Genomic DNA, 72,089 nt, shown 5'->3' on the forward strand with positions numbered 1-72,089 from the left:
AGTTTAAATCATTTAAAACATGTATAAAATCTTTCATCCAGCATAGACAACAAGTATTCAGATAATATGCACACATAGCACATAATTTATATAAAATACTTCATATCTATGTGTAAGATGAAAGGGACTATGCACTCACCTGCAAGGTGGTGACTCAGCACTCGGACAGCGCTTCGATACTCTCAAAACAATTTCCTTCGATAAAACCTAGTATTAACACCACTAGGGTTTAGTCTAACGATAACCGCAACTAATTAATAGTATAGCTATTATTATTATTATTATATAAGCGTTAAATAACACTCAATATAACTCATAATAATAGCCCAAACAATTATTTTAAGGTCCTAATAATGTTACTATAATTATTTAGAAGCTATATTAAAACTAGCGTAGGCGTAGCTCACTTACAGTGGGTTTTTTCGCGAAACCGGGCTTCGCTGGAGCAGCGTTTCCCGAGCCGAAAGGCTGTTTTCTCAGAGCCGGCGGGTGCTCCGGGGCTTCCGCCTCGTGCAAGGGAGTTACCCTAGGCTTTAGGGGGTTAGGGAGGCTTAGAGAGAGAGTTTAGAGAGACAAAGAAGGTTTGGGAGGTGTGAAGAGAAGGCTAGACCCGGCACCTCTATTTATAGTGCAAAAACCTGATGGACTCACCGAGTCTGAGTCATGACTCGCCGAGTTGGTGCATGTGGCACCCTTCTGGTGGTGCCACGTGTCCAATTCTGGTGGTGCCATGTCACCCCTATCGCGTATCAACCTTCAAACTTAGAAAAATCATAACTTTCGCATAAGAGCTCTGTTTTCAACGTTCTTTATATCCACGCGTAGGTAAAATCAAGATCTACAACTTTCGTTTAGACTCCATCGGCTAATTCTCGACCGATCTCAAATTTAACAGTAGGTGGTGTTTAGACTGTTAAATGACCGCGAAGAATTCATAACTCCTTATACGGACTCCGTTTTCGTCTGTCTTTTTACCGTTGAGTTCCTATTAATGAGATCTTCAACTCTCATTTAGGTCGCGTAAGCCAAAAACTGCTCGAACTAAAATTCGAGTTTCGGGATGTACACTACTAAGTTGAATCTTAGAAAAGTCATAACTTCCTCATACGAAGTCAGATTTGGGCGTTCTTTTTATCGACGCTCTTAGTTTAACATATTCTACGAATTTCATTTAGATCACTAAGGCTAAAAATTCCTCCATCGTAAATTCACTATTTACGCTTCCCGGTGCTGTGCTGGTTTTGCCGTAAAACTTCGACGGGCCATAACTTCTTCGTTATAACTCGGATTTCGGCGTTCTTTATATGTACGGAAACCTTGTGACATATTCTACAACTTGGTTAAGATTATTTATTCTAAATAATCTTTTGTCAAAAAGTCATTTTCGACCCCTATTGCCTCTAAATTGACTAGCCCGGATCTACGGGCGTTACATCCGGGCACATTGTCAACCAAATTCCAAAATTGGTTGTCATACATGGACTGAATCTCGCTGTCCATTGCCTCTTTCCATTTAGCAGACTTCGGGCCTACCATGGCTTCCTTATAGCTGTTAGGTTCATCTAGATTTACTAGTGTACTGTCACTAATATACGTGTCCCCTTCGGTAGTAATATGAAAACCATACAACTGGGGTTGAACTCTAACTCTTTTGGAATGTATAAGAGGTAAGAATCGGTCAATCAGTTCAACAGGAGTTTGCTCCTTGGGTTGAGCGCCAGCGTTAGAGGTTCCTTCATCGCTCGATTCTTGAATCTCTTCAAGATTGATTTGCCTCTCACTATCTCCTTGGCTTATGAGTTCTCGCTCTCGGAAAACTCCTCTTCTCGCAACGAAGACAACATTGTCACTCGGTCTATAGAAGAGATATCCAAAGGATCTCTACAGGTAGCTGATGAAAATACATCGCTCACTACGAGGTTCGAGCTGTTCATGAGTATCTCGTCTTACGAAAACTTCACAACCCCAAACCTTGATATGTGCCAACGAGGGAGCTTTCCCTGTCCACATCTTGTGAGGTGTTTTGGCAACCTTCTTTGTAGGGACTCGGTTAAGGATATGGGAGGTAGTCTCTAAGTCATACCCCTAGAATGAGATAGGTAGTGAAGCACAACTCATCATAGAACAGACCATGTCTAATAGGGTTCGATTACACCTTTCTGCCACACCATTCAGTTGCGGTGTCCTAGGTGGCGTCAGTTGCGAAACTATTCTGCATTCCTTGAGATAGTCGTAGAATTCAAGACTTAGGTACTCTCCTCCTCGATCGGATCAAAGCATCTTGATTTTCCTACCCAATTGATTCTCCATTTCATGCTTGAATTCTTTGAACTTTTCAAATGTTTTTGACTTGTGCTTGTTTAAGTAAATATACCCATATCTACTGTAATCATCGGTGAAAGTCACATAGAAGTGGTTTCCATCCTTTGTGGTGGATCTAAAGGGTCCACATACATCGGTATGTATGAGATCCCATAAACCCCCACCCCTCTTAAAAGTTCCAGTGAAGGGTGACTTGGTCATCTTTCCAAGTAAACAAGATTTGCACGTGTCATCTGCCCTAAGGTCGAATGACTCCAACACTCCACCCTTTTGGAGATGGGCTATGCGCTTCTTATTAACATGTCCAAGACGACAATGCCACAAACATGCTTTATCCATTCTATTGGAAGAATCCATACACAACACATCATTTCCTAGGTTATCTTCAACCATAACGGTTTCATAAATTCCATTACAACGCATTGCTTCAAAGTATAAAACACCATTTAGATAAGCATAAATAGAACCATTCTCATTATTAAACGAATATCTAAATCCTTTTCTAAACAAACCATGAAATGCAATGATATTTCTTGCCATATCTGGAGAGTAGCAACAATTGTTTAAATCTAAACCTAATCCATTACTAAGCACTAGAGAATACACTCCAATCTTGGTGACAGGCGATGATCTTTTGTTTCCCGTGATTAGATTTATTCTTCCATGCTCCACATCTTTATTTCTTCTTAGTCCCTGTGAATTAGAACACATGTGATAACCACATCCTGTATCAAGAGCCCAAGAAATAACATTAGATGAATCATTAGATTTAATAGTGTATATACCTGCATAAGATGGCTTGATCTTTCCATCCTTGATGGCTTGCAGATATTCTGGGCAGCTTCTCTTCCAATGCCCTATTTTGTGGCAATGATGGCACTCTGCCTCCTTTGGGTTAGGGTTGGGCTTAGCAGGATCAACCTTGGTCCCACTAGAAGAGGAACCATCTTGGTACTTTCCCTTGCGGTGGCTCTTTGATGGAGCCTTCCTCTTCTTTCCCCTTCCCTTCCCTATAGCTAAAACAGGAGCAACGGATGGATTAGGAGTTGGTGCAACAGACTTGTCCTTTAGGTTGCTCTCAACAGTCCTTAGGAGCCCTTGGAGTTTGCTTAGGGTAACCTCTTCCTTGTTCATGTGGTAGGTCATCCTAAATTGGTTGTAGCATGAGGGCAAGGAGTGAAGAACAATGCCGATAGCCAAATCTTCCCCAAAGTTGACATTCAACTTGCAAAAACGATCAACATACCTTTGCATCTTTTGCAAGTGCACGGTTAGAGACTCTCCACTTCCCATTTTAGTAGTGATCATATTCGTAATGATCTCATAGCGCTCTTGCCTCGCACTTTGGTGATATCTCTCCATCAAGTCTATATGCATCTTATAGGGATACATGTCCTCATAGGACTTTTGGAATTAGGAGTTCATTGTGGCTATCATGATGCAATGAACTTTCGTTGCATCACGCTCATGGGTCTCAAAGACAGCCATTTCTTTGGGAGTAGCAGTTTCTGGATTGATCTTCTCAAGCTTCTCATCGAGAACATACTCTTTGTCCTTGTAATGTGAGATAGTTCGAATGTATCTTATCCATTCGCTAAAGTTCGATCCATCGAAAGTCATTTTTGACAAAGGCTCATTAGCGTGAATGAGCTAGCAGCAGTGTTGTTTGCATTAGACATCTAAAAATAGAAAGGACAAAGTTTGATTAGAATTGAATCCCTAATTAAACACCCAAAATGAAAAATTAGGGCTAGGATCCAACAACATTATTTACACGCACATAATTTGGAGGTAAGTGAATGACAATGCACTAATTCTTCACCATGAAAAACATAAGCTTAAGTTTTAAATGTATTCAGAATTCCTAGATTTTCTTGGAGATTCATTGAACGTTTCAATGGCTTGTTTAAATCTCGATATGCCCCTCTCGTTTGTGACTGGGATGCCGAGGATCACAAAGTGGGTGTGAATAACCATGCAAATCTACATGGTGCCTTCATTGTTACAATCACCTATTCGATGTGCAGGTAAACCACATACGCTCCATCGAACTCTGACAAACAATGAATAACCCTTTACCACCTTTGCTTAGAACTAATTAATGTGCCGGTAAACCACACACGCTCCACTAACTTCTTAGCAAGGGCGTGAAGTGTAATTTCATGCGATTGCATCAATTTCACTTTTTCCTAAAGTAACTAGGATTGAGGATTTGTAAAAATGTTTTGTTACTTTATATAGATTCGTTATACTTATTAATGAAGAAAGGATTGCCCTATCCTACCCGTTCGGCTAACGACCCTCCACCAGTCAAGCAAGCGGTGGGTGTGAGTGTACACCCATTAAGCGCCATTTTATATGTACCAACCTTATACCCACCTTATAGACCGACTTCGTGAATGAGGTCTACTAATGGTAAGACTAGCATTTTAATTATATATATATATATATTAAGCATGTAATAATATAATAGTATAGGGTGTATTTTAAACATTTAAAAAATACTAGGGTTTTAATCTTCAATTTAAAATTTTCAAAATTTAATACCATTTAAATTAAAATTTTAAATATTAAAACTCTTGATTTAATAATTATCTCAAATTAAACAATCAATTCAAATTATTAAATCATAAGGGATTATTAAAATTTAAAAGATAATTACCATTTAAACACTTAACTTATCCTAATCCCTTTTATCCCTCTATATCTCGAAAATAATGGGAGGGGATAATTCAAAATCTTTAATTACCATATTTAACTATTAAGAGATAATTACAAGATATAGGATTATCCAAATCCCTAAAATTTAGGATCTTATCTTGGGGAATGAGGCAAATCTCGAAATCTAAGGGTTTGCAAACCCTAGATTTTGAAATCTTGGATTAAAAGGAAAGGATTCAAAAACCCTTTCACGATTTTTGCAAATTTCTCGAAATCTCTTGCCTCCTAGGGTTTATTGGCTATAAACCCTAATTTGTCAAGTTCATACAATTGAATAATACTAATTGAAAACAAGTTAACCAAAGGATTTGATACCACTGATGGGTTTTATACAAACAATCCTATGTGTGCATGCAACCCTAGATTTGGATCTATGTTTTCACTATTAGATACACAACATTATGAACACATGAATAAAACCCTAAACTAGATTGCTATTTTCGAAATTCATATATAATGCTAGATCACATACCTCTTGTTATTATATTGCAATAACAACTTAAATCTTCAAACCATAAGTCTTGAAAGCAAGCACCACAAGTGTAGTGCCTCTAATTGCTCACAAACACCACAAGCAATTGGAGAGGCTATAGAGAGAGAAAAGAGAGGAGGTAGAAATCAGCCTAGGGATCTCTTAGAAGCAAGTGGAACGATTTCCTAAGGCCTAGGGGTCTTTATATAAGGTTGAGATTAGGGTTTCAGTCCTTATCCTTATCTAGTTACTTGCCCACCAAGCAACCACAAGATAAGCCTTGATGACCCTTATCTCTTGGACCATATGGACGATTTCAAGGATATCCATTCCCTTGAATTCGTCCAACCTTCTACAAGGATAACCATTGCCCTATTTTGCAACTATCACATAATTACAATTCAGCCCCTCTAGTTTAATTAATTACACTTGATCATAAGATTAATTCCTAATTAATTATTGACCAATATTAATTAAACAAATATGATTTATACTTTAATATATTATTCTTATAACATATTAATAAATCATAATAACCTCTTTCTCTATTTATTTCTCTAGTCAAGTTGCTTTGGTGAAGGCAACCCAAAAGGACCATGCACAACGGGATCAAGTATTTACCAAATATGGTTATGGGCTTAGACACTAATCCAACACTACTGTTGTACTAACTACCGGAAACCGGATTTATATCAAGGAATTATGTGATTAATTGTACCATACTATCGACTGGAAAACACGACAATGTAAGTCGTCAAAAGGTATGACATTTGGCACCTGAAGACCTGCAGGTCCCGCTGTAGCTAGCAGCAAGGTGTAGGGTAGTTAATCCAGTATAGATCTATATGCAAACTCATGCTCTCCCTTCAGGAGATTCTGGTTACAACTCGGGCCATGAAATTGAAGGCATGCTCCGATACAAGGGATCACATTTATGTTAAAGTGTACTTGTACATGTAATGTATTGTTTCTCATCATAGTATCGTTGTATATGTTCTCATCATAGTATCGTTGTATATGTTCTCATCATAGTATAATTGTATATGTTCTCATCCTAGTGTAGTTGTATATGTTCTCATCCTTGTATAGTTGTATATGTTCTCATCCTAGTATAGTTGTATATGTTCTCATAGTAATAAGTAATGACTCATGAATGAACTGACTCTTGTATGCTTCATTGGACTAGAAGTAGTAAGTAGGATAACCCTAAACTATACCTCTTATAGTTTATTAGTAGACTTGTTGTATGACTGAATGTACTGAACTGAGATAAAAGTCTTTATATCTATACATATATACATAATATATAACTAAGGATTCAACGACACTCGGACAAACAACCGGGTACTTTAAGACCACAACCAAACAAGGACAGGAAGTAAAGTGGGTTATCTCTCCTAAGTCCTTCAAACCTTATTTATATAACTATATATGTAGTATACATGGTTTTAATAATATATAAGTTTGAAAACTGTACAAGAAGGGTTTAGTATACAAAAGTGAATTTGATAAAGAGTTTGACATGTAAAATAGATTGATAAATAGTTTGAAGTCATTTGTTTGGTAAAACAGTTTAAAGCATGAAAAATCCATTTATATGCTAGCATGTAAAAACATTTAAAATCATTTCGAAGGTTAAATATGTAACAGCCCGAAATCCAGGTACCCTTTTATGTAGCCCTTCATCTTTAATTTGTTGTCATTTTAGGGTTTTGTATGTTGGGCGAGTACGTTGGGCGTACAAGGAGTACGCTGCACGTACTCGCGTGCTTCATTTAAACGCGTCCTCCCTCGGGTACGCTGGGTGTAAATGGTCCAGACCCAAAAACCCTAATTTTTGTGGTTGGCTATAAAAGGGATGAGATGGCTTGACTCCTCAGCCACCATCCCTCATAAAGAAACCCTAAGAGAGTGTTCCTTCATTCCTAGCTCATTGGTGAGTGTTCTAAGCTTGGTGGTGTCATTTCAAGGTAGCAAAGGAGAAGAGGATTCCATTTTGAAGGCTAGAAGTTGGTTTTCAAGTGTAGATCTATGCTTAGCAAAAGTTGGAGCTCCATTCAAAGGTAAAAAGTTCGGATCTTGCCTTGTAGTTCTTGTAGTATGCGTTATGGACCATTTTTTAGGGTTTTGGTCCCAAAGGTGGAGACTTTATGAGCAAGTGGTCTCAATTAGCTTAGATCCATCATATTTCTGGTCCATTTGAGTTGTAGATTCATAAAAATGTAATCTTGTACGTGAATGATTAGCCATGCATGAGATCTAGATCCTTGAGTTGAAATGGAAAGGTGTTATGGAGTGTAAGAGCCTTTACAGCCATGCCAAGGCTTAAAGGTTTCGACTTTATGAGTAAGGAGGCTTAAATAGAGCCAGATCTAGAAGTTGAAGAAGTGTCTTAACCGATTAAGTCCATAAATGAAGAATGTTTAGATCTGACTATTACGCTGGGCGTAACTCCCAGTATGCGTAGCGTACTGGGTGGAGACCCCGACTTTTGGGTTGGTTATGTACGCCCTGCGTACATCAGTCTGTATGCCCCGCGTACTGAAGGATGTTGACTTTTGTTAACTTTTAGGGCTTTGGTCAACATGAGGACTTTGAGTCAAGGAAGGGTAAAATGGTCTTTTACCCCTCTTAGGAATGTTAATAAGGGTATATTCTAGTTGTAGAAGTCTATATTAATTAAAATGATATTCTTTATGATTAGGCGAGGTTAAGTCTTCATTCGAGATTCGGAGATATCGAGCGCGTCAGATTCTAGACTTTCCACGAGGTGAGTTTTCTCACTATACTGTACCCGGAAGGGTTTTATTATGTGACCGGAAGGTCGGATATGTTATGAGTTGTATGCATTGTATATGATAAGTTAATCGTTTGTATGTGCTATGTATGCTATGCTTGATATGGGCCGGAAGGCATTATGTTATGGGCTGGAAGGCATATATGTTATAGGCCGGAAGGCGTTGAGATGTGGACCATAAGGTTGACGCCGGTAGGACCAGAAGGTTTACCGAGTCGGGATGGAAAACCCCTGAGACAGATGGACCGGAAGGTCAGGTCCTGGAAAGGCGTATGTGCGTAAGTAGTATTTTGGGGAACTCACTAAGCATTTATGCTTACAGTTGTTGTGTTATGTGTTTCAGGTACTAGCGAGGACCGTGGGAAGGTGCCGACGTGATCTGTACACACTGACGAAGGAACTGTTTTATGATCATCGGATGTATTTTGTTACAATGACATTTGTTACATATGTGATTTCAGAATATTAAATGATGGTTTTTGATGTTTGCAAAAATGAAAAAATGTTTTGAAAATTTACGTTGTTACAAGTTGGTATCAGAGCCTTGGTTTGAGGGATTCGGATGCACCTTCGGGCGTAACTGAACTCAATACGGGGATTTGAGGAAAATTTTCAATTAAAATTATAAGAGATTTTGTAATAACCAAAGGAGAAGAAGTGTGTACGGTCAGCCAGCGCCCGAACGGTAAAATCCCCAAAATACCCTTACAATATGTGTTATGAGATAGGTTATGATATGTTATGCATGCTAGAGTAGACTAGGTATTCATATTAGGAATAGAGTGGCATGATTTGTGATGCCTTAGTCTAGGGGAACCTGCTGCTATGAGATACTTTGAGAGCGAGTAGGTAGCCAGTGCATAGCAAGAATAGAGTACTCATGATCCGGGGTTCAGGGAGGAGGACTTGGGGTGAATGCTGATGCGGTGTAGTCGGTAGTATTAGGCCCGTACTACTGAAGACATCGGGTCAGTGGGCAACCCAAGTAAGAATCCTTTAGGTATCGGAGCCGAGTAGGGTTGCGTTATCGAGTGCGATTATGCTCGATTAAGTCCCTGATATTTTTATGTTGTATTTCAGAGGCTGTGACAACCCGGTATCTCAACTCTTTGAAACAACCAAAGTAGGTCAAGTATTGTAACCACTTTAGAGTAATAAAATTTACTTTCATAATAAAATGTACAAATAAGTTCTATTTAATTTCCTTCTATGATTAAATGTCTTTGAACCATAATCGTACGTGAAAAGAACGCCCAAATCCGACTTCATTTAGCGAAGTTATGATTTTTCCAAATTCGACTTAGCAATAGACAACTAAAAACTCGAATCAGAAATCGAGCGACTTTTGGCCGGAATGACCTAAACGAGAATCGAAGGTCTCGACAATGGTATTCCAGCGGTAAAAAGTCTGGCAAAAACCGACATCAGATAAAGAAGTTTCGAATTTTCAAAGAAATTCCTTAAACACGATAGATTTTTAATACTTAATAAAAAAAATAATTTCGGAATTTGTCGACGGAGTCTAAACGAAAGTTGAAGAGCGTAGTCTCACCTACGCGAGGATATAAAGACCATCAAAAACGGAGTTCGTATGAAGAAGATATGAATTTTTGAAGTTTATTAAATAAATTAATTAATTATTTTATTCAAAATTCGGATATTATCCGAAGGGGAGTCAGCATCTGAAGTACGCGCTGCGTACTCCTGTACGCCCCGCGTACCCGAGGAACTTGGCCTCAAACCGTCCACGTCGCACTATCCGGAGAACCCGACCCGCCGTCCCATCCGACCCGCGTACCCAGGAAGCCGTCCCATCCGAAACCGAGGCAGTCGAGGCTTCGGTCAGCGATGACGTCCCGTACGCACCGCGTACGGGAGTACGCCCCGCGTACGAGGCCTCCCACGCCCTCCTATAAATAGCATACGAGGGTGCCCGGGAAAATGGCCCATTCTCTCTCCTTTTGCTTGCGTTTTACCTTGTTTTCCGTGTCCGTTCCAGCCCGAAGCTCCGGTCTTGTTGGCTCAAGTCCCGAAGGTCGATTTCACTCCCGAGATTCCCGAGAATCCCGAGGAAAATCCGCTTCCCGAGACGAAACTCTGCCCGGTTTCCATCTCGCTATCTTCAAACTTTCAAAGTGAGTTTCATACCCCTTAATCAACCTTTTAATTATTCTAAACGTTTTTATATGTTTTCAAGGGGGGATTACAAGTAAAACACACGAGTATTATTGTGTGTTACATAAAGAAACTCTTTTATATGATGATATATATATTCAAATCATGCGATTTATAAACCTTTAAGGAAACTTTTATATATATATATATAACATAGATTACAATTGTATTCTATCTTTTAGAATATAAAGTTATTGTAATGCATGTATAAACTAAACTATTCTTAGATTATTCTAGTCTATCTTAGACTCTACACCAAATTTTATGCTTTCATAAACAAGTGATTCTTTCTCTAGGTATTTCTAAACAAACAAGACACACTTTTTGAAAACTATAATAGGTATAATTTTACGAACAGATTTCTAACCTTTATGTACTAGAAACATATATTTCAAGAAGATTACCTTCGTATACAAGAACAAACGTAACATCTTAAATCAAGTAGATCTGTTTTTATACCACGGTTTTGTGAGACACTAACTTCATGTACGTTCGAGTACACATTTCAAGTCCTATATTATATACCAGAATCCCTTGGAGGGGGAGCGTGGTGTTTGTGTATAGATCTATACGGGCTTGACAACCCGCGCCCTGACTGTTAGCTACAGTCCACCGTTTGGGGTGACAAACGTCATAACATTCCAACGCCTGAAGAACGTTGTGTATAGGCATTCAGAGTCAATAGTATGGTTATAAAACTCACAAGGGGTATTAAAAAAATGCATTGATTTACAAAGTTTTCAAACTCATTGGTTATTCTACATTTACATACATTTTGGAAACAAACATTGGACTTGAGTAAAGGCTACTTTTACACTAGTAGAAAATATTGGATTTTCTAAACACAAACGAACAAAGAGAAAACATTTCATTTCATTCAAACATTGTCACTTAAATACTTATGAAATTCACCAGCTTAAATGCTGATCAACTCTTTCAAAATTACTTGTATGTCCCAGGGATTCAGTAATTTCAGGTACTAATATGCTTTTGAAGAAGAGATGCTGCGGCGATAGTTTAATCTCATATTTTCGACATCATATTGTAATTGGTTTTGAACATGTAACTTTTGACAAATGTAAACTTTCAATTATATATATGATGGTTGTATTGCTTTCTTTACTATGTATTCAATTGTTACGCTACCACATGAAGTCATCCGCCCCCGAACGTTTCCGCCGTTCCGGTTTGGGGGTGTGACAGATTGGTATCAGAGCAATGTTTATAGTGAACTAAGTATATCGAACCACATAAGATATACAGACTATAAATGCTTAAGGGACTAATACTCTCTGACAAAACAAATTTTCTCGTTTTACACTTAAGCAGCATCTCGTTCAACTTAAATTGATAGTTCATTTAAGTACAATTACATGCATACCACAAACTATTTTCATGTTATACAACTATACAAGTATTTAGACAAGTTGACACTACGATTGAGACTCGATATATGTAATCAGATTTTGGACAAATATAGCGTGATCAACTATATTTGCCCAAGATTGGACCAACGTATATCGAGGAATGATCGTAGTAAGCAACAAGTCAAACCTTACCAAACCATTACAAAGATCAAACACAAGGATTTAAATACTATAGGAATATTTGGTATATACGTTAGATAAATTAGTACTACACGTCTCAGGTTTTATTCAAATCCTATAACCCTATTCTCGTATAGTCAAATGGCTGGACTACACCCGCATGGAGACCCCTACTACCCACAACAGGGCAACGCAGGATGGATTGAAGAGGATCCGGAAGAAGACGAAGAGCCCATTGAGTTGGATAGCGGGACAGACTCAGAACCAGAAATAGTCAACCCTTCAACCATTAGGAGGAACTTTCAAGGACCGACTCCCGTCTGGGGAAGTCACCTTGTCCACTGGAGCCAACAACAAAGTATACGCTCTCCCTACGGCATGTGCCGAGATTTCTACGACATCCGAAATAGAGGTTCAGCCGATCGAGCACTCCCGGTTATGGTAGGCAAGCTCGCCAATCAGTCCTACCAATCGGGGGTTCAAGCAAACCGAATCCGAGAGGTTAACGTGGAAGTACAAATCCACACGGCCGATATCAAACGCCGAGATTTCTACGACATCCAAGTTCGCACCGAAGCATTCCAAGCACAAGCGAATGCAGCCTTCACAGAATTGAGGGAACAACAAGCCGCCCTTGATAGACACCTTATGGAGTCAAAGCAATCAGATGCAGAATCGAGCTCCAAGCGCAACACCCGCCGCAAGTAGTACTTGTGAAAAACCCAAATTTTGTTATAGCTTAGGACCTCGGCTAAAAGTCTTTAAATTTCTCGAACTTTGTAATCGGAGACCCTTTTAGGGGTCAAATTTTCATGATCGTTGTAGCAACTTTTATATTAATATAAGTGGCACTATCACTACTATGTTAAGTATTTCGTTCAAACCTTGAATGGTCTTTGTGAACCCAAATACTTGTTTCATACCTTCAGTCTTACAAATAACTTTCATTCTTCTATTTTAAGACTCATACTACCATCTGTTGTTGAACTATAGCGATTTAGTTCATGAGACACACACATTTTCTATTCTATGAAATTCTTATCCTTGTCTTTTCAACCTATAGTTAAAGGATGCCGCCACGAAGGAATACCAGACGTAACCCCATCAACGAAACACCGATACCACCACCACCTCCACCACCCCAATTTGATGTTGTTATGTTTCAAGCAGCAGTCACCGCAGCGGTAGCAGCTGCCATGTCACAGATCAATAACTCGAGTACTAATGGCTCGGGATCTGGCACACATCTATCCAACCATGGCGAGACTCATGGGCAACCCCGAGAATGCACTTATAAGGATTTTACTAATGCCAAACCCCGAATGTTTTATGGTAATGATGGTGTGATGGCCCTGAGGCAGTGGATTGAAAGGACGGAGGCAGTCTTTGAAATCTGCTCCTGCCCCGAGCACAACAAGGTCAAATTTGCAACTTTCACCCTTCTCGATAAAGCTTTAACTTGGTGGAATGGCCACGTTAAAGTACTTACCCTAATCGTGGCAAACTCCATAAGCTGGGAAAGCTTGAAGGCCATGATGATGAGAGAATACTGCCCACGAGGGGAAATTCAAAAGCTTGAAAACGAGCTATGGACTCTCGGAATGGTGGGTACCGACATCGCTACTTATACCAACAGATTCTGTGAACTAGCAATCCTTTGTCCAGATATGATTGCTCCCGAGAGCAAGAAAATAGAAAGGTACATCTGGGGACTGACGCCCCAAATGCGGTCAAGCGTGTTAGCTTCTAAACCTGACACCTTTGAAAGTGCTAAGGAACTGGCACAATCTTTGATCGACTACGGAGGTCATCAGAACTCAACCACTTCTGCACCAGCACCACAGAAAGGAAACAACAACAACAACAACAACCACAACAATAACAACAACCACAACAACAACAACAACAACAACAACAACAACAATGGCAGGAAGAGAGCATGGAATAAAGGGAAGGGTGGGTCTTCCTAAGAATCCGCAAAGAAGCAACTAGTGTCAGTAAATGCGGTCACTGTACCTGCTACAGCCCCTACAAATACCTACCCAACAAAGCCTTATATAGGTAACCTCCCAAAATGCACCAAATGAAATTACCACCACCATGGACCTTGTCGAGATATGCAGTGCGCCAACTGCAGCAGAAAGGGACACACAGCCCGTTTCTGCAAGGAACCCGCAAAGCCGATCACTCAAGTTCCCGGTGTAGGTATAGGGCAAGCGTGCTACGGTTGTGGCGAGGTAGGCCACTACAAGAGAAACTATCCTAAGGCATCAGGCGCCGGAGGTGTGGGACGAGTTTTGGCAATAGGCCACGACGAAGCCGTAGCTGACCCAACTATAGTTGCTGGTACGTTCCTTCTCGATAATTCATACGCATGCATATTATTCGATAGTGGAGCGGAGAGAAGCTTCGTGAGTCAAAACTTTATTCATTTACTTAAACCTAAACCTAGCAAGTTAGAAAACTCATTCACTGTAGAGATGGCCAATGGAAAAACCGAAAACACTAATTGCATATACATGGGTTGTACGTTAACATTAGACGGCCATTCTTTCCCAATCAACCTCATGCCGGTTCAAATTAAAAGTTTCGACGTCATAGTCGGCATGGATTGGTTGAGTCTTCTTCGCGCCGACATCATGTGCTTTGAGAAAGCAGTCCGTCTTAACCTCCCTAACGATGAAACATTACTTATCTATGGCGACAAATCTAGTACAAACCTTCGCATCATTTCGTGCATCCAAGCCCAAAAGTGCTTGCGGAAGGATTGTCGAGCATTCCTAGCGCACATCGTCGATACAAGCCAAGAACTAAAAGACATCAAGAACATCTCAGTAGTACGCGACTTTCCCGATATCTTTCCAGAAGAGCTACCAGGATTACCACCCCAACGCCAAGTCGAGTTCAGAATCGACTTAATTCCAGGAGCTACCCCTGTAGCGAAGTTGCCTTATCGTCTTGCACCAGCAGAGATGCAGGAACTTTCCAGTCAACTTAATGAACTCCTTCGCAAAGGATTCATAAGACCAAGTTTCTCACCTTGGGGAGCACCGGTCTTGTTTGTAAAGAAGAAAGACGGATCGTTCCGTATGTGCATCGACTACAGAGAGCTGAACAAACTTACTATCAAGAACCGCTATCCTCTACCCCACATCAACGACCTATTCGATCAACTTCAAGGGGAAAACTACTTCTCCAAAATAGATCTAAGATCCGGATATCACCAATTACGAGTTCTAGAGGGGGACATTCCAAAGACAGCTTTCCGAACTCGTTATGGACACTACGAATTTGTAGTGATGCCGTTCGGATTAACCAATGCACCAGCAGTATTTATGGACCTAATGAATAGGGTATGCTGCCCTTACTTGGATCAGTTCGTCATCGTCTTTATCGATGATATACTTATCTACTCTCGAAGTGAGGAAGAGCATAGTCGGCACCTACGAAAAGTCCTAGAAACACTGCGAACGGAGAAACTCTATGCGAAGTTCTCTAAATGCGAATTTTGGATTCGAAGAGTCGAATTTTTAGGTCACGTTGTTAGGGAGAAAGGTATACACGTGGACCCCGCCAAAATTAAGGCCATCGAGAACTGGTCGGCACCAAAGACACCTACAGAAATTCATCAATTTCTAGGTCTAGCTGGCTACTATCGCAGATTCATAAAGAACTTTTCGAGCATTGCGAAACCTCTTACTACATTAACCCAGAAAGGTGTGGCCTTTGACTGGGAAGCGAAACAAGAGAAGGCATTCTAGACACTAAAGCAGGCCTTGTGCACCGCACCGATACTATCCCTCCCCGAAGGGATAGAGGACTTCGTAGTGTATTCCGATGCGTCAAATCAAGGACTTGGCTGTGTTCTTATGCAGAGAGGGAAGGTTATTGCTTATGCCTCCCGACAGCTTAAGACACACGAAGTGAACTATACGACACACGATGTCGAGTTGGGAGCAGTGGTATTTGCTCTGAAGATCTGGAGGCATTACTTATACGGAACAAAGAGTACTATTTTCACCGATCACAAGAGCCTTCAACACATTTTCGATCAGAAGGAACTCAACATGCGACAACGATGATGGGTTGAGTTACTGAATGACTACGAATGCGAAATTCGTTATCATCCTGGCAAGGCCAACGTAGTAGCCGACGCCCTCAGTAGAAAGGAATACAATGGTCGGAGGGTCAAATCTCTGACCATGACTATCCATTCCCATTTATCCACACAAATTAAGGAAGCACAAATGGAAGCTTTACAACCGGAATATGTGGCAGGTGAATCCCTGCGAGGAATGGAGAAGAATCTAGAAGTCAAGGGTGGCGGAGCCTACTATCTCATGGATCGAATCTGGACCCCAAAGCATGGTGGTTTCAGAAACGTAGTCATGACCGAGGCTCACAACTCAAGATATTCCGTTCACCCGGGTTCAGATAAAATGTATCTGGATCTTAAGAAACTGTACTGGTGGCCTAACATGAAAGCAGAAATTGCTACCTTCGTGAGTAAATGTCTTACTTGCGCTAAGGTTAAGGTCGAGTATCAGAAACCGTCAGGACTACTACAACAATCAAAGATACCAGAATGGAAATGGGAGCGGATTACTATGGACTTCATAACCAAATTACCCAAGACGACAAATGGACTCGATACCATATGGGTCATTGTCGACAGATTGACCAAATCCGCACATTTCCTACCCATCAAGGAGACTGACAAAATGGAGAAGCTGACAAGAACTTACTTAAGGGAAGTAGTGCGACTGCATGGTGTTCCAATATCCATTATCTCCGATCGAGATAGTAGATTCACTTCGAGATTCTGGCAGTCACTACAAAGTTCCCTGGGAACTAGGCTAGACATGAGTACAGCCTACCACCCACAGACAGACGGACAAAGTGAGAGAACAATACAAACTTTAGAAGACATGCTGAGAGCCTGTGTGATTGACTTTGGAAAGGCATGGGATATTCATTTACCCCTTGTCGAATTTTCATACAACAATAGTTATCATACAAGCATAAAGGCTGCTCCGTTTGAAGCCCTCTATGGTCGAAAGTGCAGATCCCCTCTGTGCTGGACTGAAGTTGGCGATACCCAGTTAGCTAGAGGAAGAGTTCCCGAAAGCACTCTCACCGGTCCGGAGATCATACGTGAAACAACAGGGAAGATCGTTCAGATTCGTGAACGATTGAAAGCCTCAAGAGACCGACAGAAAAGCTACGCTGACCAAAGGAGGAAACCTTTGGAATTCCAGGTAGGAGACCACGTCTTATTAAAGGTCTCATCATGGAAGGGTTTAATACGATTTGGAAAGCGTGGAAAACTAAATCCAAGATACATAGGGCCTTTCGAGATTCTTGCCAGAATCGGCCCCGTGGCTTACAAGCTTAACCTACCACGCGAACTTAGTAACATCCATCCAACCTTCCACGTCTCAAACTTGAAAAAGTGTCTGTCCGACGAGACTCTTGTTATTCCACTCGACGAGATCGAGATCAACGACAGCCTCAACTTTGTGGAAGAACCAGTAGAAATCATGGACCGAGAGGTCAAGCAAACAAAACAAAGTCGCATACCCATCGTGAAGGTTCGTTGGAACGCCAAGCGGGGACCCGAATTCACATGGGAACGCGAAGATCAGATGAAACAAAAGTACCCTCATCTTTTTCATGATCACTAGTATCCTTACTACTTTAAATTTCGGGACGAAATTCCCTCTAACGGGGGGATGATGTGACAACCCGGTATTTCAACTCTTTGAAACGACCAAAGTGGGTCAAGTATTGTAACCACTTCAGAGTAATAAAATTTACTTTCATCATAAAATGTACAAATAAGTTCTATTTAATTTCCTTCTATGATTAAATGTCTTTGAACCATAATCGTATGTGAATAGAACGCCCAAATCCGACTTCATTTAGCGAAGTTATGATTTTTCCAAATTCGACTTAGCAATAGACAGCTAAAAACTCGAATCAGAAATCGAGCGACTTTTGGCCGGAATGACCTAAACGAGAATCGAAGGTCTCGACAATGGTATTCCAGCGGTAAAAAGTCAGGCAAAAACCGACATCAGATAAAGAAGTTTCGAATTTTCAAAGAAATTCCTTAAACACGATAGATTTTTAATACTTAATAAAAAAAATAATTTCGGAATTTGCCAACGGAGTCTAAACGAAAGTTGAAGAGCGTAGTCTCACCTACACGAGGATATAAAGACCATCGAAAACGGAGTTCGTATGAAGAAGATATGAATTTTTGAAGTTTATTAAATAAATTAATTAATTATTTTATACAAAATTCGGATATTATCCGAAGGGGAGTCAGCATCCGAAGTACGCACTGCGTACTCCTGTACGCCCCACGTACCCGAGGAACTTGGCCTCAAACCGTCCACGTCGCACTATCCGGAGAACCCGACCCGCCGTCCCATCCGACCCGCGTACCCAGGAAGTCGTCCCATCCGAAGCCGAGGCAGTCGAGGCTTCGATCAGCGATGACGTCCCGTACGCGCCGCGTACGGGAGTACGCCCCGCGTACGAGGCCTCCCAGGCCCTCCTATAAATAGCATACGAGGGTGCCCGGGAAAATGGCCCATTCTCTCTCCTTTTGCTTGCATTTTACCTCGTTTTCCGTGTCCGTTCTAGCCCGAAGCTCCGGTCTTGTTGACTCAAGTCCCGAAGGTCGATTTCACTCCCGAGATTCCCGAGAATCCCGAGGAAAATCCGCTTCCCGAGACGAAACTCTGCCCGGTTTCCATCTCGCTATCTTCAAACTTTCAAAGTGAGTTTCATACCCCTTAATCAACCTTTTAATTATTCTAAACGTTTTTATATGTTTTCAAGGGGGGATTACAAGTAAAACACACGAGTATTATCGTGTGTTACATAAAGAAACTCTTTTATATGATGATATATATATTCAAATCATGCGATTTATAAACCTTTAAGGAAACTTTTATATATATATATATATAACATAGATTACAATTGTATTCTATCTTTTAGAATATAAAGTTATTGTAATGCATGTATAAACTAAACTATTCTTAGATTATTCTAGTCTATCTTAGACTCTACACCAAATTTTATGCTTTCATAAACAAGTGATTCTTTCTCTAGGTATTTCTAAACAAACAAGACACACTTTTTGAAAACTATAATAGGTATAATTTTACGAACAGATTTCTAACCTTTATGTACTAGAAACATATATTTCAAGAAGATTACCTTCGTATACAAGAACAAACGTAACATCTTAAATCAAGTAGATCTGTTTTTATACCACGGTTTTGTGAGACACTAACTTCATGTACGTTCGAGTACACATTTCAAGTCCTATATTATATACCAGAATCCCTTGGAGGGGGAGCGTGGTGTTTGTGTATAGATCTATACGGGCTTGACAACCCGCGCCCTGACTGTTAGCTACAGTCCACCGTTTGGGGTGACAAACGTCATAACATTCCAACGCCTGAAGAACGTTGTGTATAGGCATTCAGAGTCAATAGTATGGTTATAAAACTCACAAGGGGTATTAAAAAAATGCATTGATTTACAAAGTTTTCAAACTCATTGGTTATTCTACATTTACATACATTTTGGAAACAAACATTGGACTTGAGTAAAGGCTACTTTTACACTAGTAGAAAATATTGGATTTTCTAAACACAAACGAACAAAGAGAAAACATTTCATTTCATTCAAACATTGTCACTTAAATACTTATGAAATTCACCAGCTTAAATGCTGATCAACTCTTTCAAAATTACTTGTATGTCCCAGGGATTCAGTAATTTCAGGTACTAATATGCTTTTGAAGAAGAGATGCTGCGGCGACAGTTTAATCTCATATTTTCGACATCATATTGTAATTGGTTTTGAACATGTAACTTTTCACAAATGTAAACTTTCAATTATATATATGATGGTTGTATTGCTTTATTTACTATGTATTCAATTGTTACGCTACCACATGAAGTCATCCGCCCCCGAACGTTTCCGCCGTTCCGGTTTGGGGGTGTGACAGAGGCATTATGGTTGGTCTACGCCACAGACCTGGGACGAGCGGTGTGAGTGACGAGGAGCTTCGTCAGATGATTCACGAAGAGGTGGCTGCGGCGATCTGGGCCGCGATTCCGTAAATGTTTGGGTCTATCAAGACCACACTGATGGAGACTTTCGGTGAGCGGTACGCCTCGGTGGCTCAGGCCGCAGCCGCTGCAGCTGTGGCTGCTACCAGACCATAGGGAGGTGACTCGTTGCTATTCCTGGAGTTCAGCAACACGAAGCCACCCGAGTTTGATGGGACGCAGGATCCGATCGCTGCGATGAGATGGATTGCTGACATTGACGGATGCTTCTACACATGTTCATGTCTGGAGCATCTGATGGTACGGTTCGCTTTGAACCAGCTCCGCCTGGGAGCAAAGGATTGGTGGAAGTTCGTGACGGTGAACTTCACTCTTGCGGAGATTTCGGACGTGACTTGGGAGAAATTTACTACTATGTTCAGAGACAAGTATGTTCCCCCGGTGGAGAGGGAACGGTTGATTCAGGAGTTCTTGACCCTCAAGCAGGGTAATGATTTAGTTACTGTGATCACCCAGAAGTTTCATGAGAGGGCGATGTTCTGCCCTGAGCAGGTGTCCACTGAGCAGGCTCGAATGAGTCGATATTTGGGTGTACTGAGGAGGGACATTTGGGAGTTCGTATCGAACTCGTCATACCGGACCTTTGCTGAGCTCCAGGAAAATTCCCGGAAGAGGGAGATCGAGTTGGAAACTCAGGCCAGGGAGGAGGCCGAGTCTCAGCGGGTGGATCGGCAGCCGACTCAGTCCCAGCCGGCAGCCAAGCAGACCAAGTCCGCCGATTCGAGGATGGGAGGTCATAAGGGCCGCACTTTCGGATATTGCAGTAAGGGTCATGAGGGGGCCTATCGATCAGGTGCTTGCTACAAGTGTGGCAAGGAGGGGCACATCTCTAGGGAATTCCCCAAGGGATTTATGGTTTGCTTCCATTGCAACCAGACCAGACATCAGAAGGCCGAGTGTCCTTAGCTTCACCAGGGATCTGCGCCTACTGCTATGGTTACCGAGACTCGGCCGGTGAAAGCCGAGGCTCCGAAGGCTCATGGGAGAGCTTTTCAGTTGATTGCGGAGGAGGTCCGCATGGTGCCTGATGTCGTGGCTGGTATGTATTCTTTCCTGTATTTACTTTTATGCTGAGATATTGTGCTTATATTATGATATGTGTAGGTACTTTTCTTGTGAATTTTGTACCTACCTTGGTATTATTTGACTCGGGTGCGAGTTGGTCTTTTGTATCTTTGGCTTTTAGTCAGCACATCGGTATTGATCAGGAGGTGATGAGTCGACCCCTGAGGGTTTCCATAGCTGATGAGAAAGCGGTATACACCACTGATGTAATTCGAGGATGTGTGCTCGAGATTTTTGGTGTCAAGTTCCCTATAGATTTGGTTCCTATAGCGATGGGAGATGTCTGTGTCATCGTGGGCATGGACTGGTTGAGTAAGTTTGGAGCAGTCATTGACTGCGAGAGACAGTTGGTGACTATACGAGACCCTAGTGGGGGAGTTCTTACTGTGTATTGCGAGGGGACCCGGTGTGGGTTAGCGTTTTGTTCGGCTACCAAGGCGAGACAGAGTTTGCAGCAGGGCAGCAACGGATTCATAGCCTATGTGATGGACACACGAGTGGCCGCGGGGAGGCCAAATTCGGTTGACGAGGTTCCAGTAGTGTGCGAGTTTTTGGATGTTTTTCCCGAAGAACTGCCAGACGTGCCTCCGGAAAGGCAAGTGGAGTTCCGTATCGATCTGGTTCTGGGAGCGGCGCCCATCGCCAAGGCGCCTTATCGCCTCGCTCCACCAGAAATGCAAGAGTTATCCTCGCAACATCAGGAGCTGTTGGGCAAGGGGTTCATTCGACCGAGTAGTTCACCTTGGGGAGCACCGATTCTTTTTGTCAAGAAAAAGGATGGTTCACACCGGATGTGTATCGATTACTGGGAGTTGAACAAGTTGACGGTTAAAAACCTGTATCCGTACCTAGGATCGATGATCTGTTCGATCAGTTGCAGGGGGCATCTTGGTTCTCTAAGATAGACTTGAGGTCGGGTTATCATCAGATGAGGGTTTGGGATGAAGTTATCCAGAAGACTGCATTCATAACTCGTTACGGGCATTACGAGTTTGTGGTGATGCCTTTTGGGCTCACCAATGCCCCGACTGCGTTCATGGATCTTATGAATAGGGTGTGTAGGCCGATGCTGGATCGGTCAGTGATCGTATTCATTGATGATATTTTGGTATATTTGAGGTCTAGGGAGCAGCATGAGGAACATTTGAAGGAGACTCTTGGAGTATTGAGATCAGAGAGGCTGTATGCCAAATTCTCCAAGTGTGATTTTTGGTTAAGAGAGGTCCAGTTCCTAGGGCACCTTGTTAACCAGAAGGGGATATTGGTCGATCCGGCCAAGATCGAGGCGGTGATGAGATGGGGTCCGGAGCAGCAGTCCTCATTCGAGACCCTTCGTCAGAAATTGTGTGAGGCCCCGGTGCTCGCACTCCCAGAAGGGATGGAGGATTTTGTGGTATACTGTGATGCATCTATATCTAGATTAGGGGCAGTGCTTATGCAGAGGGGACATGTTATAGCTTATGCATCAAGGCAGCTAAAGCCTCATGAGTCGAGATATCCCACCCACGACCTGGAATTGGGGGCTATGGTGTTTGCCCACAAGATCTGGCGACACTATCTTTATGGGGTTCGGTGTACCATATACACAGACCACAAGAGTCTGAAGTACTTGATGGATCAGCCAAATCTGAATATGCATCAGAGGAGATGGTTGGATGTGGTGAAGGATTATGATTGTGAGATCCTGTACCACCTGAGCAAGGCTAAGGTCGTAGCCGATGCATTGAGCCATAGGGCGGAGAACGCCCCGATCCGAGACGTCTGTATGAGGTTGACGGTGATGACTTCGATTTTGGACACCATCTGAGGGGCCCAGACTGAGGCTGCGGGACCAGAAAACCGAAAGAGGGAGCGGGTTGCCGGGCAGGTATCAGAATTCGTTACTGATGGTCGGGGACTTATGATATTTTAGGGTCGGATTTGGGTACCGTTTGTGGGCAGTACACATACTATTTTGATGGAAGAAGCGCATCGACCGAAATTCTCGATCCATCCCAGGGGTACTAAGATGTATTTAGACCTAAAGAAGGAGTATTGGTGTCCCTGTATGAAGAGGGATGTTGCATGGTTCGTCGAGAGGTTCCTGACTTGTCGTCAGGTTAAGGCCGAGCACCAGCATCCGCATGGTAAGTTGCAGCCGCTGGAGATTCCCGAATGGAAGTGGGAACAGATTACCATGGATTTTATCACCAAATTGCCAAGGACTGCGAGAGGGGTCGATGCAATTTGGGTGATTGTGGATAGATTGACGAAGAGCGCCCCATTTCCTAGCTATCAGTGAGAGCTCTTCTACGAAGAAGTTGGCAGAGTTATATGTGAGGGAGGTGGTATCGCGGCACGGGGTTCCGATGTCGATTGTTTCAGATTGGGACGTACGATTTACTTCCAGGTTTTGGAAGAAGTTTCACGAGGAGTTGGGTACGAGGCTGCATTTCAGTACCGCATACCACCCACAAACGGACGGACAGAGCGAGCGGACGATTCAGACGCATGAGGATATGCTCCAAGCGTGTGTTTTGGATTTTGGAGGGAGTTGGGACACCTAATTACCCATAGCAGAGTTTTCATACAGCAACAGCTATCATTCGAGCATTGGTATGCCACCCTTTGAGTTGTTGTATGGGAGGAGTTATCGTACCCCCATCGGCTGGGGAGAGGTGAGGCAACAGGTAATGGGTAGTACGGAGATTGTACTTCAGATGACTGAGCAGAGACAGCAGGTTAGACAGAGATTGTTGACCGCTCAGAGTCGCCAGAAGAGTTATGTGGACAGGCGTCGGTCCGAGCTCGAGTTTCATGTTGGTGACCTTGTGCTCTTGAAAGTCTCTCCTTGGAAAGGAGTGATACGATTCAGGAAGAGGGGCAAGCTGGGACCCTGATATATTGGACCTTTCAGGGTAATCACTAGGGTGGGCAGGGTAGCCTACCGGTTGGATCTACCTGCTGAGTTGGGTCAGATCCACGACACCTTTCATGTGTCGCAGTTGAGGAAATGTATTGCCGACGAGTCGGAAGTGGTGCCATTAGATGATATTCAGGTGGATGAAAGTCTGAACTATGTTGAGAGACCAGTGGCAATCAAGGATCGAAAGGTTAAGGTTCTGAGGAACAAGGAAGAAACCTTGGTACAAGTGCAATGGCAACATTGGAAAGGGTCCGAGCTGACATGGGAGTCCGAGTTTGAGATGCGGGAGCAGTATCCAGAATTTTTTTTAGTGTAAGACTCGGGGACGAAGTCTGGTTCTAGTGGGGGAGAATTGTAACAGCCCGAAATCCAGGTACCCTTTTATTTAGCCCTTGATCTTTAATTTGTTGTCATTTTAGGGTTTTGTATGTTGGGCTAGTACGCTGGGCGTACAAGGAGTACGTTGCGCGTACTCGCGCGCTTCATTTAAACACGTCCTCCCTCGGGTATGCTGGGCGTACCCAAGGTTACGCTGGGCGTAAATGGTCCATACCCAAAAACCCTAATTTTTGTGGTTGGCTATAAAAAGGATGAGATGGCTTGACTCCTCAGCCACCATCCCTCAGAAAGAAACCCTAAGAGAGTGTTCCTTTGTTCCTAGCTCATTGGTGAGTGTTCTAAGCTTGGTGGTGTCATTTCAAGGTAGCAAAGGAGAAGAGGATTCCATTTCGAAGGCTAGAAGTTGGTGTTCAAGTGTAGATCCGTGCTTAGCAAAGGTTGGAGCTTCATTCTAAGGTAAAAAGTTCGAATCTTGACTTGTAGTTCTTGTGGTATGCTTTATGGACCATTTTCTAGGGTTTTAGTCCCAAAGGTGGAGACTTTATGAGCAAGTGGTCTCCATTAGCTTAGATCCATCATATTTCTAGTCCATTTGAGTTGTAGATTCATAAAAATGTAATCTTGGACGTGAATGATTAGCCATGCATGAGATCTAGATCCTTGAGTTGAAATGGAAAGGTGTTATGGAGTGTAAGAGCCTTTACAACCATGCCAAGGCTTAAAGGTTTCGACTTTATGAGTAAGGAGGCTTAAATAAAGCCGGATCTGGAAGTTGAAGAAGTGGCTTAACCGATTAAGACCAAAAATGAAGAATGTTTAGATCTGACTATTACGCTGGGCGTAACTCCCAGTACGCGTAGTGTACTGGGTGGAGACCCCGACTTTTGGGTTGGTTATGTACGCCCCGCGTACTGAAGGATGTTGACTTTTGTTGACTTTTGTTGACTTTTAAGGTTTCTGTCAACATGAGGACTTTGAGTCAAGGAAGGGTAAAATGGTCTTTTACCCATCTGAGGAATGTTAATAAAGGTAAAGTGTAGTTGTAGAAGTCTATATTAATTAAAATGATATTCGTTATGATTAGGCGAGGTTGAGTCTTCGTTCGAGATTCGGAGATAGCGAGCGCGTGAGATTCTAGACTTTCCATGAGGTGAGTTTTGTCACTATACTGTACCCGGAACAGTTTTATTGTCTGATCGGAAGGTTGGATATGTTATGAGTTGTATGCATTGTATATGATAAGTTAATCGTTTGTATGTGCTATGTATGATATGCTTGATATGGGTCGGAAGGCATTATGTTATGGGCCGTAAGGCATATATGTTATGGGCTGAAAGGCGTTGTGATGTGGACCGTAAGGTTGACGGAGGTAAGACCAGAAGGTTTACCGCGTCGGGACGGAAGGTCACGCTTACAGTTGTTGTGTTATGTGTTTCAGGTACTAGCGAGGACCGTGGGAAGGCGCCGGCGTGATCTGTACACACTGATGAAGGAACTGTTTTATAATCATGGGATGTATTTTGTTACAATGAAATTTGTTACATATGTGATTTCAGAATATTAAATGATGGTTTTAAATGTTTGCAAAAATGAAAAATTGTTTTGAAAATTTACGTTGTTACAAAATAAGGGGTATGAAATCACATGTTGTGAGTGGTTTGTTCGGGAGTGTCGGACAAGGTGCCAGGTGTCAAGTGAAGACTTGAACACACACAATGATCCTAGTTATCATATAATAAAAATATATGTATCTAATTAGTCATTTAACAACTAATTAATCAAGTTAAGACACCCTAAGACATGGAAACACTTTGTTTCAAGTGCTATAGGTAGCAAAGGGTTGCATCTAAGGGTTGTATGGCATGGCATTGGATTTTACGGCCCATTACCATTTCCCCATGAGTTTATGGCCGCAAACTCATGGTACTAAGTGCCATATTGTGTTTTGAGGTCTTATAAGTCATGATTGCACATCCAATGATCAAGTCCAAGCCTTAGGAAAGCATTACGGGCACATTAAGACTACCTTGTGGAGTTTATGGCCAAAGGACCATATCCTTAGGTGTTTGCGGCCGTAAGCTCTCATGGGGACTTGTTTTGATTGTTGTTTAAGGTCTTAAACACTTCTAGGAAGGATCAAGGTTGGCATCTATGGATTAGGAATGGACTAAGGTCCATTTTACCACCTTAAGAGGGGTTTACGGCCCAAGAACATCCTTGGCCGTAAAATCCTTTGTTCTTATAATCTTTGATGATTTTCAAGTGTTATCAAGTTCATACTAAGCACACAAGATGCTAGGGCAAGTGTACTTACAATATAGAAGCTTTATTTGGTGTTTAAGGTCCAAGAACACTAGTGTGTGTTCTTGGTGTTCTTGGTGTTTTGAAGAACACTTGAAGATCTAGCTAAAAAGCAATAATGAATGGATGAAATGATGTATAACTACTACATGTTATGTTATAACAACAAATCAAGTCGAGAAACACTTACGTTTTCGGAAGATCGGGTGAAGAATGGGATGCTAGTTGAGAGCGAATGGGGAGTAAACTTGAGAATGGAAGTAAGAGATGAGGAGTTTGGGGAGTAAACTCATGTCAGGGCCCGTATCTCATTGTTATCCAAGTATGGTCCAGGGTCCGTATCTGATTGGGCGGGGCCTGTTATTTGAGTGTGGGTAGGGTCTGTATCTTAAGGTAATCTAAGTGTGGGCGGGGCCCGTATCTCATTATTATATGATATGTGTGGTATGTGGTATTTGGGGAACTCACTAAGCTTTGTGCTTACAGTTTGTGGTTTATGGCTATAGGTAGTTCCAGTTCAAAATGGAATGGCCCGACTTGATCGCAATTCATACGCCCATGTTTTCCACAAGATGTGATTTTGAGAATTAACTCTGATAATTGTTTTCCTCATAAATGCTTTTAAATATATGGGTCAAATACATATGTGTTTTGATTATAATGAAAATAAATTTTTTACACTATGATTTTCGGGATGTTACATAAACTAAAGAGTAAATTACACGAATAGTCCCTATAATTTAACATGATTTGCACGATTGGTCCCTAACATAGTTTTTTAACTAGTATTGTCCCTACTTTTTGTTTTTTTATGCTTTTGGTCCATGTCTTACCTAAAAAAACTATTTTGCCCTTGATTTTTATTTTATTAAAATAAACACACTCCAATCATACCCCATCACCTTACCTTACCAATTCCATCATTTTTCCTTATTTAAATAATAGTATTTTTAGGTAAGACATGGGTGAAATGCGTAATAAAAACAGACACAATGAACCAATTGTGTAACAAGAACAAATAGTAGGGACTTCCCGAATTAAAAAAATAAGTCAAGGAACAAACGCACAATTTACCCCAAATCATAGGGACCATTCATGTAATTTACTCTAAACTAAATCAAAAACCTTAAAATAAGAATCTTTTCCGAAAATACACGAGGGCCTAATTTTATCCCGAATTTATGGATTATTCCAACATGATCATGATCTAAATTTAACCTCCAGGTATACAAGTAATCAATTTAATACCAAGATCTTTAACTAAAGGTTACTAAGCGGATTAATAAAATATATTTTTAATATTTAAATTCAGGAAATCAAGTTTTACACTAATAATGAAATATAAAGGAGTAATAAAAAGTTGAAATAAGTAAAATAAATGTAGAATACTAACTAAAGCTTCTGAGCAGTTAGATCTTAGGTTACAAGGTAAATCCTCAGAGGAATCTGAGCCTTCCTAACACATAATAGAAAAAGACTGCAACGTATTTGGTGGTCTGATGGCAAAGAGGTAGTGAAAATTGAAAACCTTGGGTAGGGTTTTAGGTGGAAACATCTCCTTTCCAATTAAGAGTTTCGAAAGTCACTATAAACAAATTACAACAAACCATGTTAAACATTAAGCTCAAAAACAAACAATATGGAAATAGACCATAGAACAGGTAATACCTTTTTCGATGGGCGACTAGGTAGCAGTGTCGAGATGGTGAATAGGAGATGTTGTGAAAGATGATCTTGTAGAGTATACAAGAGAAATGGAGTTAGAGAGATCAACAACACACATTGTTTTCAGTTCGAAAGATACATCAAAGTAAGGTTGTTATTTAGGAAACTAAGAGGTTTAAGGTATATTGGGGGGAATGTAGATTGGGTAGAGCAGGAATGTAAATTTAGGCTAGTGGGAACAAAATTTGGGCTAGTATGGAGCGGCAATGAAATTAAAAATGGGAAAATGTCACTGTAGCCCCACTAACTTACAAGTTTTGGTTTAAAAGGTCCCTTATTTTATTTTTTAGCTTTAGAAGGACATAAACTAACATTTAACCGGCTAATTTGGGATTATGACCCAATTCAACCGGTTTGCTTGCCATGTCATCATCCAAGTAACCTACTGAGTCAACTCAGACGACTCGATTTACACGTCATTGACTCGCCACCGAGTTCACTTACTTGGGCACTAAGGGTGAGGTGGTCCCCTACTATATAAATGGATGGTCTCTTGGACAAAACCCTAACACTTTGTTACCACTTCCGGCCAAACACAAACCTACAAACGAAAATAGAATACTCGTGTTCCCTTTCACTGTCTTCCATGGAGCCTACCCCACCACCATCACCAGATAATATAAACTCCAACAACTCGATTAGCTCAAGATACGGGCTATACTTGAACGATTTGCACATGATTTTCTGCGACTGTAGTGATAAAATAGCCGAGCAAAAAGGTGAGGTGGAGCGCATGAAGTAGGAGATGGGTCGCGATTACCTTCATTCCAGGGTTGATGTCCTGAACATGCAGCAAAGGTTCGACAAGGTTGAGAAGCAGATTAAAGCTATTGCGTTGTTGGCTGTGGGTCTTGTCGTGGTGATGCTCATGCTAATGATTTTCATCATTCACTTGATAGTCAGCAAGTGATTCTCAAGCAGGTGAATAGTAGCGGTAGGAAAATCTAGTGTTCGTCTTAATCGTCTATTATGTTTAAGGTTTTTATTGTAATATATGTTATTAGGATTGTGTGTGTTCGTTTGTGTTTGTGGTAATCGTCTATGGTGTTTGTGGTAATCTAGTGGTGGTTGTTTACGGATGTTTTTTGAAGTACTGGGAACATGTAACAGCCATTTTGATATTATATTGCTGAAATGTAAACACCTTGAATGCGTTTTGATTTGTTGGGATCAATGTTCTTGATTAAGACTAACGATTTGGACACTTGGTTGGCTTAATTAATGAAAATTAATTGTTGTTGGTACACTAACTGTGACAGATGTTAATGAGGTCAAACATTGGGGTAATTTCGTCAAGGGGTATTTTTGGAATTTACAATTTTTAAGAACCTAATTCCTTACTCGGCTGGGATATTTTCGTCATTTGCTTTTTATAAGTACTTTACCTCATTTACTCGGCAGTAGATACCATTTCTTTGTACATGTTCTTGTTTGCATTTTGAAGTTAGCAGCTCTCAGAAATAACGAAGCAAAAATGGTGAAATGCTTATGTGGATGTTTGGCCATAATCAGAATGTCTTCCACTCCATCAAACCCTGGAAGACCATTATATGCTTGCCCCACTAAGGTTTGTTTGACTTTCTTTATTAGGACACTGTATCCCTAATTTATTTGTTTTTATCTTTGCATTCTACACTTCTAACTTGTAAATTAATTTTGTTAGGGACCTCGTAATGGTTTTATTTGTTGGGTTGAAGAAGCAGACTCTAAGAATATGAGTGATGAAGCAGTTATGATTGTTGGATTAGCTAGGTCGAAAAAGAAGCTTGAATCAAAGATTTGGAAACTGAAGATGTCTTTAGTTCTAAGTTGGATTATTTTCTTTGGCATAATTGTGTACAAGTTGTAATTCGCATGTAGCAGTTTTTTATGTCCTTGTCAAGGAAATTGTTATGGTTATTTACATTATCCTTGTAATGACTTTCAATCACTAATGTCAATAATAGACATCAATGCCATGTTCACCTAGAGTAAATGGGACCATATATATCCAGCACTAATGTAAATAATGGACCCCAATACCATGCACGTCCATAAACACAACACACCATAAGCATAGTGACTACATAACACCACAGTGAGTACATAACATAAAATTGTTTAGCATAAGCATAATGACTACATAACACCACAGTGAGTACATAACATAAAATTGAAACACTTAATCCAACATTGTTTAGCATGACCAAAGTGAGTAGAAAACATCACATTAAAACACTTAACCCGAAATCAGTTGTCATAAACACATTGACTACATAACGACATTGACCACACTTAACCTATTCTAGTTCCATTGGCTTGTCAATAGTGTTGCCTTCCCCATTGTTACCCTCAACCCGTGTACCAAGTTTTTTTCTTCAAAATTCTTTCCGACTTCTTTCTTGTCTTCCTACCATTGGTTCCTTCCCCAACTTTTACATTACTGCCCTTTTTACCCCTCCCCCCTTTATCATCTATAACATCATTTGCCTTCTTACCAATGCTTCCTTCCCCAACTTTTCCATTAATGCCCTTATTACCCCTCCCTCCTTCCTCAACTATCATACCTTTTGCCTTCTTAGCACTGCTTCCTTCCCCAACTTTTCCATTAATGCCCTTATTACCCCTCTCTCCTTCCTCAACTGTCATACCTTTTGCCTTCTTAGCAATGCTTCCTTCCCCAACTTTTCCATTAATGCCCTTATTACCCCTCCCTCCTTCCTCATCTATCATACCTTTTTCCTTCTTAGAACTGCTTCCCTCCCCATCAATAAAAACTGATCTCTTCTTTTTCCTTACCTCTAGTTTTGTTGGCTTTTCAGATTTAGAACATGTAACCTTGTTATGTCCTGCTTGTTTGCATACACTACACATAATCTTTTTCCCAACCTTTGACACAGTATGTCTAGCACCCCTTTCACTTGAATCTTTTCTTCTATTAACTTTAGGTCTACCTGGCATTTTTCTTTTCAATGGTGGCAAAGGTGGAATGAATTCAGTAGGTGGCCACATGTTGCTACCATTCATCCCACACATAGGATACTTGTAGCTAGTCTTATAAATTGCTCCATAGTACATTGGAACCACATAATTACCAACATCACTGTTAATGTATGATATTGTTGCAACTGAATGCACACATCCATACCCATTTAGTTGCCAAACTCTACATGAACAAGTTCTCCTATCCACATCCACAACGTAAGACTCTGCCAAATTCCTTGTTTCAAACTGGTTTAAACCAGTAAGTAAAACCTGCCAATACCTGATGCAATGGTATAAAATTTAGGGTGTATAGTGGAAAAACTAAATAAAGTATTAATAGAAAAGAAAAAACCTTTGAGCTCTTTTCAACTGATTCAATAGGATTGTAATGGCTGGGCATGGTTTCAAATCAGGCCATGAACAACCTTTGATGGTGAGATTGAATTGCCTCTCCATAACATACAACCTAATTTCTTCTAACATTGTGATTATTGGTTTTTTCCTTGCATCTCTAATGACATTGTTGAAGCTTTCAGATAATCCATTTTCAATTGCATCACACATCCTCCCCTCTCTAAAGAAAGCTCTACTCCATGATTTTGGGTTCTTTTCCATAAGGTAGTCAAATGCTGCAGGATTTAGTACTTGTATTTCCTTCATTGCTGCATTGAATACAGGTTCAGTTGATGCTTTGCAAGCTTTCCAAAACATCCTCTCATAATGCACACCAATGAACCTTTTCCTAAAGTTGACAACAATATGCCTTGCACACTGTCTGTGTTCAGCATTAGGCATTACTTCCTTCACAGCCTCCAATAGCCCCTATACAATTTAAATTCATATGTTAAGAAATGGAATTTTATTAACAAGAAATATGAAGTATAATAAGTGATCTACCTTATGTTGATCTGACATCAGGGTGATACCACTACCATCATCAACTTGTAGATCATCTTGAAGATTCTCCAAAAACCATTTCCAATTTTCTTTATTTTCCACACACACAACTGCCCATGCTATTGGGAAAATATGGTTGTTAGCATCTCTTCCTACGGCACATATCAATTCTCCACTACATAATCCCTCTAAGAAACAACCATCCAGGTTTATTACTCTTCTACAACTTCCTTTCCAACCTTGTTTCAGCCCCTCAAAGCATATGTAAAACTTACTAAAATATGTCTTCCCATCAGGCATACTGTTGACATCTAATTTGACAGTTGATTCTGGATTGGATCTTCTTATCTCTTCACCATATAACCAAAGCTTGGCATAATGCTCAATTAGTGTACCTTCAATAAGTTCAATTGCATATTTCTTTGCTCTTCTACACTGTCTCATACTCACATCAATTCCAAATTTTTGTTTTACTTCTTCCTTTAGTAGCCTAACACTCATTTTTTGTTTTTGTAAAAATTTAGATGTGAAATGGCTACCAATCCATGCATAGCTTACAATTGACCCCATTTTAAAATTTCTAGCACAATTATGGTCATCTATAAGAGACTTAATCTGAAATGAATTTTCCTCACTCATCCATGAAGCCCACAATCTAAACTTGCATTGCCCTGAACAACATTTAACTAAAAGCCTCCTACTATCATTTTTTTATAGCACAATTGATATCCTTTAGCAAGAGCATAATTACACAACATATGTTTTAATTGTTTAGGATTTTCAAATCTCATTCCTAACACAGGTTTTTGTTTTTTCCAATGAACATTTTCATTAAAAGCTGTTACCTCCTCATGAATTGGGTCGTGGTCATCCATCTAATCAAATGGATCTTCATGAGATGGATCCTCTTGAGGTGGAGTGTTTGGAGTTGGTTGCTCCTTGGGGCAGAGCTTGTTCAAAAATACATCATTCAAGGTCTTGTTCATGGGAATGCAATCTCCATCTTCAAAGTTTTCGTCCAAATCACCTTGCACTTGTAATTCATCTAGGTCAATGCCTCCTTCTGCCTCAACATGCAACTCTTCTACTACTTCACCTACACCAGAAAACTTGTCCTCGGGGGTTCATACTTCAGCCATCTCATCAACAATCCATTAATGAACATGAACACCAACATGATCCATGTACACAGAAATTACACAACCAGAATCATACCTTACTTCGATAAACTCCTGGTAGTCTTTCTCACTTGCTATTATCCTCAGTACTTTAGGGAACTCGATATCAGGCATGCAAAAGTACACATCAACACACGTCTCATTTGCGAATCTCTAAATGAACAATAGAAATTCGTTTTTATCCATTCTAGCAAAATCCACATCCTCAAACCTTTGCTCCACTCCATCTGAGTAACTGATCATTGGATACCTCGTAAACAAACCAGCAAAATGAAGATCTATCTTCATGTAGACGGCCATAGAAAAAACCCAGGTTTGATTTTTGGATGAACAGTAGAAGAAAAAGAAGATATTGGTAGATGAAACCGATTAAAGACGAAAATTACTTGGAGAGGAAGGGTTGGTGTCATTTATCGATACACTAACACGTGACATATGATTTAGTTTAATGACCTGGCTTTCTTTTAATGACATATCCAAGAAATAATGCTGATTGGGATTGGGGTCACTGGGTGACCCGTTCACTTTATAAAAAATTGCCAAATTAGCCGGTTAAATGCTAGTTTATGCCCTTCTAATGCCAAAAAATAAAATAAGAAACCTTTTAAATCAAAACTTGTAAGTTAGTGGGGCTACAATGATATTTTCCCATTAAAAATTTAGAAGAAATCAAAATTTTTAGGTAGAATAGAGCCCGTTTGAGTTATACATACTGGGTTCTATATTATGTATTTTGTATTAGTTTGTAAAATTAACAAATTATCATGATAAAGATAAACAAAGAATGACTATAGGCATTTTTGGTAAAACTAACCAATTTTAATGATAAAGGTAAACAAACTCCTATATGCATTTTATGATCATAATTTAGTATTCTAATGTGTTTCTAAAAATAACTATTTGTTTTGATAAAGATATAAAATTATGACTATAAGCACTTTATAGTTATAATTTTATTAATTTAATGTATGTCTAAAAGAAACCAATTGTCACCGTATAAAAACAAAAATTTGACTATATGTATCTTATGGACACAATTTTATATTCTAATGTGTATTTAAAAGCAAACAATTTGTATAATTAAAAAATAATGAATACATATATTATATGGTTATCCTTTAATGTTTTAATGTGGGTCTAAAAGTAAGTAATTTTCATGATAAAAATAAATAAATAACAACTTTAAGTATCATATGGTCATAGTTTTATATTACGATTGTATATCTAAAAATAACTAATTGTCAATGATAAATACAAATTGTGAAAATAACTACATCACAATTATATATTATTACGCAATTATATTATATATTATTATGTGTGTCTAAAAGTAACCAATTACCATAATCTAATATAATAAATGAAGATAATTTTACCAAATATTAATCTCTAATGAATTTTGAGATTTATCATTTTGTGATAATTTTTAAATAAATAATATCCACATAATTTTTAAATAAATAATATCCACATATCAATTTATGGTTTTTTTTTTCTTTCAATCCTCCTTAATAAATGAAGATTTTTTATCACTTATCAATCTCTCATGAGTTTTAATACTTATCATTTTGTGGTAATTTTAAAATAAATATTATTCACTTGTTAATTTTTTGTTTGTTTTAATTTTTAATTAAAACCATATACTTATATATGTAAAAGTATTAAATATCATATATATGATATTAAATTGTAATAAATACGTTTCTTTCTTTCTTATTTTAAAGTTGTACATTGAAAAATATTTTTGTTTTATACTTTAAGTTTAATCATTTTTTAAATCAACTCGTATAATATACGAGTCTCACACCTAGTTTTTAAAATAAAAAGTCACATAATCTACTATAATAAATGAAGATAATTTTGCCACATATCAATCTCTAATTAATTTTAACATTTGTCATTTTGTGATAATTTTTAAATAAATAATATTCACATGTTAATTTATGGTTTTTTTTTTCAATTTTTAAAATAAAAAGTCACATAACACATATACTTATTAAGTATCAAATGTAATAAATATTATACTAAATTGCAACTAATATGTTTCTTCATTTCTTATTTCAAAATTTTATTTTAAAAAATAGTTATTATTTATATTTTAATATATATTTTTTTCATCAATCCGTGTAATACATGAGTTTTACACCTAGTAAAGATATTAACACTCACCATAAGTATTTTAGGGTTATAATTATTAAAAAATAATTGAATATAAAACTATGAAAATCATATAGACATAATTTTATCTTATGGCCACGATTTTTCAAAGAGATTTAGTCATGGTTTAGGACATGTGGCCATAAGGTATCAATAGTGACACGAATATAGGTCTCGATTAAAAAAGAAAAAAAAAAACCATTATCAAAGACCTTTGGCCATGGTTTTTAACCATTAGAGATTGCATTATTATATGTACCGGTAGAAAATCATAGCCATAACCAACTCATCTCAAAATTGAAGGACTAGAAAGTGTTGAAGTTCAATGCTATATTCAACAACTTCATAAATCAACATAGTAGTGTTCAAAGTGACTTCAAAATCTTGAAGGCAGCAATGATGCAATACCCAGATAATTTTAGCCGAGTGATTTGTCACCTTGAGACATTGTAAAAATATCCCAAAAATGAGAAGCATGCCTTTGGCTAAAAATAATGGATCCAAACGGGTGAAGACATCCAACATGAACAAGTACTACACAACGTGGCACTCTTACATCCAATTTATGTTCATGAAGTCGATTATGAAGGTGAAAAACTTCTTTTCAAATTAAGAAGTAGCACTCAAGGAAAAACAACCCATGCAAAAATGAAGTGAAAAATATGAAAATTTACAATTATAATAGTGAATATCGATCATTTACCGGACTCCACATTTCAAACAACTTTGATGTTGAAGAACACAATATAAATTATTTATTTATTTTTTGTGATCGGCGGCTTGGTTTTAATATTATTGTTAAGTAATTTTTTTTAGTTTAATTTAATATATATATATATATATATATATATATATATATATATGTATATATATATATATATATATATATATATATATATATATATATATATATATATATATATATATATTAAGTTTAGTTTAACGAACTATTTTAGTAATGCTAAATTTATTTTAATTATTTTCATTAGAAAATGAATATAAGTTGAAAGAAATGTATAACTTTAGCTAAAAGAAAGAATGAAAATAAGATGTGACAATATGGTATATAGGTGTTAAAAGATGTAACAAAATGTATAACCTTATGCATAACGATATCCCGTGCAGGGTTTTATCCATGAGTAGTATGTATGTGTATATGTATCTCTTAATTATAAAAGATTGAGAGGCATAAATAGCATAGTGCCAAACTGAAAAACACTAAGAATGCAAAGACAACTAGGGAAAATGAGAATATAATGTTTTATTAAGTGTATATATAAGGATGCAATCAAACAATATATATCTATATATATATATATATATATATATATATATATATATATATATATATATATATATATATATACTAGGTGTGAAACCCGTATATTATATAGGTTTATTAAAAATAAAATTTTAATATCAATATATAAATATGAAATATTTTATAATGTAATTTTTTACATAATATAATCCAATCTTCAGAAAATTTGCAAAACAAATTAAATTGTTTGAAAATTTATAAGAATTTATTACCAAATTAATAGTATAATTTTATTTCCTTATAAAACCCATTATAATTTTATGAATTTTATTTTAAAAAAATAAAAATCCTTAAAAAATAATAAGTGGAAAATAAAATTTCTAAAATTCTCACAAAATGATAAGTATCAATGAAGGAGAACATGATCTGACAAAAAAAATTTTATTTATTAAAAAGTATATATATATATATATATATATATATATATATATATATATATATATATATATATATATATATATATATATATATATATATATATATATATATATATATATATATATATACTTGAGAGAGAGTCTCTCTCATTCTCTCTATTCCCTTTCTCTTTCTCTCTTTGAAGCAGCTGTCAATTGTTACAACAAAGCCATAAACTCACCCCACCCATCTCTTCTGATATACAGCAAATAATAGTTTGCAACTGTCGGATTCTCTCTCTCTCTCTCTCTCTCTCTCTCTCTCTCTCTCTCTCTCTCTCCACCACTCTTTTTCTAGGTTTTCTATTAACACCCTTTTCATCAAACACCACAACCATAACCAGAAACACTTCTCCAGCTTTTCCTTTTTTATATCCATGGAGGTTGACGAGAGAAGCAGAAAACTCGATACTTTTGATTCTGCATGAATCTTGATCATCTTCACCTTCCAAAGCAAGTCTCAGAAACAATCTTTACTTCAATTCAAGAATGGCATACCAACATTATCGATCTCCATTTGGCGACACCACTTTAACCAAAGTGTTTGTTGGTGGCCTTGCTTGGGAGACACAAACTGATGAAATGCGTAGATATTTCGAACAGTTTGGTGACATTCTTGAAGCCGTTATCATCACCGATAAAATCACCGGAAAATCTAAGGGTTATGGCTTCGTATGTTTTCTCATTTCCTCCCTTTCTTTATACATTTATATCTTTCTAGTTTAAACTATTGAAATAACCCTTGTTATATCATTATTCAATGTATTATAAATACTTTTATTAGTACAATATTTTTCGTTCATTTTCATTCTTATATTAACAGGTGACTTATCGGGAACCTGAATCAGCAAAAAGAGCTTGTGAAGACCCGAACCCGATGATAGATGGAAGAAGAGCAAACTGTAATATCGCATCTCTTGGTCGTCCTCGAGCTTCTCCTCAAGGTTTTTTGTCATAATCTTTTTAAACAAAACAAGATTATTATTTAAAATTTAAAATGTTTTGTTTTATGAATCCGATAAATAATTTAACATAATGTGTTGTGATCGAAACCCACCACAGGAAGGAATCAAGGTGGGAATATTAATATCGCATATCAAGGAACAAATACAATGGGCCAAGGTGCATCATCATCTTACAGTGGTGTAGCACCACCACGAGCTCCTCCTCCACCACCTCCACCACCTCCTTCCGTCATGTATCCACCATATGGGTGAGTTTTATTTATTTATTTATTTATTTTTTGTTACACTTTTGTGAAGTTTAGGTGAAAAAGTGAAGTCAAAAAAAACATTTATAAATTAATAAAGAAAGTTGGTCTTGACAGAGGAGAAGTGGGTGTGGGGCTTATATATACATATAAATGAGTTGGCAACAGGAAAGCTTAAATGGCATATACTGTTGACTTTTTTATAATTACTTGTGTTCAACTATCAAATTAATTAACATAATCGTATTTATAGTTATACACCCTGTTTAAGCTTTCCACTAAGATTCCTCTAACTGTTATATAATAATTAGGTTAATAATAGATAATGTTTGTATTTTTTAAAATATAAGATTCTTTGTCAATAAATATTCTATTATTATATATGGATATGAGATTTTTTTTTTTTTTTTCTTTATAACCAATGGTTGCTTTATTGCCAAGTTGGCTGCCATTGCAGGATTACATAAAACTCCAGACAACCTTCAGCTTTTTCAGATTTAAATGGTCCCAGTTAACTCTTTATATATTAATCATATAAACTTATCAATTATTAAAATTTTAATGAAAAAACATCGATTTTAATTCGCTGTTAAAATAGGAAAATATATATATTCAGTTGTTTTTAATATAGGATTTAGTGGGAATAGATTATTCGGTAACATATATCTAAGTGTTATTTTTTTTTTTCAACTGATTCGTACGCAATAATTTTTGTTCATACACAACAATTTATGCATTAAAATATTGTATTGTACAACTTTATAAAACATCAATTGTTGTGTATGGAAAAAAATTATGGTTTTTTTTTTTTTTTTCATAAAGCAGAAAACTAAACTAAGATGTTTCCATGGTTTTCTAATATTTCGTTTTCCTAAATATGCGTCGTTTTTAGTAATATTTTATTAATGTTATATATCCAAAAAGTCATTAATGAGAAATTAAAAAATAAAAAAAAAAAGCAAGATCTTACTCTATTTTTATTTTAAATGATATTTAAGTGATTTTGCCTGACATTTGAATTTTACTGATTCGCAGATACGCGACGTACGCACCTGATTACTCTTACCAGCAAGTAAGTTATTTATTTAACTATTTTTTTTTGTAAATATTATAATAAATAAAAACTCTAATATTTTTGTACTGTTGTCATAATAAAACATAAATGCGTGTGGTTATAATTGTCCTCTTTTTAACTACATTAATGTACTCATTTGGTCCCTCAGTAAATCTGTAACATTAGAATTTGCTTTATATTTTAAAATTATACATTTCGTTATTAAATAAAAGTTTTTATTTAATTGTATTTTACTATTTTATGTACGTGTGATTGTAAATTTGTAACACTTCATATTAATATGAATCTACATAAAGTACAAGTCATAATAACATGGAATTGGTTATGGTTATGTGTTTTAACAGGCAATGTACAATCCAGCACTTCAACAGGCATACTATCATCAAATGTATGGGCCCACAGGTACACCGTATTATTATGGGTATCCCACCACCCAATCACCCACACCCAGAGGAACATTTGCTGCTTCTGCCCCTGGTGCACTAACACTAACACCACATCAGGCGCAACGTATCCATGGACCATCTTATCTTTACTATCCTACGCCTTCCCAGATGGACCCCTCAACATTCCCTGGCTATCTTACGCCACCACCTCCCCCTCTCCTACTACCCACGAGGCATCCTTTTCCTTCTCCCTCCCCCACGGGTATGTTTACTTCTCACCCATCATCATCATCATCATCATCATAATCAACATCATTATGAATATGCATGTATCATGTATCATGTATTAATGTTATACACATAGAAAATGTAGTGGTAAGAAATGGTAATTATTGGTTTGTTGATGGTATAGAATTATGGAAAGATATGGGAATAGAATACATGTACATTAAATTTAAGCATAGATATGTATGTGGTAATGGTGGGGCCCATAAGAGCCATGTGAGATGAGCTGTAATGGGTGATGGTCATAGGCCCATGATGGGGTCAATGGGAAATTGATGCCAGATGTACAGAATGAGTAAACCAAAACCAGTCAAACAGTTGGAGTGCATGTGAATTCTAGATTCATTTGTCTGTGTAGGGTTTGTATGTGGTAAGGGCACATTTGTCTTTTTGACACACATTACTTCTAAGGATCATTGATATCGACTGACTGTTATACATTTTTAAGGTCATATTAAAGTCAAATTCATCACAAGTTTTATTTTCGTAGTATATATAACTCTTTAATTTTTTCCAACAAACAAGTGTACAAATATATATATATATATATATATATATATATATATATATATATATATATATATATATATATATATATATATATATATAATTATTCAAATAAGAATAAAAAAAGATTAAGAACCGTAAGAACTTCTAACTTTAGATGTTTATAAAAGGTTTACGGTTTAGAATTTACGGTTTAGGGTTTAGGGTTAAGAACCCTAAACCCTAAACCCTTTATAAACACTCTAAACACTAAATCTTAAACCCTAAACTCTTTATAAACATTTAAAATTAAAGGTTCTTACAGCTCTTAATTGTTTTGTTCTAATTTGAATATATATATATATATATATATATATATATATATATAATTGATTGGCCACTTGTTAACAAAGAGTGACCAGTTCCCGAGGAATAGTTTGTCCCATGCAATTTGAAGTTGTATATTATGGAAGAATGGGTAAAAGTTTATATGCATTATTGAATAGTACATTTGAAGTCAAAAGATGTAAGTTTGACCATATATGTGTGTTATTGCTTTCAGGTTCACAGACTCCACAAAATACAACAACTGAAACAGAAGGAGGTGTGGTAACTTCAGAGAGTCCAAATGCCTGAAACTGGTGAAAAACATACACATGGGGGGCAAAAAGCAAACAAAATACGATATTGACAAATTTTCATCAATGGTCCTTAAACTCTCTGTATTCTTCATTTTTTTCTGAAAGAATCATAAATAATTTCGTTTTGGTCACAAAGATGGACCGGTGGAACGCATCATGCTGATTATTCTTTTTCCTCACATTGAGAGTAATTATTCTTTTACTCACTTTATTCTTTTTTTTTTCTTCCGTTAATGGTTAATATTGTATTTTCCCTCTAAATAATCATTCTTTCTTGGTTTATATTGTTGGCAAAACTGACACCTTTTGTTTGATCTTTTGTATTTATATTATCCATCAAAATGATATTTTCGTAATGATCCAATGGAACTTTTTTTTTTGAAATGATGTGGTTTTTTTTTATATACATATCTTGCATTGAAATGGAATGATCTGGCTATACAACACACTTGTTGTGACACTATATTTTCACAATGATCGGTTTTCTTCTAAATTATTGAGAAAGTGTAATTACACACGACTTTAAAAATAAAAGGCATATTTTAGGAAACAACTAAAGGAAGAAAAAGTGTAATTACACACCACCCATATTTGATGATACATGATATAAATACTTTACAAAAGTTCCATGACCGACCATTTTTAAATAATAAATAACCTAGTACGCAACTACTTCCTGTTTATTTACCACAATTAAGGTATTATGTGACTAAGAATATATCGGTTTTTTAATCAATGAAAAGCTAATTTGTAATTAGTCATTGTTCATATTAAACCACTTTATATGTTGGGCTGTGTTGTCATATACATAGGTTGGCAAATTTTGACCTTCACAAAAATATATAGTTTAGTTTTTCTAATATGCTAATCCGTTTATTATGTCGGTTTTGTGCGGGTTTGCAAATAATTTTATATGTTGACCCGTGAACCCGGTTGTTAGAAAGTAATACAGATAACAAGCAAAATAGAAAGCACACAAGACACATACGTCCATGAGAATGAGGGAATATTCTTTATTTATGAGTTCTCAAACAAAGATTATAATTACAATTCAACAAAGATTTCTCTATCACTTCAGAATCAAAGACATTTAAGACACAATCGAATGACTAGAAGATATCATTATTTATAGATTGTGGATCAGACCTAAAACCCAAATGAGCCAAACCCATTAATCCATAGACCCATGAAAGGTGTTAACCAATCACATTTCGCCATGCAGTAGATTCTGGAACCTTCGTCCTTGATATCATTACATAAGCATCAACAACACACATGAAGGAACATCATGATTCATAGTAGCTTATCATGATGCAAGAGTGTCACATCATGATCACCATGGCTCATCCACCATCATGGTGGCACATCATGCAGTAATCCTTGAGCATCTTCAACTTTTAAGCATCCTTGGATAATCTTGAGCATCATAGTGTACATCATAGCATAAGTGGCTCATCAAGGGATATCATGGCTCATTAGGAACACATGTGACACACCAGGAACATGTGTTGCACGTCAAGCCACCTACTGGCACATCATGATGCACAAGTGACACATCATGATCATCAGTGGCGCATACATGCTTCCACAACACATCAATACATCATAGTATACTAGAGTGTCGCACCTTGAGCCCAAGGTGGCACATCTTCCTTCAACATCGCACATCTAGCTTCCAAAGTGATGCATCTCCTTCTTGATGGCGCACCCACCTTCATAAATGGTGTGTCTGGACCTAAAGTGGAGCATCCCCCTCCAATGAAGGAGCATCCATGTTCCAAGTTGGTACACTCACTTCCAAGATGACATATATTCATCATGTAACATAACTAGATGTTTTATTACCTTGGCAGGTGCCAGGTCCAAAAGGTGGGCAACCTGGGCGACCGCTCAGGGCCCACGTCCCTAAGGGTGCTAAAATTTCTGGGCTATGTAATATATATATTTAAAAAAATTATTATCTAAATTATTTTTAAAGCCTAAATTTGGTTCAAACTCAAACTAGCTCAAAAGATAAACAATTTAGCTTGGTTGTTATTGCAAATTAAACGCGTTTATAGTGAAGATTAAATGATATTTTTTTAATCTTTATTATATTTGTCTTTAAGGGGCTTTTTTTTGTTTTCGTCTTGGGCTGCATATATGTTTTGACTGGCCCTGCCAAGTGCTTTATTCCTTTCCCAAGTCCTCCATACCCCCTTTTAGATGATGTGCTCCTTTGTGACATGATTTGTTCTTTTGTTACATGATTCATTCCCTTGTCACATGACCCGTTCCTTTTTCACATGCTCTATTGAACTCATGTGTTTGGGCTGCACAAACTTTGCACCGATATACTTCCCATGTGGAGTCATGAAAATCCTGATCCTACAATACCCTAAATCAAATTAAGCCCATACTGCTTTTCAGCCCAAAACTAAACCTTTAGTCGAAAGACTTATAACCTTAGCCCAAAAACCTCATTCCTTTAAGGTCTAATCTTCATCCCTTAAGACCGAATACCTTCTCATGTGTGAATTAACGTCTGATTTCCAAGTAAAGAAACATCCCATAACGAGATCTTATAATTCTCCCCCACTTATTTGGATTTTGTTCTCAAAATCCAACTTGGCTAAAAATGCAGAATACAACCCAACACAGTTCTCATGGATTCACCAATCACTCTTGATTCATTACATCGAGTATAGGGGTTCTTGAGGTAATTCCCAACCATCTGAACCTATACGACTCGCAACCATTACCTTCTTCGTCATAGGAAGTTCACTCAAAGACTAACTATCTCCTTCTAAAAAAATACACATCACCAACCCCTTCGACAAGGTACATCACTGTTTAACGCATGAGCGAAAACCCTCAACATTCTAGACCAATAAACTCAACATATCCCCAATCAAGAAAATCATGACCAAACGGAATCATGATGTTCACTTAACTACCTGATAAGTCATCATTATTCAGTAGTTCCCAAGAGGCAATAAATGAATCATATCCTCATTTCATATCCAAATTGTCAATCTGGCTCAAGCATACAACCACCTGATATATCATCTAATGCTACTAATGTAAATTTATGGTTCTAACTTTTCCAGATCCAATACTCCATTACTGCTAGGCAAACTCATAATAACAAATTTCATAAATAATTATGGGTCCATCAATATAGATTCTAAATGGAGTACTTCTGACGTACAACCATAACATCTAACTAGTCAATATTTATTTCGAATGCCAATCCAAAAATTTCTTGATCACTGAGCTACCAATAACCTTTCCCCAAGGTTCATAGCACTTAAATCATGACTATAGAAAGAAGTTTATAAGCTTTGGAAACACATATGTCGGGTTCCACCCGTACCAGTCGTACATACATAGGTTCATGGTATTGATAGGTTTTACAGGTTACAAAAATATATGTAGCGGAAAAAACTTAACCCTTAGTTCACATGAAAACTATTGGATCTAAGTTTTCTCTATTGGTTGCGACAGATAGTTGAACATCAAGAACCCTAGGAATACTCTACTATTTTTGAAACTCATCAAGGGCTTTTGGGGTTACATACCTTTTGATTATTGTAGAAAGTAGTCAAACAATTCCTTATTGAACAAGCTTCCGAAAGAAAGCACCAGAAATCTCGTGCCACTAATGGTTTGTACCTAAAACCTAGCAATAGAATCCTTGAGACGATAAGGGAGGGATGAGGTGATTTACGACTTTCTCTTCTTGATAAGGAGTGGCTGAAATTATGAGCCTAAAAGCTCCTTATATACCTGAACAAGGATGGAATACATAACACTAATTTGAATATAATATTATTATCTCAAATTAGGTAATTATGCATATTCATAATTATCCTTAAGGATTAATTTAGAAACCTAAGGAAGCTTCAAATTTTCAGCCATCCCTAGATTATTCTAAAATCATCCTCTTGTTTAACTATTGAACACCTACAAGTCTTTGCACTTTTAACTAATCCAATGAATTCAGTCCCTTTATACTTGAAAAGACGAAGATGTCAAGAGTTTGTTATGTATTAAAAGCAACATAATAACGATTTTGTTATGTATTTAAAAAATTTATACGGTTTTTTTTATGTCAATAGTAATATTAATTATCGTTATTTCAAAAAGATATATATCATTATTTTTTTTCATCTTCATTTTAATAATACGATTTAGAACTTGCGATTAAGATGTAATACATATTTTAAATATGATATATAACCGAATTGGTCCAATCATTTTTCTGAAAACCGTTTTTTAGTTATATGTATCTAAAAAAGCATAAAAAATTTAATCGGTTATATATATTATTTAAAATACACATTTCATCTTAATCGCAAGTTTCAAATCGTATTAATAAAATGAAGAAACAAAAGAAATAATGATATATCTTTTTGAAATAATGATAATTAATACTACTCTTGACATAAAAAAAAACCATATAAATACATAACAAAATCGTTGTTATGTTGTTTTTAATACATATAACCGAAAAAACGGTTTTAGAATTAGCGACCCAAAAGAATTTATACATTTTTTATGTCATGAGTAGTGCTAATTATATTATTTCGAAGACAAGATTTTTTTTATGAAAACATATTTTTTATACGAAAACGTATTTTTTAGAGACATAAAATAATATATTTTACGTAAAATAAATACATAAAAATACATACAAATTGTTTGTAAAAAACTATTTTTTATAATACAGCTAAAATACATTTTGCTTTATTTAAAAAAAATTATATAAAACAAATTGTTTTTTATAATTTATTTATTATTTATGTATTAACGTTTTTGTTATTATATAAAATAGTTTTCGGAAGATATAACTAAATGATCTTCCAACTCAATTGGTAAGGGCCCTTATGATATAAGGGGTAGGTCTCGAGTTTGAGCCTTGCCCCTTCTTCTTAAAGCTAATTATTTCACTTTTTCAAACAAACTTCAAAAATGGTCCTTGTGGTTTATTAAATGTCACGAATTTAGTCCCTTTATACTTGAAAAGATGAAAATGCACTTACAGATTCAATTTGTAATGGCTCAATACTAATGGTGTTAGTAAAAAGGGCTATCTTTGCAAATTTTGCAAACGAAAAGGACCATTTGCATAAAAAAAAATTAGCAGGGACTGACTTTGTAACTTTTGGCAAACCACAGGGACCATTTTTGTAATTTTGTCTAATTAATATATTGAACTCATAATATATTAATAAATAATTTATTGCTATTTATTCATCTTATAATATACCAATAAATCAACCTTTCTCTCCAAAAAGTCATTCTATCAATTACTAGTTTTAAGGGTAAACTAAAAGGAATCTATTTTTAATTCAAGTATATACCAATGTAGTTATGAGATTAAACACCTAATCCGACTGTATCCCATTTGGATAAGTCTATAAATACAATTGCAAGTATAACTTCTATATTAAACAGTAAAGGGTACTTTCCAAAGTAACTCTAGACTCTGATCTGATCAGATATCTGTCCTAAGGTAAGTGATCAGATATTTCTTTGTTCTACAAGATATTATATGGACATGAGACATTTATTATAATCAATTTCTTATCCAAAAAGTCATTCATTCGTGAAAGGATCTATAGGATTATCTTCTGACGATACTCTCTTCAATATATAATGATCTTCTTCAACCCCATGTCTGATGTAGTGGTACTATCTTTCAATATACTTGGATTTAACATGATCCTTAGGTTCTTTGGTTAAAGAAATTGCACCTGCATTATCATATTATAGCTCTAATTGTTCCTGAATGTTCAAGACTATTTCAAGATCTCTGATGAAGATCTTAACCACACTGCCTCCTTTAACGCCTCTCTCGATGTGATGTACTCTGATTCACAAGTAGAATCAACCATCATATCCTGCGTGTAACTCTTCCTAGTCACTGTTCCACCATTTAACACAAACATCCAACCCAACTGAGAACAAAACTTGTCTTGATCCATCTGAAAGTTGGCGTCACTATATCTAGTTACTCTTAACATATGACTACACCAAGGACTAAAATCATATCCTTCGTCCTTCATAGGTACTTAAGTATGTTCTTTACTGTAGTCTAATAAGCTTTACTAGGATTGCCCTGAAAATGGCTAACCACACTCGAACCACGAAACACATCAAGGCGAGTACATGTCATAGCATACATGATCGAACCTAAATCCGAAGCATATGGGACTCGACTGATATCAACTATCTCTTTCTTTGTACTACGGATTTGAGTCTTACTCAACTTTTCATTACTCTGAATAGGTAATTCCCCTTTCTTGGAATTTTGCATACTAAAACCCTTAAGTATTTAATCGAAGTAAGTACTTTGATTAAGACTAATAACTCTTTTCTTTCTATCCCTTAGAATCCTTATCTCAAAAATATAGGCAACTTCCCCTTGATCCTTCACGGCGAAACACTTCCCGATCCAATATTTCGCATCCTGCAAGGTCTAAATTTCGTTTCACATAAGGAGTATGTTATCAACACAAAACACTATGAAAGTTACTATACTCCTACTAGCTTTAACATACATACAACACTCATCCTCGCTCCTAGAGAAACCAAACTCTTTCACTTTCTCATGAAAACAAATATTCTAGCTGCAAGATGCTTGTTTCAATCCATATATTGATATCTCAAGCTTACACACTCTATTAGGAAACTTTGCATGTATAAATCCCTCTAGATGACTCACATAAGCATTCTCATCCAACTTCCCATTAAGGAAATTTGTTTTGACATCCATTTTCCATATTTCATAATTGTGAAAGGTAGTTATGGAAAACATTATCCTAATAGAGCTAATCTTAGCCACTGGAGAAAAGGTCTCATCATGGTCAACCCCAAAGCTTTGATTAAAGCCTTTTGTAACTAGTCGTGAATTAAACGTCTGTAATTTCCCATCCATGTTGGTCCTCTTCTTAAAGACCCATTTGCAACCCACCGTCTTTCAACATGGTTCATGATCAACCAAATTCCAACCTTGGTTGTCATACATGGACTGAGTCTCGATGTCCATTGCCGCTTTCCATTTGGCAGCCTCAGGGCTCGCTATTTCTTCCTTGTAGTTAGCTGGCTCATCCAAATTTACCAGTTATACCATCACTGATAAACGTGTCACCATTAGATGTTATATTGAACACATAGAACACCGGTGCATGCTAAAATCTACCTGATCGGTGTAGAGTTAATGAATTGTCAATGGGCTTAACAAGAGTCTCATCCTCTGGTTGAGATGTAGTGTCCTCTAAGGTTTCTTCATTGGTTGATTCTAGAATTTCCTCCGAATCAATAGCACTCCCACTTTCCTCTTTGCATATGAGCTATTTCTTGCGAAAGACTCCTCTTCGTGCTATGAAGACCATGTTCTCACTAGTTCTGTAGAACAAGTATCCAAAAGACTTTTGTAGGTAACGAATGAAAATACACCTCTCTTTAATAGGTTTTAGTTTATCGTGAGTCTCTTGTCTAACAAAAGCTTCATAGCCCCAAACCATGATGTGGCCTAGCGAAGGAACTTTCCCTGTCCATATCTCGTGAGGTGTGTTGGAAACCTTCTTAGTAGGGACAATATTAAGAATATGGGTTGTTGGAAAATATTTGTATGTGATTGTCACTTAAAATAAGTTGAGTCTACTTATATATCTCTCTAACAAACATTATCATAATGTTTCAGGTTGGAAAGATCGTGATGATTCAATAAGTAATTGAGGAATCATATGTTGGAGCACTTGAAGTGAACATGGAGCACTTGCTATTGACATGGAGCACATGTTGTTGACATGGAGCACTTGCTAAACATGGAGCACTTGAAGAAAGAAATTTGGATTATCATGATCTTAGATGGCACATCTGGATCATATGTGGAGTATCAAGACCTTGATGGATCAACATGTATACTTGGTGGCTCATCTCAAGTCAATTAATCAACATGACCATATTGATGGCTCAAAAACGTTGCACGTGACTCATCATGTACAATGGAGGCACATCTAAATACTTAAAGGCACATGAATTTCGTCCATGATCCATCATGAACATGTAGTTGTACATCTTTAAGTTCAAGACACATTCAAACATTCAAGAAACAACTCAAATTGATCAACCACACTTCTGGAAGTTGATGACATCTTAGAAGACAATTAAGCAACATGATGCTCACGTTGCTAATCTTATTTACAATTTTGATCAAGAAGGATCAAGAGTTATGAAGACTCATAACTTGGATGGAACCCTAATGGAATAATCAAGGAATTGGAATATTCCATCCAATCTCTATTAAGTAGGGAAAATAATGATGCTATGTCAACACCTGATTGGTCAAGCTATGTCATGGGATTTTCCAAAGCCTATAAATAGGCCCCTTGGGATTCATTATAAAGTTGCTCAATTATGCTTTTCCTGCTTCATTCTTTCACATTCTTCTCATTTACCATTTAGACTAGTTTTCAGAGAGCCATTTGAGTGTTTTAGTGTGTTTTACCTTCATACATTTGTAACTGAATCTTTATAAATATGGGACACTTTTGAATCATTGATCTAGAACATACAAAAACATTTTTATCATTAACTTGGTAATTCATAACTCATTATTTTCCGCATTAGTTGCCACTTGACAATTTTGAAAATTTGTTTCAGTATTTTCAACACTTGGATTCATTTAGTCTAGGTTTACTGAAATTTTCTCATTTTCTTCAGCTGGTATCAGAGCCCGTGTGATTGACTTTGAGACTTAGAAAACTTTTCAGAAAAATTTTTTTTTTTTCTTCAAGTTTCAAACTAGTATCACCTATTCTCAATGGAAAGTATGAATCAAAAACAAAATGTTGTCTATTCAGTTTCAGTTGCAAACAGTCTTAGAGTAGGAAATCGTGCACCAATCCTTGTGCCTAGTGAATACACTTCATGGGTAGATCATATCAAGTACTACCTGGAAGGTCATGAATCTAACATATGGACCTTCATTTCCACTGGGAAACACACTGCATAGTTTTTGCGGGATATCAAGGTTCCTAAAGCTGATATCTCTCCTGAAACCTCTAAAGTTATTTCTGGATCTGTTTCCTCTACTGATCAACTTCATGAGAGGAAAATCAGGAAGTTTGAGGCTAAGGAAATGTAAGAGATATTATCTGGAATTCCTAATGACATCTATGAGAAACTTCCTCATGAAGACAAGAGTTCACCCTTTAACTTCTGGAATGCACTCAAGAAACGATTCGAGGGACCCGACAAGATTCTTGCAAATAGTAAGAAAGCCACATTGATTGATATGCACAAATTCAAGATGTTACCTCATGAAACTCTCTTTGATGCATATTCTAAGTACAAATTTGTTTTCAACTGGGTGAAGAAGCTCAAAGGTGAAAGATCGCATGAGGATTTCAATTTGAAATTCTTGAACAGTCTATCTCCTTAATGGGATACAGTGCACATGATCATACTGCAAACTACAACCAATCTAGACACCATGTCTTTGTTTGATATGTATGATGAACTGCAACAACATGAGCCAAAAGTCAACAAGGTAGCTCAAGTTCCTCCCTTTTATAATCAAGAACTTGCCTTGGCTAATTCATAACCTATGGAAAATATTTCTCAAAACTTGATTAAACATCATAAACCAATCCCAAAACACTTTGCTGGTCAGTGTGCCAACCAAGGATATGGAGCATATCCTTATGAAAGTTGGATTATGGCTCAACAGTACAATTAGAATCCCTACATGCCAACTCAACAAACTCTTCAAATAGCAAATGGGTACATGGAAAATTATTAGGCTTTTATTAGAACCACAATGGAATCTCCTCAAATTAGTGAGAAAAATGTGTATGAAGAATGCCTGACACTCCTGACCAAGTTCAATCCAAACTTCAAGATGTTTGTGAACAAGCCAACTGGGAACTTTAGAGCAAAAAAGTTATCAACAACCCTAACACAATCATCAAAACTCTAGAAACTTCTAAGGAGGAAGCAACAGTCAATGAAGCTTCAACTCTCAGAATTCAAAATTTGAAAGTTACAACTCTCAAAGGATGAACACAAGTGTTCAAGATAACAAGTCAAAGTCCTACAATGATAATGAAGTAATCAGGTGACACAACTGTCAAGGTGAAAATCATTTTTCCAAGGATTGCAAAATGAAGACCAAGAAAGTCAAATATGAAGAATACTACCTTCAAAAGGCGGAGCAGATCAAGAAGTAGTCAAAATACAAAGCTTTCATGGTCATGGAAACTCCAAATGCGAAAGTATGGGAAACACTTGATGAAGTGGATCCAGCAGAAGAAATAGAAGTCTACAAAAACAACTTTTGGTTGATGGCTGATGATGGCAAAGAGCCTACTCCTCTCCATCAACAAGTTGTTAAAAAGGTACCCTTCATGCTTCATGATAATCATTTAAATATTGATCCTTTTCTAGATGACATTACCGATATTTATGAAATAATTTAAGAATATATCACTAATGCTGAATATCGTGTTAGTTACTACAAAAGTGAGCTTGCATCCATTTAGTTCAAATTTAAAGAATTGAGATGTAATATGGCTAACTTAGAGAATTACCTTGAAATTGAAACAAAGGTACGTCTTACTTCATTTGAATAATAGGAAACTGAATTGAATCAACATGATATTATTGCGAAAGACAATCATGAGATGTACGCCCGAATCAACACAAAAATCAATAGTTATAAGGCATCCAAAACCCTTCTTGAACAGAACTCACATGCCATTCTTGAGGGACCAAAACCATCATCGATCAAATATGGTCTTGGTTATGATGAAATGAAAAAGCAAATCATGGTTCTCAATACTCAACCAAAGTTGTTATCATGTGATCCAAGTCTTTTCACTTAAGACAATAGGGATCAAGAAGAGGTGGTAACTTGCAGTCCTAATGTAATTACCAGTTTATTCTCAAGCATCCCATTGCAAGTCACATCATCCCATGATCTTCCAAACTTGGAAACTAAGTCTGACTCTCCAGTAGAAGTTTCTCTTGAATGTCCCACCATGAGAAGTTTCAATTTAGAAGATGCCACTTTTGAAAAATCAAATATCTCTGGCTCAAAATCTAGTGACAAACAACCCAAATTATATGAGCCAATAGGATATTCCAAGACATAACCCATTTAATTCCTCAGTCAAGAAACATTTCCATCTCTTAATGCTTCAGTCTTTGGGACAAATGACTTAGGATGTAAATACTCTAAGAAACAACAGACCGGTAAGTCTCTAATTCAAGTCAGCAAGGATGAAACCATGAAGACTGTGAGTAATGATAAAACTATTGTTGAAATACTCAAGAGACCTTTCATTCCAATAACATTCACTTCACCCAGTCCTAAACCATAAGAGACATTCGTAAATCCAACTAATGTCTCTAAAGATAACGAAAAAGTTAAAATTGATGTCTCAAAAGAACAAGGTCCAATTGTACCCCATCCCTCAAAACCAAAAGTGGTTAAGCCTAAAAAAAATGACAAGGATAGGAAGACAAGTAGAGTACAAAATGCTAAGTCTAGCTAATGGAAGATCAGACACACCAGTATTCCCAAAACTTCAAAGCCTCAAAAGAACCTCTCCTTCAAATGATGGTTTCTAAAACTCTAGATTTCCAAACCATACTGAAATTCTATATTAAAATAGTTTCAGACCTAACAATCCTCCTGATTTGTCTGAAATGATGAGACCATGACCTATTCAAACCTACCCATTCATGTATTAGAATAATAATTACCATATGAATTCTATTCTTGGTCCATATTTTGGTTTTACTCCATCCGTAGGAGGGAACCACATGTTTAGGGGAAACTCTAGGTTTCCAATGATCAATCAGTTCGGCGGAAATACCCAGTTTCCCAAGTATAACCAATTTGGAATGCCTGTAAACTATGTATTTCCTTTTGTAGGAATTCCTACCTAGTTTACCAACTCACCATCTTTCCCATAAACCAAACCTCAAAAGAAAACCACTAAGAAAGCCAAAACCAAGGTCTTTGAAAAACAAGCAAAACCCAAAAAGGTTAATGATAAACAAGATAAGACTATCCCAACTCTAACAAGTCCGAAGAAAGCTAATACTCAAGGACCCAAAAAAAATGGCTACCTAAACCTTATATCTAAATACAGGCATTTTGTGACTTGTTACCACACGAAGATACATGGTACATTGACAGTGGTTGCTATAGGCACATGACCGGGCACAAAGGATACCTCAGAGATTTCAGGATCTTAACGCCAGGTCAGTACGTTACTTTCAAAAACAACATGAAGGGAGAAGTTATAGGACATTGAAACATATCGAACGAAAACTTTATCGTTAAACATGTAGCATATGTAGATGGTCTTAAACATAACCTTATCAGTGTTGCACAACTATGTGAAAATGATTATGAGGTTTTTTTCACCAAAACCAAGAGTTTGATTATGTATAGCAGCTAGCGTATCCTTGTTGATTCCACGCGAAATAGGAACATGTATCCTCTTGATATTGAACTAATTAAGGGAACCCTAGATATCTGTATTCTTTCCAAATTTAGCTCTAAGATTAGTTGGTTGTGGCATAGAAGACTCTCTCACCTTAAGTTTGGTTATATCAACAAACTCATTAGAAAGGATCTTGTAAGAGGACTACCATTGTCAAAAATTGACAATGATATACTATATATTGCCCGCGATCAAGGAAAATTTTCAAAATCTCTTCATGATGGGTTTTATGCATAAAAACAATCTTATGTGTTCATACAAACCCTAACGTTGGATCTAGGTTTCACTATTGTACATGCAATGAATCCAAGAATTATAAACCCTATCCTGGCATACATACATATATATATATATATATATATATATATATATATATATATATATATCAAAAACTAACATATAGAATTAGATCTAGATGATTACCTCTTCAATGGAAGCTTGATTCTTCTTTCTTGGAGCTTAGAGTCACAATTGTAACTCCTCTAATGGATTACAAACACCACAAGGAAGAAGGCAACTATATGAGAGAGGTGGGAGGATGCTAAATTCGTACTTAGGGTTTCCTTTGAAGCAAGTGGCCGAATTTGGGAGCTAGGGGTCCCTATTTATACTGCTGGATGCTAAGGTTTCAGTCAAAACCCTAATGGATAACTTAGCCATCAAGCAACCCAAGGAACCTTCTGGAATAAGGCCCTTGGATGAAAATATGATTATCCTTCATCATAATTTCGTTCCCCTTTAGTCCATTAGGATTCCTTAGCCCAAAACTTAACTATCACACATTTGACAGTTTATACCCCTTTATTTAATTAATCTCTTTTAATCACCAAATTAATTCCTAATTAATTTATGACCAATATTAATTAAATAATATGATTTCTCTTTTAATATATTAATCTTATAATATATCAATAAATCATAATATCCTCTCTCTCTCTCTCTCTCATTAAATTACCTTGTCAAGTTGCTCTGGTGAAGGCAACCCAAAAGGACCATGCATGACCGGGTCAAGTACATACAAAATATAGTTACAGACTTAGACACTAATCCAACAGTATCCCATTTGGATAAGTCTAGTAACTATATCTCACATATGACTTCAGGATCCGATTATCAATCGTAGCTCTTACATGTCACTGTCAACTCTGATGAGTAACTCGTCCTTCAGATAAGGGATCATATAATCCTCTGTTTTAGATATCATGCTGACAATACTTATTGTCCAACACTTGTTTCTCGAACTCTGATTTGTTTGACATAGAATTTAGTTGAACACATCAACTCCATTCTGATCGGGCCCGACACATAAGTCAAACCAAATCATCAAGTAGCCAAGATATCACCCTTATTCTCATAGAATTAAAGGAACAAATTAACTTCGACTCATATGCATCTATTTTTTGTCAATTAAATCATGCACAATAATGTGGTTTATAACATCAAGTTACTAATGCGTTTACACATCATCAACGCATAACCAAGCAGTAACCAATAACCATATCTCTAAGTTTTAAGACTATATGATATTATCGCTTTGCGATCACTTTAGGTAAAACACCACGAAGTGCTACCAGTACACGTGGGTTTATTCCAATGCTCAAATCTTATTCATTAGCACTCGTGAGCTTTGCAACAAACCTTTGCGATGCCCAAAACCTTTTAGACAATCTACAAACAATTCATGACAGTCTTCATTCACATCTACTTCCAAAATATGAATGACTGTGGACTGTTCGAATAATCTTATTATTCAGGAAGTCAAAACATGAAAAATTGAAACAATAGATAAATAACCAACAAAAGATAGTAGCTTTACTCATAAATAACACAACTTTGTTTATTCATCAAAATGTCAAGTACAAAATATTTATTACATGTTTCTTATCTATCTAATCCAAACTTATATCATCCTTCAGCCTAATGCTCCTAGCGTGCCGCAAGTGTTTGACCCTACTCAGTCCCTTCGTAAGGGGATTTTCCGGGTTTTCTTCTAACGATACCCTCTTCACAACGAGGAGTCCCTCTTCTACCCGATGTTTGATAAAGTGGTATTTTATGTCGATATGTCGAGATCTACCATGATCTCTCGGTTCCTTGGTTAAGGCAACCGCTCCTTCATTATCACAAAAAATTTCCATCGGCTCATTTATGGATGGCATAACTCCAAGGTCTCCAATGAAGTTCTTCAACCATATAGCCTCCTTTGACGCTTCACTCGCCACAGTGTACTCTGATTCGGATGTTGAATCAGCTATAGTCTTCTGCTTGGAACTTTTCCAAGTCACTTCTCCTCTATTTAGGGTAAAGACCCAGCCCTACTGCGATCGGTAACTATCCCGATCTGTCTAAAAACTAGCATCACTATACCCTCTTCCCTTAAGTCATCACTCCCACCGAGGACTAGAAACCATTCCTTGGTTCTTCGTAGGTACTTAAGAATATTCTTAACTGCAATCCGATGAGCTCTACCAGGATTCGCTTGATATCTGCTGACCATGCTCAAAGCGAAGGCCACATCAGGGCGAGTACACGTCATAGGGTACATGATAGAGCCTACTGCGGAAGCGTAAGGTACTCAACTCATATCAGCTATATCTACCTCTGTACTCGGGCTTTGAGTCTTACTTAGCCTGGTATTCCTTTGGATTTGAAACTCCCTATTCTTGGAATTTTCCATACTAAAATGGTTTAGTACCTTATCCAAGTATGTATCCTGACTGAGTCCTATCATTCTCTTTTCCATGTTTCTTACTATCCTTATTCCCAGAATATAAGCAGCCTCTCTGAGGTCCTTCATAGCGAAACATTTTCCAAGCCATGACTTGACCTCCTGCAAGGTTGGGACATTATTTCCTATGAGTAGTATGTCATCAACATACAATACGAGGAAGCTCACTATACTCCCACTGGCTTTGACATATACACAAGATTCATCTTCACTTCGCAGAAAGCCAAACTCTTTAACTTTCTCATCAAAGGAAAGATTCCATCTGCGAGACGCTTGTTTCAATCCATAAATGGATTTCTCAAGCTTACACACTCTATTTGGATACTTCGCATCGACAAAACCCTCTAGCTGATTCATGTACACATCCTCAGCCAACTTCCCATTAAGGAAAGTGGTTTTCACGTTCATCTGCTAGATTTCATAATCATGAAACGCTGCTATTGCAAGCATTACCCTAATAGACTTTATCTTTGCAACTAGTGAAAAGGTCTCATCATAGTTAACTCCGGGAGTTTGAGTAAAGCCCTTCGCAACCAATCACGCTTTATAAGTGTGAACTTTCCCATCCATGTCCGTAATCTTCTTGCAAATCTACTTCCACCCGACTATCTTACGACCCGGTACATTATCAACCAAATTCTAAACTTGGTTATTATACATGGACTGAATCTCGCTGTCCATCGCCTCTTTACATTTAGCAGACTTTGAGCCTACCATGGCTTATTTGTAGCTGCTAGGTTCTTCCAAATTCATTAGTGTTTCATCACGAATAAACGTATCCCCTTCAGTAGTAATACGAAAACCATAAAACTGGGCTTGAACACTAACCCTACTAGAATGTCTAAGAGGTAAGGACTCATCAACAAGCTCAACAAGAGTTTCCTCCTCGGGTTGAGTGACAGTGCTGGAGGTTCCTCCATGGCTTTGCTCTTAAATCTCTTCAAGATCAATTTGCCTCACACTGTCCTCTTGACTTATCAATTCCCTTTCTCGGAAAACTCCTCTTCTAGCAACGAAGACAACATTGTCACTCGGTCTATAGAAAAGATAGCCAAAAGACTTTTGTAGGTATCCAATGAAATAACACTTCTCACTACAAGGTTAGAGCTTGTTGTGAGTCACTCATCTTACGAAAGCCTCGCAACCCCAGATCTTAATATGTGACAACGAGGGAGCTTTCCCTATCCACATCTCGTGAGGAGTCCTGGTAACCTTCTTGTTGGGAACTAAGTTAAGGATGTGGGCGGCAGTCTCTAAGGCATACCCCCAGAAAGCTATTGGTAATGAAGCCCGACTCATCATAGAACGAACCATGTCCAATAAGGTCCGATTACATCTCTCATCCACACCATTCAATTATGGCGTTCTCGGAGGCGTCAATTGCGAAACAATTTCGCATTCTTTTATATAGTCGTGAAACTCAAGACTTAGGTACTCTCCTCCTTGATCTGACCGAAGCATCTTGATTTTCCTGCCCAACTGATTCTCCACTTCATTTTTAAACTCTTTGAACTTTTCAAAGGTTTTTGATGTTTGCTTGATTAAGTAGATATATCCATATCTACTATAATCATCTGTAAAAGTCACGTAAAAGCGGGAAGCATCCCTTGTGGTGGATCTAAAGGGCCCACACACATCGGTGTGTATGAGATCCAATAGACCCTCACCCCTTTCACAAGTGCTAGTAAAGGGTGACTTGGTCATCTTCCCAAGTAAACATGATTCACACATGTCATCGTCCGTAAGGTCAAATGACTCCAACACTCCGTCCTTTTTGGAGTTGGGCTATGCGTTTCTTGTTGACATGGCCAAGGCGACAATGCCACAAGCATGCTTTGTCTAGGATAGTAGATGAATCAATATTCAATACATCATTTCCTAAAGTATCAACAACCATCATAGATTCAATAATCCGATTACAAGGTAATGCATTGAAATAACAACAATTTTCTAAATCTAATCCTAACCTATTACTCAGCACTAAAGAATAAACTCCAACTCTGGTGACAGGAGACGATCGTCTGTTTCCCATAATCAAGTTTATCTTCCCATGTTCCATCTCCCTACTTCTTCTTAGGCCCCACAAATCAGAACAAATGTGGTAACCACACCTTGTATCAAGAACCCATGAAGTAGAAAATGATGAGTTGTTAGATATAATAGAATACATACCTGCGAAGGTGGGCTTAATCTTCCAATCATTTATGTCTTGCAGATACTTAGGGCAGCTTCATTTCCAGTGGCCCTTCTAGTGGCAGTAATAGCACTCTGCTTCTTTGGGGTCGGAAGAAGGTTTGACTAACCGGCTTTGGCTCCACTAGAAGAGGAACCATCTTGGGGCTTACCCTTATCGTGGCTCTTACATGGAGCCTTCCTCTTCTTTCCCTTTCCTTGACCAATTCCCAATACGGGAGCAGCCACAACAGGGGATGGTGCAACAGATTTGTCTTTGAGGTTACTCTCAGCAGTCCTCAACAGTCCTTGGAGCTTACTCAAGGAGTCCTCTTCCTTATTCATGTGGTAGGTCATTTTGAACTGGTTGTAGCATAAAGGCAAGGAGTGGAGGATTATGTCAATTGCCAAATCCTCATTAAACTTAACATTAGGTTTGAGAAGACGATCAACATACCTTTGCATTTTCTATAAATGAGAGGTTAGGGATTCTCCACTCCCCATCTTAGCGGTGATCATGTTAGTAATGATCTCATAGCGCTCTTGCCTAGCGCTTTGGTGGTACCTGCCCAACAAATCCTGATGCATTTCATACGGATACATGTACTCATAGGACTTTTGAGTTCGAGGTTCATGGTGGCCAGCATGATGCAATGAACTTTCATAGCATCATGCTCGTGGGCCTCAAAGGCGGTCAACTCTTCAGGAGTAGCAATATCTGGGACGATCTTCTCAAGCTTTTCATCGAGGATAGTATTCTTTGTCCTCGTAGCGTGTGATCATGTGAATGTACCTCATCCACTTGTTGAAGTTTGACCCATCAAATGTCACCTTTGGACATAGGTTCATCAATGACAATGACCCATAAGCGTTGTTGTTGTTGTTTGCAGACATCTAAAAAAGAAAGGAACAAAGTTTGATTAGAAATGAGTCCCTAATTAAACACCCAAATGAGAAGTTAGGGCTAGGAGCCAACAACATTATTTCCAACTTAGAAAGGAATGCCGTACTCTAAAAGTAAATAATTTGAAGGTAACTGAATGACGATTCACTAATTCTCACCATTAAAAACGAAAAAGAGATTAAGTTTTAAATGTATTTGAAAACTCCTAGATCTTTTGAGATTCATTGAACTTTTCAATGGCCTATTTAAATCTCGATATGCACTTCAAATTTGTGATTGGGATGCGGAGGATTGCAAACAAGTTGTGAATAACCACGCGAATCAACATGGTGCACTAAATGTCTCTATCACCTAATCAATGTGCCGGTTAGCCACACACGCACCATTGATCTATGATAAACATCGAGCCACCCTTTTCCACCAATGTCAATCCCAAATTAGTATGCTGGTTAACCACACACGCTCCACTAACGTTTCACAAGGGTACAAAGTGTAATTCCATGGAATGACATCATTTTCACATTTTGCCCTAAAGTAACTAAGATTGGGAATTTGTAAAAACATGTTAGTTACTTTGCAATATTCATTATAATTGTAATGAGGAATTAAGTGCCATATCCTATCCGTTCGGCTAACAACCCTCCACCAATCAAGCAATCAGTCAGTGTGAGTGTACACCCATTAAGCGCCATTTTATAGGCAACAACCTTATACCCACCTTATAGATCGGCTTCGTGAATGAGGCCGACTAGCGATAAGACTAGCTTATTCTTACACACACACACACACACACACACACATATATATATATATATATATATATATATATATATTAATCTTGTAATAATATAGTAGTATAGGGTTGAATTTTAAACTTGTAAAACTCTAAGGGTTTGAAATTTAAATTACTCAAAATTAAACTTTTAGTCATAAAATTTAAATTTCAAAACTTGAGGACAAGTTTTGAAGTTTTCAAAACAAAAGGGATCAAATAAAAAATAATTTTAATTAAACAATTAATTTCATAATTATCTATATTTGACTCCAATTTTAGTTACAAGATAATTACCAAATAATATAAATAATTCATATTTATCATATAAATAAACTATTATTCAAAATATTTGAAATTATCTATTGTTTTGGCATGGATAATCATTCAATTACAATAAAATTTGGATTTTATCTTCAAAAAACGATTTAGGAATTAATCCCATGACAAAACAACAACAAAATCCCGAAATATCATCTGCCAGACGCACAGACTCGCCGAGTCAGTCCTGGACCCGCCGAGTCAGGCCAACTTGCCGAGTCCAGATATTGGCTCGCCGAGTTGAGTTGCGTAGAGGCACGAAAAAACAATTTTCAGCTATCAAACAGATAAAGCATCACATACAACAGAAACCAATCAAGTCTCTAATACAACTGATGGTTTTATGCATAAAAACAATCCTATGTGTTCACACAAACCCTAATGCTTGGATCTAGGTTTCTCTATTGTACATGCAATGAATCCAAGACTTATAAACCCTATCCTGGCATAAATATATCAAAAACTAACATACAGAATCAGATCTAGATGCTTACCTCTTCAGTGGAAGATTGATTTTTCTTTCTTGGAGCTTAGAGTCACAATTGTAACTCCTCTAATAGCTTACAAACACCACAAGAAAGAAGGAAACTATATGAGAGAGGTGGGAGGATTCTAAATTCATCCTTAGGGTTTCCTTGGAAGCAAGTGGCCGAATTTGGGAGCTAGGGGTCACTATATATACTGCTGGACGCTAGGGTTTCAGTCAAAACCGTAATGGATAACTTAGCCATCAAGCAGCCTAAGGAACCTTCTGGAATAAGGCCCTTGGATGAAAATATGATGATCCTTCATCATAATTTCGTTCCCCCTTAGTCCATTAGGTTTCCTTAGCCCAAAAATTAACTATCGCACATTTGATAGTTTATACCCCTTTATTTAATTAGTCTCTTTTAATCACCAAATTAATTCCTAATTAATTTATGACCAATATTAATTAAATAATATGATTTCTCTTTTAATATATTAATCTTATAATATATTAATAATTCATCATATCCTCTCTCTCCTTAAATTACCTTGTCAAGTTGCTCTGGTGAAGGCAATCCAAAAGGACCATGCATGACCGGGTCAAGTACGTACCAAATATAGTTACAGACTTAGAGAGTAATCCAACATAAACTGGTTCCAGTCCTTTAAGTTCCTTCACATCCACTCCATCTATTGAATTCAAGCATGAAATAGTTGAGTGGGAACCACACATTTCAGATAGTTCTAGACTCTTTTATGACGATATTGTTGAAGGAACATTCACTTCTGACTACCCACCTTGTCGAAAATAACAATATGATGTAATCTGCACCCGTCAAATCCTTAAGCAAGCTAGTCTTAGAAAACAGACAAATGATCATCCAGCTGATCAAATCATAGGTGATCTAGATTCTAGAGTAGTGACTCATTCAACAACCAAGAATGAATGCCCATATGTAAGCTTTCGATCCACAATAGAGCCTATAGGAATCAAAGAGGTTCTACAAGATGTAGATTGGGTAAAAACAATGCAAGAAGAGTTTGCTAAATTTAAACATAATAGCGTGTGGGACATAGTGCCAACACCAGAAGCAATATCGGTTGTTTCATTCAAGATGGGTTTATAGGAAAAAAGTGATGAAGATGGAGTCTTGATCAGGAACAAAGCCAGACTGGTTGTCAAAGGCTACTCGCGACAAGAAGGCATATACTATGATGAAACATTTGCACATGTTGCAAGAAAAAAATCCATAAAGATTTTCTTGGGATTTTCTACACACAAGAACTTTAAGGTTTATCTATTGGATGTGTAATGTGCATTCTGGAATGGTGAAATCGATAGGAATATCTTTATTGAACAACCTCCTTGATTCGAAGATCCAAAGTTCCCCAACAATTACTATAAGCTTCAAAAGGCTATGTATGGATTGAAGTAAGCCCCAAGAGAATGTTATGGAACACTATCTAAATTCTTGGAAGACTCTAAATTTCAAACATGTTCTATTGATCCCACTCTCTTTAGGAAAATCCACAATAACCATCTAATTGTCATGCAAATCTCTATCGAAGACATCATATTCGGTTCAACGAGTTAGTGATGAATTTGCTGAGTTGATGAAAAGAAAATTTAGAATGAGTATGGTGGGTGAGCTCAGCTACTTCCTAGGTCTACAAGTTCATCAATCTTCTAACGGAATCTTTTTTGGTCATGAGAAGTATATCAAAAACCTGTTGAAGAGGTACTCCATGGAGAATGCATCAACTGCAAAACATCAATGTTTACATGCTACAAGCTTGATTCAAACCTTGATGGTAAATCTTTAGATCAGAAGCACTACAGAGGAATGATTGGCTCATTGATGTAACTTACATCTAGTCGACCAGACATCATGTTTTCAACATGTCTGTGTGCATGCTTTCAAGCCCAAGGAATCACACCTCATGGCATTCAGAAGAATTTTCAAATATCTGAAAGGAACTGCTTCTCTGGATCTATTCTATCATGCTAAAGGAAATTTCTATCTCCAAGACTTTACTGACTCAGATTATGGAGGATGCAAGCTCGGTAGAAAGAGCACTTTTGGTAGCTGTCAATTCTTAGGAGGCAGATTGGTCAGTTGGACTTCAAAGAACAAACATGTGCTTCAACCTCTACTGCTAAAGTTGAGTATGTTGTTGCCGCCAGTTGTTATTCTCAAGTGCTATGGATGCAAACACAACTGAGAGATTATGGATTCAAAATGAAATAGATCCCCATATATTGTGACTCTAAGAGTGCAATTTAATATCTCACAATCAAATCAACCAGTCAATGACCATGGATATTAAAATCAGGTATCACTTTCTAAAAGATAATATTCAGAAAGGTCATATCGAGCTTCATTTTGTTCCCACAGATGAAGAGACTGCAAATGTGTTCAAAAAAGCTCTAGATGAATAAAAGTTCTTACACTTTCTCGGATGACTTAGCATGCTTAATCTAGATTCTCTAGACATCTGAAGTTTCTTTTTTCAATTTTTTTAAAGAGAACTCCAAAAATTTCTTATCTTTTTTACTTTAAGTTTATTTGCCTTATTTTACACAAAAGGAAAACTCCAAAAAGATTTTACTTTCATTTGTACTTTACATAAGAGAAAACTACCAAAAGATTTATTTTTTGTCTTTTGTCTTTATTTTAAATAAAAGAATATAACAAAAAGATTTTATTTTTAGTTTTGTTAGGAAAATGCAAGTTGTCATCACAACTATGCAAATGAATAAGGTTAGTTGCTCCACACTCTAATGATATTTTAAAATACCAAATTTTGTAGTTCTTTAGTTTGCTTCAGTACACAACTGATAATTTTACTTTGGTGACCATTAACAAGCTTCATTGTTATAATATACTTACAGTTATAACATAAATTAAGTACTAATGTTATGTGTGATAATTTGATGCGATCTCTATGGTTTAGTTAAGCCAATGTGTTATAGTATATTTGTGGCTTCCATGTCCTAGTGAACTCATGAGACAAAAAGGCGAAGTTGTGTAGTTTGAGGGACATATAAAGTTTTTCTTTGTGAATATCTATACCTAATAAAAAAACTTCATAGTTAAAACAAAGTGAGTCAAGTTACATGTTTATCTATTTAATTTTTGCACTTTAAGTCTAATTATATATTCAGTAAGTTATAGTTCAGGTGCAGAGTCCATCTGTGACCTTTGGGACCCGATGAGTATTCCCCCTGGGGAGATATTTATATGTATCCACCTAATTATAAAAGCTTACATTGATGAGAATAAATATTGTTTAAAAGGGTTTCATAAAAACTTATGTACTACATTAGTGACGTAAGCGATTCTGAGAACTCCAATGAATTTCTTAGAAAGTCTAGAACTAAAGTACAAACAGAAGTAAAGCTAGGAATTATTTGCTTGTGTACTTTGTCAAAGTTATAGTTATAAGAAAAAATTAATAAAAAAATCAAAAAAAAAGTCGAGTTATATTCTTAGGTCAATTATTATATATATAGTAATTTTCTTTTAGAGTCATGTCACTTGGAATTTGGCGATACCTTTTGAATCCAATGGGGTAAATAAAAAGGATATAGATGGTAGAAATGCCAAAAAGGAATGTTGTTCAAATATGCTCATTGTAGTTTTACATAATTGGTGAGTACAAATCGGGTTATTCTTTGTGATGTTAATGATTTCAAAATTAATAATCAACAAATGAAATTCTTTCCAATGTGAAGTGAAGGATAATACACATAATTTAGTTTCTTGATAAATCTGTAAGTGACAACAAGATAATCAACAATGCTTCTAAATCATTCATCCATCTACATTTTAATGTTTCCTTAAGATTATTTATTCCACATGCACACACTTCACCACATTTTACTATTTCTTTCTCAGATTCTCTATCCACATGCACACACATGATCCCTAATGATAGATTATTTAGAGTTTTCATTTTCATAATTTCTATTTAAATCATGCTTTAGAATCTAGGCCAAGCAGCTAAGTTAGAGAATATCACTTACTTAATGACAAAACGGTAAGAATGGTCCTTGTGGTATTCAAAAAACATTGGATGAGGTCGAAAATTTTTTCCACTTGCATAGAAGGTCCAAAATCAATGTTTTTCTATGTTTTTGGTCCACAAAAACACGAAAAGACGGTTATGCCATTTGTAACGCCTGTGTTTCTGGGCTTGCCATTTTTAGCAATGTGATAGTCTAGGTTAACCTTTGTAACCCGTTTTGAAATAATAGAAGTGTATTATTTGAGTATTATGTGTTTTGTGCTTAATTGCTTAATTATGTGGTTTGATTAATTAAGAATAAAAATAAGCGTCAAAATTTAAGTGTAAAATAAACTCGATATCTTTAGATAATGTTGTAGTAGTTGAAACAAGGTTTCCGAAGATATAAAGAATGCCGAAATCCGAGTTATAACGAGGCAGTTATGACCTGTCGAAGTTTCGCGACAGAACCGGCAACGCTGATTAACGTAAAAAGTGAAATTTACGTTAGAGCGATATTTAGCCTTAGTGATCTAAACAAGAATCTAAGATCTCGTTGTTAGTATCAAAGCGATAAAAAGTTAGGCGAGAATGGACGTCAAACGAAGAAGTTATGAATTTATAACGAAATTTTCTGTCCCGGCCTATTAAAAATAAATAATAAAAATAAAATCAAAATTAGCCGACGGAGGTCTAAACGAAAGTTGTAGAGCGTAGTCTCACCTTCGCGTGGATATAAAGAATGTCGAAAACGGAGTTCGTATGAAGGAGATATGAATTTTCGAAGTTTATTAAATAATTAATAATTAAATTTAATTATTAAATCCGGCCTTATCCGAATACGAGTCACCGGACTCATCCGGAGTACGCCCAACGTACTCGAGTATGCCCCGCGTACAGTAAGAAGTGTCGACACTTCGGATGACGCATGCAGTGACGATTTCGGAGCCCTGGGGCGTATAGGCGTACGCCCCGCGTACTCCGAGGCTCCAGCCTCCTATAAATAGGATGCGAGGGGTCCGGGCATAATTGCTCATTTCTCCTCCCTTTCGTGCCGAAGCTCTGCGTTTTTACCCCCGAAGCCACCCCAAACCCCCGGTAATATTCCCGAGTCTCGAAGCAAGTCCCGAGATCCTGAAGATCCTGAGAAGTGCGGTTTCCGAGCCGAAGCTCTGCCCGCGAGAAGTTAGATTTTTGTGAAGATCTTCCAGATCTACCAAAGAATACTACTTCTACAAGCCGTAGTGTTGTCCGATCATCTTCTGATCAAGTGAGTGTGTAGTTAATTTCTTCTAACGCATAATTATGAAGTATTTTATACGAAATACGTGTTATGTGTATAATTTTGTTGTTATGTGCGTGAATGTATATTCACTCTTTTCAATCTCATAGATCTGAATTGTTTTCTATGAAATACGTGTTATGTGAGTATGCCTCATCTGTTATGTGAAATATGTATTGGATGAAAATGCTATACAGGTTTTAAACTATGTATAAAAATATATATTTTTATCTACTAATATGTTGGGTAGAACATGGGTAGATAGTTGGTGTGTAATAAACAGATGAGAGCCCTCGATGTTGTTGTTGTTGTTGACCTAGTTATTCAGCGGAGTATGGATAACGACCACAGACTCCTTCTAGACAGTCTCGTGGAATGCTAGCATGTTCATAACCTGTAGGTGTTGTGAACGATGTGTTCACCGGTGTACTCTATCCCCCTCACGGTTGCCTTAGGATATCTATTATTGAGGAAACCCCTTATCAGTAATGTCCGTCCCGATGAAAATCCTAGATTAGGTCCCTTGAGATAGATGTTGTTTTAGGGACGTAAATTGAGGATAACGGGAATGGGTAATCGGGATAGTGATTGGTTGGTGAAATTAAATATAATTTATTTATTGTGGGTTGAAAACCCTATATGCTCACCAGGCTCCCAAGCCTGACCCACTCAGTTCTATTTGTATTACAGGAAGTAGCGCAAGGGCGTAAGATGGACGAACCATCAAGTTGTTTTGTTTACAAGTCTGTATATGTATATATTTGTTGAATGACTTGTAATGTTATTGTTTATGCTTAATGGTCTGTATCGGAACATGACACCCCGAGTTTTAATTATATAATGAAAAGGCATCTCTTGATGAAATGCTTTGATAAATATTATTTTATCATGTTTTGTTTTGGGAAAAAATTCCGCAACACTTTTAAATCAAAAGGATTTACTCTGAGATTATTTCAAAAAGCATAAATGAAATCGGTCTTTTCTGTCCGTGATTTTGGGGATGTCACAGTTGGTATCAGAGCCAGGGCACGGGTCGATGTGTTCGACGGGGACGTTGAACCCTATAATGGGGTGTGAAAGTGGGTTAGATCTGATCCCATAAGAACTCTGCAGTTAAGCGTGCTCGGTCGGGAGTAGTACCAGGATGGGTGACCCCCTGGGAAGTCCTCATGCCGAGTGGCCCAAAGCGGACAATAGTGTGATACGTGCCAGAGGGGATGTTACAAATGGTATCAATGCATTAGTTTAAGTGAACTAGGAATTTGTCGGATTTCTAAACTTAAACTTAGAATGTTAAGTTTAAGTACGAGAATTTACAAGAATTTCTTGGGTGCCAAACCGCCAAGTCTTTCTGGGAGCCCAAAGCCTGTTGAAATAATGGATTGGATCTCCGAAATGGAGATGGTATTTGAATGTTGCGATTGTAGCAACAAACAGAAGACTGTCTTTGCAGTTAGATAACTGAAGACTGGAGTATTAAGTTGGTGGAAGTTGTTGGCAGATACTATGCCATAAGGGAAAGCCCTGAAAATGTCATGGGAGGAGTTCTTGGAACAGTTAAGGGTGCAATATTGTTCAGAGATAGATCTGATTGATCTGAACAATGAGTTCCAAAACATGAAGAAGGGGAGGATGAGCATAGACGACTATGCTGTGGCATTCACTAAGAAAATGAAATTATTTCCGTACCTAGTGCCAACAGAACTCTCCAAGACTGAGAGATTTGCTAATGGACTGCCTGCCGACTTTGGTCCGACAGTCAAGATGGCAACTACTCTGAAAACGGCTGTTCGTGCAGCTAAGAATGTGGAGGCCCAGCAGAAGGAAAAGGGTCTTGAAAGGATAGAAGTTGGTGAAAAGAGGAAGTTCGATGGAACTTCAGGGTCCAATAAGAAAAACAAGTTCTCGAAGTCTGGTTCGAGGGGAAGTGGAGGCGAAGCGAAATGGTGCGACAAATGTAAGAAGAAGCATCATTGAAAATGTGAGGTAGTGGCCACATGCTACAAGTGTGGAAAGCCAGGTCACTATGCAAATGAATCTACCCTCACTAAGAAAGTTGGTTATGGTTGTGGTGAGGAGGGACACATGTGGAGGGACTGCCTGAAGAAGAAGGAGGCAGCTAGACCCAACATTCCGCCAAAGCCAAAGGCGAGAGCATTCCAGATGACACTGGAAGCTGCTAAAGATGAAACTGATCTCGCTTCAGGTACCTTTCTCGTAAACAAATTGCCTGCCCAAATTTTATTTGATTCTGGAGCCAACTACTCCTTTATATCGCATGAATTTGGTAGAAAACTAGCTTTGCCTGTTGATAGACTAGATAATGCTTTATTAGTCAAAGTTGCTAGTGGCAAGTTTGTACCTGTTAGCCATCGTATGAAAAACATCTTAATCGACCTTAATGGGAATAAGTTTCACGAAGAATTATTGCCCATCGAACTTAGTGGTTTCGACATCGTGTTGGGAATGGATTGGCTCAGTGCCAATGATGCCGAAATTTTGTGCAAGAAGAAGATAGTGAAGGTAAACCCGCCTGGAAAGGAATCGTTTATGGTGTATGGGGACAAACACCGAGTGAATTCTGGAATCATTTCTCTAATGAAAGTCAGAAAGTGTTTGACCAAGGAATGTACATCATATTTAGCATTCGTGATTGATGCTAAGAAGGAGAAGAAGGTGATGCAGAGTATTCCTATGGTGTGTGATTATCCGGAAGTATTTCCCGAAGATCTTCCTGGATTACCACCTGATCGACAAGTGGAATTCTGTATTGACTTGTTACCAGGAACAATGCCAATAGCAAAAGCACCTTATCGATTAGCACCGACGGAGATGCAGGAGTTGATGATGCAACTTCAGGAGTTATTGGAAAAAGGTTTCATTAGACCTAGTTCATCACCCTGGGGAGCTCCGGTGTTATTCGTGAAGAAGAAAGATGGAAGCATGAGGATGTGCATTGATTACCGAGAGTTGAATAAGGCAACAATAAAGAATAGATATCCGTTGCCGAGGATTGATGACCTATTTGATCAACTACAAGGTTCGAGCTATTTCTCGAAGATCGATCTTAGGTCAGGATATCATCAGCTGAAAGTAAGAGAGCAGGATATAGAGAAGACTGCGTTCAGAACTAGATATGGACACTATGAGTTCTTGGTTATGTCGTTTGGACTTACCAATGCTCCGGCAGCATTCATGGATTTAATGAATAGGGTTTGTAATCCGTTCCTTGATAAATCTGTGATAGTGTTCATAGATGACATTCTGATTTAGTCGAATAGCCAGGAGGAGCATGGAAGACACTTGCAAGAAGTGTTAGAAGTCTTGAAGAAGGATAAGTTGTATGCTAAGTTCTCCAAATGCGATTTTTGGATTCGTGAAGTCCAATTCTTGGGTCATGTGGTCAACCAAGAAGGGATAATGGTTAATCCAGCGATGATCGAAGCTGTGATGAAGTGAGAACAACCGAAAAGTCCCATGGAGATCCGAAGCTTTTTAGGATTAGCCGGATATTACCGAAGGTTTATCCAAGGCTTTTCTTCGATTGCTACTCCATTGACAGCTTTGACCCACAAAGGAGCTACTTATGCTTGGAGTGATAAGCATAAAGAAGCATTCGAGAAGCTAAAGAAGAAGCTATGCGAGGCACTGATACTTTCTCTACCCGATGGAGTCGAAGACTTCGCTGTTTATAGTGATGCATCTGGGGTTGGATTGGGTTGTGTTTTGACCCAAAGAGAAAAGGTGATAGCATATGCGTCTCGACAGCTGAAAGAACATGAAAAGAACTACCCGACTCATGATTTGGAGTTGGCAGCGGTAGTTTTCGCTCTGAAAATATGGAGGCATTACCTCTATGGCACGAAGTGGAAACTTTTCACTGATCATAAGAGTCTCCAATATCTCTTTAATCAGAAGGAATTGAATATGAGGCAACGACGCTGGCTAGAGTTACTCAAGGACTACGATTGTGAGATACTTTACCATCCCGGTAAAGCTAATGTTGTTGCTGATGCTCTCAGTCGAAAAGTCAATCTTGAAAGGAAAATGCCAAGAGCGTTGAGAATTGAAGTTGTCTCGACTATTTTAGAAAGTATAAAGAAATCTCAAAGCGAAGCTTCTGAGAAGAATGACCGAAAGGAGGAACGTTTGGGCAAAACGTTGGTGTTCGGTGTAAATAGTCATGGACTGAAGGTGTTCCAAGATCGTATTTGGATACCTAAGATAGGAGGAGTTAGAGATCTTCTGATGGAAGAAGCTCACAAGACCATGTACTCGATTCATCCCGGTAGCACTAAAATGTATAGGGACCTGAAACCCTACTACTGGTGGCCGACGATGAAGCTTGATGTTGCAAAGTATGTGGCCGAGTGTGCGACTTGTGCGAGAGTCAAGACACAACATCAGAAACCGTACGGGAGTTTAGAACCATTGCATGTGCCTATGGGTAAGTGGGAAGACATTGCTATGGATTTTGTCACTAAACTGCCCAGAACAAAGAATGGTCTCGACATGATTTGGGTGGTCGTTGATCGATTCACTAAGAGTGCGCATTTCATAGCAGCCAGGGAGAAATGGTCTATGGAAAAGCTTGCGAATTCTTATGTGAAGGAAATTGTGAGACTTCACGGTGTTCCGCTAACAATTGTGTCGGATCATGATAGTCGTTTCACCTCAAGGTTTTGGAAATGTCTACAAGAGGAAATGGGTACCAAGTTATGTTTAAGTACAGCTTACTATCCGTAGACTGATGGTCAGAGTGAAAGAACGATACAAACACTTGAAGATATGCTGAGAGCATGTACCTTAGAGTTCCTAGGTAATTGGGATGAACATTTACCATTGGTAGAATTTTCCTATAACAATAGTTTTCACTCGAGCATTAAGATGGCACCTTACCAAGCTTTGTATGGACAAAAGTATCGTACGCCGTCTTGTTGGCTTGAGGCGGGGGAAAAGCAGTTTATGGGACCGGAGATGGTTCATCAAACTGCTGAAAAGTTGAAAATAATTAGGGAAAGAATGTTAGCAGCTCAAGATCGTCAAAAGAGCTATGCTGACAAAAAGCGAAGACCTATGACTTTTGAAGTTGGGGATTCGGTTTTACTTAAAGTCTCGCCGTGGAAGGGACTTATAAGATTTGGTAAAAGGGGAAAGTTAAGTCCAAGGTTTATTGGACCGTTTAAAGTTCTTCAGAAAATTGGGAACCAAGCTTACAAGCTCGAACTACCAGAAGAACTGAATGGAATTCATAACACTTTTCATGTGTGTTATTTGCGAAAGTTCACGGGGGAAGTTCCCGACATGATTCCACTTTCGGAGTTGAGAATCGATGAAAACAAAAGGTTGATTGAAGAACCAGAGGCAATTGTTGACCGAAAGACTAA

General features: G+C 37.6%; 2 protein-coding genes across 2 annotated transcripts; one reads left to right on the forward strand and one right to left on the reverse strand.

The window, feature by feature from the left end:
- Positions 1-30,856: 30,856 nt before the first annotated feature.
- On the reverse strand, positions 30,857-32,887 carry LOC145016564 (uncharacterized). The gene is made up of 3 exons (XM_078974839.1): positions 32,387-32,887; positions 31,842-32,311; positions 30,857-31,769 (listed from the first exon to the last, which is right to left on the reverse strand). The coding sequence occupies exons 1-3, from the start codon at positions 32,885-32,887 to the stop codon at positions 30,857-30,859; spliced, it is 1,884 nt and encodes a 627-aa protein (XP_078830965.1).
- Positions 32,888-37,572: 4,685 nt separating this feature from the next.
- Positions 37,573-41,823, forward strand: LOC145018098 (uncharacterized). The gene is made up of 6 exons (XM_078976018.1): positions 37,573-38,130; positions 38,282-38,402; positions 38,521-38,671; positions 39,704-39,740; positions 40,088-40,391; positions 41,463-41,823. The coding sequence occupies exons 1-6, from the start codon at positions 37,948-37,950 to the stop codon at positions 41,534-41,536; spliced, it is 870 nt and encodes a 289-aa protein (XP_078832144.1). The 5' UTR covers positions 37,573-37,947; the 3' UTR covers positions 41,537-41,823.
- Positions 41,824-72,089: the final 30,266 nt, after the last annotated feature.

Source organism: Lactuca saligna, chromosome 9 (genome assembly GCF_052625555.1).
Source record: "Lactuca saligna cultivar CGN05327 chromosome 9, ASM5262555v1, whole genome shotgun sequence".
Lineage (NCBI taxonomy): Eukaryota > Viridiplantae > Streptophyta > Magnoliopsida > Asterales > Asteraceae > Lactuca > Lactuca saligna.

What these genes read in the sequence shown, in the direction of transcription:
- LOC145016564 (XM_078974839.1), bottom strand. Translation starts at nt 32,887, where the DNA reads ATGAGTGTTAGGCTACTAAAGGAAGAAGTAAAACAAAAATTTGGAATT. An exon ending in TGATGTCAGATCAACATAAG is followed by an intron (nt 32,312 to 32,386) that starts GTAGATCACTTA and finishes TAAATTGTATAG; the next exon opens with GGGCTATTGGAGGCTGTGAA. An exon ending in CAGTTGAAAAGAGCTCAAAG is followed by an intron (nt 31,770 to 31,841) that starts GTTTTTTCTTTT and finishes CCATTGCATCAG; the next exon opens with GTATTGGCAGGTTTTACTTA.
- LOC145018098 (XM_078976018.1), top strand. Translation starts at nt 37,948, where the DNA reads ATGGCATACCAACATTATCGATCTCCATTTGGCGACACCACTTTAACC. An exon ending in AATCTAAGGGTTATGGCTTC is followed by an intron (nt 38,131 to 38,281) that starts GTATGTTTTCTC and finishes TTATATTAACAG; the next exon opens with GTGACTTATCGGGAACCTGA. An exon ending in GTCATGTATCCACCATATGG is followed by an intron (nt 38,672 to 39,703) that starts GTGAGTTTTATT and finishes ACTGATTCGCAG; the next exon opens with ATACGCGACGTACGCACCTG.